The following is a 72,089-nucleotide window of genomic DNA, read 5'->3' on the forward strand; positions in this document are numbered from 1 at the left end:
TATGCTGCCAATGCCCCTTCCTGGCTCTCTGTCAGCATGTCACGTACTGTCAGACTCAGTTTATGCACATATATTACAGCCGTTTCAGTCGAACATCTCAACGTGGACACGTGTGGTTGGGCAAGGCACACGGGATTGTAAATCCTATTTATGTCAACTTCCTGCTTGAAATTGTGTCTAAATATTACAAATTGTGGAAATTTGTAAAATGGTACTTGCTTCAAAGAGCAAACGGAAGCCAAAAATGTGCATGCAGGGAATGGGGAGTTCTCTCGCCGGAGCCGAATTGCTTCTGTTTCACTCTGCTACTGAGAGCAGCACCCATGAGCCATTCACTCTCCCCAGCCATGCAAATTTACGCATGGCGGGGATTGCAAGGGACTCCATCTTTGAGCGGCTGGCCCGATAACGAGATCTGGCAGCTGCCCCACAACGCAAATCCTGGCCCCTTCCCCAACAATTAGGGCACCCCACCACAACAGGAATTGTTGGGTCACCCCTCCACCCCCAGGGTAATCCAACACCCAGCAACATCCAGAGAAAAGTGTGAGGTTATGCATCTTGGAACGAGGAATTTAGGCAGAGACTATTTTCTAAATAGGGAACTGCTTAGAAAATCAGAACACAAAAAGACTTGGGAGTCCTTGTTCACGATTCTCTTCAGGTTAACGTGCAGGTTGAGTCGGCAGTTAGGAAGGCAAATGCAGTTTTAGCATTCACATCGAGAGGGCTAGAATACAAGACCAAGGATGTACTTCTGAGGCTGTATAAGGCTCTGGTCAGACCCCATTTGGAGTATTGTGAGCAGTTTTGGGCCACGTATCTAAGGAAGGACGTGCTGGCCTTGGAAAGGGCCCAGAGGAGGTTCACAAGAATGATCTCTGGAATGAAGAGCTTGTCGTATGAGGAATGGTTGAGGACTCTGGGTCTGTACTTGTTGGAGTTTAGAAGGGTGAGTGGGGATCTTGTTGAAACTTACAGGATACTGCGAGGCCTGGATATAGTGGACATGGAGAGGATGTTTCCACTTGTCAGAAAAACTAGAACCAGAGGACACAATCTCAGACTAAAGGCACAATCCTTTAAAACAGAAATGAGGAGGAATTTCTTCAGCCAGAGGGTGGTGAATCTGTGGAACTCTTTGCTGCAGAAGGCTGTGAAGGTCAAATCACTGAGTGTCTTTAAGACAGAGATGGGGGGGGGGGGGGGGGGGGGGGGGGTGAAGGGGGGGGGGGGGGGGTGGGGGGGGAATCATAGACTGATCCAGAGGGCAACAAAATGTACATGGAGTTAGTTAAATGAAGGACAAAACTAACCTCTGTAAAATAAAGTAAATTAGCGCGGGCAAGAAATGTAATGTATATACACAGCAACTGTTTATAAATATGAGAGAAGCCAATGAAAAGAGTTTCAAAAAAGAAGAAAGACAGAGATAGATATGTTCTTAATTAATAAGGGGATCAGGGGTTTTGGGGAGAAGGCAGGAGAATGGGGATGAGAAACTTACCAGCCATGATCGAATTGGCAGAGCAGGCTCGATGGGCCGACTGGCCTAATTCTGCTCTTATATCTTATGGTCTTATGCGTATTATTGGGTCTGGTGCCTGCATTGTGTGTGTTATAGGGCCTGATCTGCACTGTGCATGTATTGGGCCCAGTGTCTGCATTGTGCATGTTTTTGGGCCTGGTGTCTGCATTGTGCATGTTTTTGGGCCTGGTGTCTGCATTGTGCATGTTTTTGGGCCTGGTGTCTGCATTGTGTGTGTTATTGGGCCTGGTGTCTGCATTGTGCATGTTTTTGGGCCTGGTGTCTGCATTGTGCATGTTTTTGGGCCTGGTGTCTGCATTGTGCATGTTTTTGGGCCTGGTGTCTGCATTGTGCATGTTTTTGGGCCTGGTGTCTGCATTGTGCATGTTTTTGGGCCTGGTGTCTGCATTGTGCATGTTTTTGGGCCTGGTGTCTGCATTGTGCATGTTTTTGGGCCTGGTGTCTGCATTGTGTGTGTTGCTGGGTCTGGTGTCTGCATTGTGTGTGTTGCTGGGTCTGGTGTCTGCATTGTGTGTGTTATTGGGCCCAGTGTCTGCATTGTGCATGTTTTTGGGTCTGGTGTCTGCATTGTGCATGTTTTTGGGCCTGGTGTCTGCATTGTGTGTGTTGCTGGGTCTGGTGTCTGCATTGTGTGTGTTGCTGGGTCTGGTGTCTGCATTGTGTGTGTTATTGGGCCCAGTGTCTGCATTGTGCATGTTTTTGGGTCTGGTGTCTGCATTGTGTGTGTTATTGGGCCAGTGTCTGCATTGTGCATGTTTTTGGGTCTGGTGTCTGCATTGTGCATGTTTTTGGGCCTGGTGTCTGCATTGTGTGTGTTATTGGGCCCAGTGTCTGCATTGTGCATGTTTTGGGGTCTGGTGTCTGCATTGTGCATGTTTTTGGGCCTGGTGTCTGCATTGTGCATGTTTTTTGGGCCTGGTGTCTGCATTGTGTGTGTTATTGGGCCCAGTGTCTGCATTGTGCATGTTTTTGGGTCTGGTGTCTGCATTGTGCATGTTTTTGGGCCTGGTGTCTGCATTGTGCATGTTTTTGGGCCTGGTGTCTGCATTGTGTGTGTTATTGGGCCTGGTGTCTGCATTGTGCATGTTTTTGGGCCTGGTGTCTGCATTGTGTGTGTTGCTGGGTCTGGTGTCTGCATTGTGCATGTTTTTGGGCCTGGTGTCTGCATTGTGCATGTTTTTGGGCCTGGTGTCTGCATTGTGTGTGTTATTGGGCCCAGTGTCTGCATTGTGCATGTTTTTGGGTCTGGTGTCTGCATTGTGCATGTTTTTGGGCCTGGTGTCTGCATTGTGCATGTTTTTGGGCCTGGTGTCTGCATTGTGTGTGTTATTGGGCCTGGTGTCTGCATTGTGCATGTTTTTGGGCCTGGTGTCTGCATTGTGTGTGTTGCTGGGTCTGGTGTCTGCATTGTGCATGTTTTTGGGCCTGGTGTCTGCATTGTGCATGTTTTTGGGCCTGGTGTCTGCATTGTGTGTGTTATTGGGCCCAGTGTCTGCATTGTGCATGTTTTTGGGTCTGGTGTCTGCATTGTGCATGTTTTTGGGCCTGGTGTCTGCATTGTGCATGTTTTTGGGCCTGTTGTCTGCATTGTGTGTGTTATTGGGTCCAGTGTCTGCATTGTGCATGTTTTTGGGTCTGGTGTCTGCATTGTGCATGTTTTTGGGCCTGGTGTCTGCATTGTGCATGTTTTTGGGCCTGGTGTCTGCATTGTGTGTGTTATTGGGCCTGGTGTCTGCATTGTGCATGTTTTTGGGCCTGGTGTCTGCATTGTGCATGTTTTTGGGCCTGGTGTCTGCATTGTGTGTGTTATTGGGCCTGGTGTCTGCATTGTGCATGTTTTTGGGCCTGGTGTCTGCATTGTGCATGTTTTTGGGCCTGGTGTCTGCATTGTGTGTGTTATTGGGCCCAGTGTCTGCATTGTGCATGTTTTTGGGTCTGGTGTCTGCATTGTGTGTGTTGCTGGGTCTGGTGTCTGCATTGTGCATGTTTTTGGGCCTGGTGTCTGCATTGTGTGTGTTATTGGGCCCAGTGTCTGCATTGTGCATGTTTTTGGGTCTGGTGTCTGCATTGTGTGTGTTGCTGGGTCTGGTGTCTGCATTGTGTGTGTTGCTGGGTCTGGTGTCTGCATTGTGTGTGTTATTGGGTCTGGTGTCTGCATTGTGTGTGTTATTGGGTCTGGTGTCTGCATTGTGTGTGTTATTGGGTCTGGTGTCTGCATTGTGCATGTTTTTGGGCCTGGTGTCTGCATTGTGTGTGTTATTGGGTCTGGTGTCTGCATTGTGTGTGTTATTGGGTCTGGTGTCTGCATTGTGTGTGTTATTGGGTCTGGTGTCTGCATTGTGCATGTTTTTGGGCCTGGTGTCTGCATTGTGTGTGTTATTGGGTCTGGTGTCTGCATTGTGCATGTTTTTGGGCCTGGTGTCTGCATTGTGTGTGTTATTGGGTCTGGTGTCTGCATTGTGTGTGTTATTGGGTCTGGTGTCTGCATTGTGCATGTTTTTGGGCCTGGTGTCTGCATTGTGTGTGTTATTGGGCCCAGTGTCTGCATTGTGCATGTTTTTGGGTCTGGTGTCTGCATTGTGCATGTTTTTGGGCCTGGTGTCTGCATTGTGCATGTTTTTGGGCCTGGTGTCTGCATTGTGCATGTTTTTGGGCCTGGTGTCTGCATTGTGTGTGTTATTGGGCCCAGTGTCTGCATTGTGCATGTTTTTGGGTCTGGTGTCTGCATTGTGCATGTTTTTGGGCCTGGTGTCTGCATTGTGCATGTTTTTGGGCCTGGTGTCTGCATTGTGTGTGTTGCTGGGTCTGGTGTCTGCATTGTGCATGTTTTTGGGCCTGGTGTCTGCATTGTGCATGTTTTTGGGCCTGGTGTCTGCATTGTGTGTGTTTTTGGGCCTGGTGTCTGCATTGTGCATGTTTTTGGGCCTGGTGTCTGCATTGTGCATGTTTTGGGGCCTGGTGTCTGCATTGTGCATGTTTTTGGGCCTGGTGTCTGCATTGTGTGTGTTGCTGGGTCTGGTGTCTGCATTGTGCATGTTTTGGGGTCTGGTGTCTGCATTGTGCATGTTTTTGGGCCTGGTGTCTGCATTGTGCATGTTGCTGGGTCTGGTGTCTGCATTGTGTGTGTTGCTGGGTCTGGTGTCTGCATTGTGCATGTTTTTGGGCCTGGTGTCTGCATTGTGCATGTTTTTGGGCCTGGTGTCTGCATTGTGCATGTTGCTGGGTCTGGTGTCTGCATTGTGCATGTTTTTGGGCCTGGTGTCTGCATTGTGCATGTTGCTGGGTCTGGTGCCTACATTGTGCGTGTTTTTGGGCCTGGTGTCTGCATTGTGCATGTTTTTGGGCCTGGTGTCTGCATTGTGCATGTTTTTGGGCCTGGTGTCTGCATTGTGCATGTTGCTGGTTCTGGTGCCTACATTGTGCATGTTATTAGGCCTGGTATCTACACTGTGTGCCATTAGGCCCGGTGTCTACACTGTGTGTGTTATTGGGCCTGGCATCTGCATTGTGTGTGTTATTCGGCCTGTGTTGTGCGTGTTATCAGGTTCGATGTCTACATTGGGCGTGTCATTGGGCCTGCTGCCAGCATTGTGCATGTTAATGGGCCTGCTGCCAGCATTGTGCATGTTAATGGGCCTGATGCCAGCATTGTGCATGTTAATTCGCAACGTGGCTAGGCTGCAGATAGTGAGTGGGGGTAGGGGTCCGACGAACCGCAACTCAGCGCAGTCACTCTGGACCAATCGCGCCCGAAGCATCTGCGAAACTCGATGGCGACGGTCCAAATTAGCGGGTACAGCACGCCGTGCCTTTTCGACTCCGGGAGCACTGAGAGCTTCATACACCCAGATCTGGTAAGACGCTGTTCGCTCCCCGTTTTCCTCACGCGGCAAACTATTTCCCTCACTTCGGGCTCCCACTCTGTCCGGATCCAAGGGCGCACCGCTGCGACGCTCACAATCCAAGGCGCTAGCTATGCCAAATCCCAGCTCTACGTCCTGCCCGAACTCTGTGCCCCACGCTTATTAGGCCTTGATTTCCAGTGTAATCTCAAGAGTCTCACCCTCAGTTTCGGCGGACCCCTACCCCCACTCACTATCTGCAGCCTAGCCACGTTGCGAATCTCTCCCCTCCTCTCTTTGCCAACCTCACCCCGGACTGTAAACCTGCAGCCACTCGCAACAGGCGGTACAGCCTGCAGGATAGGGTGTGCATCAAGGAGGACATTACCAAGGAGGCCATGCGGGCGGTGGATGAATCCACTCCATTTCAGGTTGAGAGCGACGCCTCAGAGGTAGCTCTAGCAGCCACCTTAAATCAGGCAGGAAGGCCAGTTGCATTTTTCTCCCGTACCCTCTCCGCTTCGGAACTCCGACACTCGGCAGTCGAAAAAGAAGCACAAGCCATTGTGGAGGCTATTCGTCACTGGAGGCACGACCTCGCAGGTAGGAGGTTCACCCTCATCACCGACCAACAATCGGTTGCCTTTATGTTTGACAACTCGCAAAGAGGCAAAATTAAAAACGATAAAATCCTGCGGTGGAGGATCGAACTCTCCACCTATAGCTACGATATTAAGTATCGACCGGGGAAGCTCAACGAGCCCCCAGATGCCCTATCCCGCGGGACATGCGCCAGCGCGCAGATTGACAGCCTGAAAGTCATCCACAATGACCTCTGCAACCCGGGGGTCACCCGCCTCGCCACTACATCAAAGCCCAAAATCTGCCTTTCTCCACTGAGGAGGTAAAAGCGGTCACCAGAGACTGCCCGATCTGTGCGGAGTGCAAACCACACTTCTATAGACCAGACAGGGCCCACCTGGTCAAGGCTTCTAGGCTCTTTGAATGCCTCGCAATCGATTTCAAAGGGCCACTCCCCTCAACTAACAGGAACGTTTACTTCTTAAACGTCATAGATGAGTTCTCCCGCATCCCATTTGCTACCCCGTGCCCCGACATGACCTCCCACACAGTCATTAGGGCCCTGCATAGTATCTTCACCCTGTTTGGTTTCCCCAGCTACGTGCACAGCGACCGGGGTTCGTCCTTCATGAGCGACAAGCTGCGTCAGTACCTGCTCGACAAAGACATCGCCTCGAGCAGGACTACCAGCTACAACCCCAGGGGGAACGGGCAGGTGGAGAGGGAGAATGCGATGGTTTGGAAGACCGTCCTACTGACCCTCCGGTCCAGGAATCTCCAAGTCTCCCATTGGCAGGAAGTCCTCCCAGACGCGCTCCACGCTATCAGGTCCCTCTTATGCACAGCGACCAATCAGACCCCTCACGAGCGGCTCTTTAGTTTTTCCAGGGGCACTACCACCAGGGTCTCACTTCCGACATGGCTGAAGACGCCGGGCCCTGTACTCCTCAGGAAGCACATCAGGGCGCACAAAACCGACCCCCTTGTAGAGAAGGTGCTCCTGCTTCACTCCAACCCCAGTACGCCTTCATCGAGTTCCCTGACGTCCGTCAGGACACCGCATCCCTCCGGGACCTTGCACCCACCGGATCCAGCATCCCCTCTATCACTACAGATGCTCCCCTCACCCTACATCCCACCCAGCCGCCCCCTTGGGCTCCCGAGCCCACTAGCTCGCTGCATTGGTTCCGCGCAACCCAGCCGCCCCCTCGTGCTCCCGAGCCCACTAGCTCGCTCCACCTGTTCCGCGCGCCCGCACCGGCTAACCCCCAGTCCCCAGACGAACCAGACGGGTATGGAGCTCGGACGAGATCTTCCCTGGAGTCCGCCATCGTATCCCAACCCACAACACCCGTCCAGCCACCGCAAGAGGCCGCAACCCCGGTGCTCCGCAGATCGCAGCGGATAGTTCGACCACCGGACAGACTCAATTTATGAACCACCACCCCCGCCGGACTTGATTTTTTGTAGGGGGTGAATGTAACTCCGTAATTCACACTGTATTGATGAGACCATGCATTGATAAGCGTAGTTGCGTTGCCCGACCACTAGGAGGAGTAGCGCTGGGAATGCTTAGGAGTTTGTACAGGGCTCCACCCTTGGCTCCGCCCATGACTCATCCCCCTGGACTGCTGTATAAATACCAATGCTCAGAGCCAGTCGTTCAGTTCATCAAGAGTTCACCGTGGAACAGGTTGGCGCTATTGTAAGTAGATTAAAACCACTGTTCATATCTTAAAGCACGTGTCTAGTGAATTGATGGTTCCATCATGTCTGCACTGTATATCGTTAGGCCTGGTGTCTACACTGTGTGTGTTATTAGGCTCGGTGTGTGCATTATGTGTGTTAGTGGGCCCGGTATCTGCACTGTGTGTTATTGGGTCTGGTGCCGGCACTGTGTGTGTTATTGGGCCTAGTGTCTGCTTTGTGCTTGTTACTGGGCATGCTGTCTGCATTATGCATGTTATTGGGCCTTGTATCTACATTGTGCGTGTTATTGGGCCTGGTGTCTGCAGTGTGCATGTTATTAGGCCTAGAGTCTCCATTGTGTGTGTTATTACGCTTGGTGTCTGCATTGTGCATGTTATTCGGCCTGGTGTCTGCATTGTGCATGGTTTTGGGCTGTTAGTGGCTTTCGCCCTTGTATCTGCACTGTTAGTATCATTGGGCTTTATGTCTGTACTCTTAGTATTATTGGGCCTTATGCCTGCAATGTTTGTTTTATTGTGCTTTGGTGTCTGCAATGTTAGCGTTATTGGGCCCAGTGTCTATACTGTGAGCGTTATTGGGCCAGTGTCTGTACTGTTTGTTTTATTGTGTCTGGTCTCTGCGTTGCTAGTATTTTGGGGCCTGGTGTCTGCATTATGCGTGTTATTGGGCCTGCTGCCTGCATTGTGCATGTAATTGGGGCTGGTACCTGCACTGTGCATGTTTTTGGGCCTGGTGCCTGCATTGTGTGTGTTATTTGGCCAGGTACCTGCATTGTGCATGTTTCGGGGCCTGGTGCCTGCATTCTGCATTTTATTGGGTCTGGTCCCTGCATTGTGCATGTTATTGGGACTAATGTCTGTACTCTGTATGTCATTAAGCTTGGTATCTTCACTGTCTGTGTTGTTGGGCCTGGTGCCTGCATAGTGTATGTTATTGGGTCCGTTATCTACACTGTGTGTGTTATTAGGTCCCTAACCCTAACCCTAACACTATGTGTCATTAGGCTTGGTGTCTGCATTGTTTTTTTTTATAAATTTAGATTACCCAATTATTTTTTCTATTAAGGGGCAATTTAGCGTGGCCAATCCACCTACTCTGCACATTTTTGGGTTGTGGGGGCGAAACCCACGCAGACACGGGGAGAATGTGCAAACTCCACACGGACAGTGACCCAGAGCCAGGATCGAACCTGGGACCTCAGCGCCGTGAGGCGGTTATGCTAACCACTAGGCCACCGTGCTGCCCTTGGTGTCTGCATTGTTAACGTTATTGGGCCTGGTTCCTACAATGCTAGTGTTACTGGGCCTGATGTCCAAACTATTAGTGTTATTCGGCCCAGTGTCTGTACTGTGAATGGTATTAGGCCTGGTGTCTGCACAGTTTATACCCCCTCAAATCCTTTGATCTGCAAGGCTTTTATTGACATCAATGAGAAATTGCTTTTACTAGGCTGTGATTGACAGCTTCCAGACAGCCAGATATCTGGATTGTTAAATTTCACTTGACTTCACACTTGAATAGATCTCAAGTACCTTGCTGTGAAACTAACTGCTATGTTTCTAAACAGCTCACATTCTCCCCATGTTTGCATGGGTTTCACCCCCACAACCCAAAGATGTGCCGGGTAGATAGATTGGCCATGCTAAATTGTCCCTTAATTGGAAAAATGAATTGGTTACTCTAAATTTATTTTTTTAAATGTTGATAAACATTTAGCTGTTATTGACAGCTCTTGACCACCTCAAAAGCAGTTAAGTGCCTTCACTTCCTCTTTTTCTCAGCACAAATCACTATGGGGGAGGTGGTCTCTGCTATGAGGAGAATCTCTGTTATTTGCATTGGTGCCTGGAGTCTGCCTTGTCCGTGTTATTGGCCTTGTGTCTGTACTCTTCGTGTTATTGGGTCTGGTGCCTGCATGTTATGTTAATAGTGAATAGAATAAAAGATAGAAATAGTAGCAGTACCTACATCCCCTCAAACCTGCTCTGCCACTCAATATGATCACTTTCCCGCCTGTACCCCAGATCTCTTGATTATCTAAGGGGGGAAATGTCTATTGACATGGCTTTAAATATTTCAATGTGTCTATCTCAGACTTGACAATAATAGTCGGGATTCTATTGCGAACAATGCTGGCTGACATTCACTTACTAACCAGAACACATTGCTTCTTTACCAACACCAGCTGAGACACCGTGTTATTGACAATTTTATTTGAATTGAATGAGATATAAACATTTCCCATCCTTTATTTGTTTCGGCTCAAAGTGTTCATTCCTCATTATGGTTCCACGTGGACTCAACATTCAGTCATCTGATCCACGTGGCGAGTTTTTCTCAGGCTCAACTCCGTGAGCATGGGCAAGATCAGAGTTGTGCCCCATCAGCCCTCAGTGGATGTTCATACACGGGAATTTCCTTGCAGGAATAAACCAAAAAGCAACCCTCATGGACCTCGAGTTCAGACCGAGTGCTCGGACTGTCACATCCTCTGGATCATTAACTTGGCAGTGGAATGGGACTGGACTGGGATTTGATCCGTGGCTCAGGAAATCATGGGCTGGATTCTCCGTTTCAGCGGGTAAGTGCCTGCTTGAGCGGAGAATTCGTGGCCGTTTTCCCACGAATAAAAATCGGCACCGACCCCTCACTGATTTCGGGACAGGTGAGGGGCCAGCAGCATCACCGGGTGAAACTCCTGGCTCCCACGCTGAAAACGGCCAGAGAATGGGCGCGTCTCTGGCCGCGCATGCGCACAGCAATAACCTGCAACGGTTGCGCGGTACAACATGGCACCGGCCGTGCGCGGACCCAACCTGCCATCCGCGACCCCACAGGTCACATCCTAACCACCCCTGGCCACCCCCCACCAGTCCCCACAGCTCTCGCGGACGCCCCCCCCCCCACCCCGGCACGGATCTCGGCCAAGTATCGCGACGCTGGACACAGTCCGCAGCCGCCACACTGGGTTACCGACCGCTGAGACCACACGTGTCCCGCGCGGTCGTAAATCCGACCCATCGGGGGCGGAGCATCGAGGGAAGGCTGCCGATGACGCGGCAATGCTGTTGCAACAGCGCGTGCTGCGCGACACGATGACGCATTTTGGAGGAGGCGAAGCGTGGCTGACCGGCATCAAACCAGCACCGGCCCCGATTTAGGTGTCATAGTTGATTCTCCGCCCGATTGCCGATTACGATATCGCCGTTAGGCTAAGGAAGAATCCTGCCCCATGAGCTTGACTGGAGAAAGCAAAAGGGCGTTTTATGAAAATGCAAATGTGGACATCCACAAAAAGTATTGGCGAAAGGATGGAGTTTAGAGACAAAGGGCACAATTCTCCCAAAAGATTTCCAAGTGTGGTCTCCAGTGGGAATCGTGGTGTGATTCCCATCGGCGCGATTCAGATTGCAAACTGCCCAGAGTTGGACATTTCTTTGGAGGTTGAGGTGATTCGGGCAGTGAATGAGGCGCACAAAACCTAAAGACGCCAGCAAGGCCGGTTCCTCAGAGATCAAGCCGTCATTTTTAAAGGGTGCCTCAATCTTAAGACAATCCGACAGAACTCCGCCACCTACCAGACGGGCACTGCCAAGGTGCAGTGCCAGGGCACTTTCCAGCCATGCCCCTGACCACTCGGGGGCTTCATATAGCCTCTGAGTGCCCCCCCCGGCATAGTCACCACGACTGGCCTCCGTTTTTGGAGACTAGTCGTAATTCCCGTTCCTTCAAGTTGCGCCAGCCATTGGAGAATTGAAGGAGCCCGGTGAATTTAGCTTAAAGCCGAATCTGAATAGATCAATGCCGATTTAAATATGCTAACCTGGTTCACGTCCTTGCTGGGTATGAACCAGATTACTTTGCCAGCCGTGGGCGGGGAGAATCTCAAAATGGCTTCTCCCAGGCGTAAATCAGGTATGGCCTCCCTTGCAGGAGTCTCCAGCCAAAACGCAACTTGCGCATCTGCGAGAGGGGCAGGAGAATGACCCCAAAGGCCCGAAACCCATCCTGACGACAACTAAAGTTTTGTAATATTTCTGAGGGTAATGAAAGGTTTAATGTCAACAGACCCTAATTCAAAAACAATAGGGTTGGATTGTAAACAACTGTTGATCACATTGCCACACCCTTGCTTTTTGAACAAGTTTACATTACTGAGCATCAGAGATGGTTTAGGGGCTGGGGGTAGGGGGGTGAGGGGGTGGGGGGAGATAGTGGCTCAATGGTTTGTATCCACGCAGGCAGCTGTTGTTATTATAACTGAGGGCTCTTCAATTCAGATTAACATGCTGCTTAAAATACCTGAATGTCGCAATCCATTTGATTTTAAATATGCTCGACTGTGGTCTTTGTGAAAACACTGAGATGGGAGATCTGCTTAGTGACTGGACAGATGTTCTTTCCACTGTTGGGTAACAATAGCTGTACAGGTATTTATGGAATAAGGTTCACATTGAAAACACAGTTTTGACAGACTGCAATAAACGATTCACATTTTTTAGCACATCTCTGCAATACATGTAGAGCAAATGATACTGAGACACACAAGATAGCCAGCAGAGAACGGCTCCATTTTATTTGCTATCAATTCTAATTGTGAGTGTTGACACTGAGACATACACAGGGGGCGGGATTCTCCCTGCTTTTTTTTTTGAAAATCTTTTTATTGGCTTTTGGGATTCTCAGAGTGTTGACGGCGTCAAAAAAATCGGAGAGTTTAACGACGGCGTCATTGGACCGCTAAGTGTAGCGATCCTCTGCCCTACAGGGGGCCAGCATGACACTGGAGTGACTCACGCAGCTCCAGCTGCCGATACCGGTGTCAAACGGGCGCCGTGGGTCTGCGCATGTGTGCTGCGACCTGCGCGAAAGCGCGCATGCGCGGTAGCTTCCTTCTCCGCGCCGGCCCTGACGCAACATGCTGTAGGGCTACAGGGGCCAGCACAGAGTACCCCACCAGGAGAGGCCGGCCCGCCGATCGGTAGGCCCCGATCGCAGGCCAGGCCATGGTGGATGCGCCCCCCCCCCCCCCCGCAGAATGGGCGCTGAGGGCCCACCGGGTAAGACCACGTGTGAACGGCGCTGGCGGGACCCGGGCTTTCTTGGCGGCCGCTCGTCCCATCCCGGGCGGAGAATCGCTGGGGGGGTCCGGCGCCGCGCCGACTGCACCAGCGCCAGTGGCGCCGATTCTCCGGCCACGGTGTCGAGGCGGCATTGTGCGAATCGCACCCGGCCCAGCGATTCTCCGACCCGGCTCCGGTGGGAGTGTCCAGAACCAAGCGGAAATTCACTTATTTCTTTTAGCTTGTGTGCAACATACTGGAGTTGATATTTGAGCTAGATTTAGTATTGAAAAGGCCACTAGATTTCTATCCTTATACTTATCAGCCCTGTTTCATATTCAAACCAGTTTTCAGAACTAGTGGGTATACAAAATCATTTATTAATTCTTTCATGGGCTGTAAGTGTTTATTGCCCATCCCTTATTACCCTTGAGGGTCTTCTTGAACCGTTGCCCCCCACCGTGCTGTTGGGAAGGGTGTTCCAAGATTTTGATCCAGCGACAGTGAAGGAACAGGGAAATATTTCCAAGTCAAAATAGTGTGTGGCTTGGAGGGCAACTTGCAGGCGGTGGTGTTCCCATGTGTCTGCTGGCCTTGTCCTTCAAAGTGATAGAGGCCACAGTATGGGGAGGCTGTCAAAGGAGCCTTGGTGAGTTGTAGAGTCATAGAATCATCGAGTTTTACAGCACAAAAAGAGGCCCTTTGGGCCACTGTGTTTGAGCCGGCATCAAACACCTACCGATTCTAATCCCACTTTTCAGCAACCCCAACCTAACCAGCCTCTCTTCACAGCTGAAATACTCCAGACCAAACAACATTCTTGTGGATCTCCTCTGCACCCTGTCCAGTGAAACTACATTCTTCCTATAGTGTGTCGACCCAGAACTTCACACACAAATTTAGCTGCAGCCTAATGCACATTTTATATAACTCCATCATAACCTCACTGCTCTTATACTCTATGCCACGGCTAATAAAGGCAAGTATCCCGTTTGCCTTTTTAAGTTGCTGCAGTGCATCTTGTTTATGGTACACGCTGGTGCCACTGTGCGTCAGATGATGGGGAGGGTAAATGTTTAAGATGGTGGAATGGTGCTGATCAAGCGGCTGCTTTGTCCTGGATGGTGTTGGGCCTCTTGAGTGTTGTCGGAGCTGCACTCATCCAGGCAAGTGTATTCCAGCACACACCTGACTTGTGCCTTTGTAGATGGTGGACATGCTTTGGGGAGTCAGGTTAGTTACTCTCTACCGGATTTCCAGTATCTGAGCTGCTCCTGTAGCCAGCAATGATTGCCCATCCCTAATTGCCATTGAGAAGGTAGCTGATCCAATTCAACTTCTGATCGATGGTAATCCCCAGCATGTTTAAGGGGCAGCAGGGTAGCATGGTGGTTAGCATCAATGCTTCACAGCTCCAGGGTCCCAGGTTCGATTCCCGGCTGGGTCACTGTCTGTGTGGAGTCTGCACGTCCTCCCTCTGTGTGCGTGGGTTTCCTCCGGGTGCTCCGGTTTCCTCCCACAGTCCAAAGATGTGCGGGTTAGGTGGATTGGCCATGCTAAATTGCCTGTAGTGTCCTAAAAAGTAAGGTTAAGGGGGGGGGGGTTGTTGGGTTACAGGTATAGGGTGGATACGTGGGTTTGAGTAGGGTGATCATGGCTCGGCACAACATCGAGGGCCGAAGGGCCTGTTCTGTGCTGTACTGTTCTATGTTCTATGTTCTATGTTGATTTTAGAACATAGAACATACAGTGCAGAAGGAGGCCATTCGGCCCATCGAGCCTGCACCGACCCACTTAAGCCCTCACTTCCACCCTATCCCCGTAAACCCCTCCTAACCTTTTTGGTCAATAAGGGCAATTGAGCATGGCCAATCCACCTAACCTGCACGTCTTTGGACTGTGGGAGGAAACCGGAGCACCCGGAGGAAACCCACGCACACACGGGGAGAACGTGCAGACTCCATACAGACAGTGACCCAGCGGAGAATTGAACCTTGGACCCTGGTGCTGTGAAGCCACAGTGCTATCCACTTGTGCTGCCCCATAGTGGGGGATTCAGCAATGGTAATGGAAAGGGACATGGTTAGGTTCTCTCTTGTTGTAGATGGTCATTGCTTGCCACTTGTGTGGCACGAATGTTACTTGCCACTTATCAGCCTGAGCCCGAATGTTGTCCCCGTCTTGCTGCATTAGGACCTGTACTTCTTCATTATCTGAGGACTTGCAAATGGTGCTGAACATTGTGCAGTCATCAGTGAACATCCGTACATCTGACCTTACGTTGGAATGAAGTTCATTGATGAACAACTGAAGGTGTTTGGGCCTAGGACACTTCCCTGAGGAACTCCCGCAGTGATCTAGTGGGCTATCACTGAAATCATTACGCGTTATCCCCCCTCCCCTTCCTCCTCTGTGATCAGCCTGTATCTGTCTTCCAGAATGTGGCTACTATAAATACAAGTTTATTTTCTAATACCAAGGAATTATTTGAGAACAAGACTACAAAGTAATTACAGAAGAAGGCGGCCAGTTTAATTTATTCAGCCAGAAAGCTCCTCAATTTAAAATGGAGGAGCCAAGGTCTAGAGACCCACATTTTTCGTACCTTAATTTATTTTCTCTTTATACTTTGGTGGGTGGAGGAGTCACTGGCAAGGCCAACATCTGTTGCCCATCCCCAATTGCTCTTGAAATGAATGACTTGCTCGTCCATTCCTGAGGGCAGTTAAGAGTCAACCATATTACTGTGGATCTGGAGGCGCATGTTGGCCTGGCCAGGCAGGAACAGCAGATTTCTTTCCTTAAAGGCTGGGTTTTTATAACAAATGATGATAGCTCCATTATCGAGAATAGATTTATATTCCAGATTTATAGACTAACTTTAAATTCCACCAGCTGCCGTGGTAGGATTTGAACCCATGCCGAACCCATCTGTGGGCAGCACGGTAGCACAGTGGTTAACACTGCTGCCTCATAGTGCCAGGGACCCGGGTTCAATTCCGGCCTTGGCCGACTGTCTATGTGGAGTTTGCACTTTCACTCCATGTCTGCGTGGGTTTCCTCCGGGTGCTCCGGTTTCCTCCCCCAGTCCGAAGATGTACAGGTTAGGTGAATTGGCCACGCTAAATTGCCCTTAGTGTCCAAAAAGGTTAGGTAGGGTTACGGGGTTATGGGGATAGGGTGGCGGCATGGGCTTAAGTAGGGTGCTCTTTCCAAGAGTCGGTGCAGACTCGATGGGCTGAATGGCCTCCTTCTGCACTGTAAATTCTATGATGTGAGCATTAACCTGCGCATCTGGATTACTACTTTGATGACACTACTACACAACCACCTCCTTTTAACAGTAGAACCATGCAGTCCTTTAGCCAATGGTATCACTGATATCTGGCAGCAACCAGAACTTTCTAGAGCTCCGAGTAGATGAGAGGGTGTTGCAGTGAGACAGCCATCTACAGTATACAAGTTATAGTATCATAGAATTTACAGTGCAGAAGGAGGCCTTTTGAAAGTGAAAGTGAGAAGTGAAATTCGCTTATTGTCACAAGTAGGCTTCAATGAAGTTACTGTGAAAAGCCCCTAGTCGCCACATTACGGCGCCTGTTCAGGGAGGCTGGTACGGGATTTGAACCATGCTGCTGGCCTGCCTTGGTCTGCTTTCAAAGCCAGCGATTTAGCCCAGTGTGCTAAACCAGCCCTTGGAAAGAGCACCCTACCTAAACCCACACCTCCACCCTATCCCCGTAACCCAGTAACCCCACCTAACCTTTTTTGGACACTAAGGGCAATTTAGCGTGGCCAATCCACCTAACCTGCTCATCTTTGGACTGTGGGAGGAAACCGGAGCACCCGGAGGAAACCCACGCACACACGGGGAGGACGTGCAGACTCCGCACAGACAGTGACCCAAGCTGGGAATCGAACCTTGGACCCTGGAGCTTTGAAGCAATTGTGCTAACCACTGTTCTACCGTGGTGTGTTACCGTGCTACCGTGAGTGTGATGGAATACTCCATGCTAGCCTGGGTGTGTGTAGCTCCGGTAATACTCAAGAAGCTCAGCACCACCCAACAGAGAACTAGATCATCCAGCATATTTTACTTTCATTCCGTCCACCATCGATGCTGAGTGACAGCAGTGTGCACCATATCGAAGGTGCAGCAACTCACCAAGTATTTTTCACCAGCACCTTCCAAACTCTCACTCCAAGTTCCACGCCTCCAGGTTCTGACTGAACAATGTAAAAGTGCTTTTAATCCCTCCATGTGTTTAAAAATTTCAAGATGTGGGCATCGCTGGCAAAGTCAGCGTTTGTTTACCACTTAGACCTGAACGGTTGGTCTTGTGATGCAGTTGGTGGCACCCCTGCCCCTGAGTTGGAAGTTCCGGGGTTCGAGACCCGTCCAAGGACTTTATGGATAAGAAATGTGCGTTCATAATGTGGCCAAACAGAGTGACTACCGACCTGCAAATCCTTCTAACAAGGCAGGCAGTGCGAGCGGGGGAGATTCCTCGTCAGCCATGTAATGGGGAGAAAGGTGGAGCCCATGACATCACTATCCATAGTTCCAGACCACAACATGCATTTAAAAGTACAGGTTGTCATAGCAACTAAGCAATCTGTAACCCCCAGTGTGAGGGCACTTTGAGCCAACAATGCTGGCGTGAAACTGGAGTCACATATTGGTCAGACCGGGTTAAGATTCTCCTCGATGCAACATTCAGTTCTTTCTGAAATGGGTGTTTGCCTTCACTTCTCTGTCCAGCGTCCACCTGGTGATCATTCTGTGGTGAAGAACTTAATTGACGTCTGTCCTCCAAATTACCCTCCTTCAGTCCGCCCCCCACCCACCCCACCACCCCACCACCCCCCCCGCCAACCCCCGAGTTCTACCCCAACAATATATTTATTTATTTTAATTTTTCCAATTGAGTGGCAATTTAATGTGGCCAATCCACCTACTCTGCACATCTTTGGGGGTTGTGGGGGTGAGACCCATGCAGACATGGGGAGAATATGCAAACTCCACACGGACAGTGATCCGGGGCCGAGATCGAACCCGGGTCTTCGGCGCCATGATCTACCCCAACAATTTAATTTGAAATAATATTCCAGGTTAGCTTTCACTACACCCTCAACAATCTTGTCTCCCTCTGTCAAGCCAACGCCCAATTTCTTCCTTTTCAGGCGAGAAAGCCCATGCCTCTCCAGAATTCCTCAAAACACAGATTTCTGACTCCAGGGATCAGCCCCATGGCTTTTATCTGCACTGCCTCCAATACTTGACCGCCCTCTTGTTTCTTGGCAACAAAGGAAAAACAGTACTCAACTCATGGTCTGACTAGAGCTTAACGCGATCAGATCACTGCATTCTCTGGCTATGCAGTGCCATATAATTCACCATGGTTTGATTGCTGTTGTACAACTGGCTGGACATATTTTGCATTGTTCACTAATACTTTTAGCCTCCATTCTTAACTCTTTCAAATGTCATTTAAGAATAAAAATACTGCTCTTGTGCACGGCCTGACAGTCTGGTTTTTAAGGCACAGATTGAAGAATGATGCAAACATAGCTGTTGATCTATCTAAAGTCTGATTTGTTTTGGGTGTGACATTAAAAGAGTCTCTGTGTATCTGGTGCTCAATTTGGATTGTATACTTTTCTTTTAAAAATAAACAAATTTAGAGTACCAATTCATTTTTTCCAATTAAGGGGCAAATTAGTATGGCCAATCCACCTAGCCTGCACATCTTTGGGTTGTGGGGGTGAAACCCACGCAGACACAGGGAGAAAGTGCAAACTCGACACGGACAGTGACCCAGAGCTGGGATTGAACCTGAGACCTCGGCGCTCTGGGGCAGCAGTGCTAACCACTGCGCCACCTTGCTACCCTTGAATCATATACTTTTCTAAATCGTATACACCCTTACAAATACTAACTGCAGTGTGAGCAGATGCACAGAGCAGTCAGAGTGAATTGTTCTGTTTAGTTGGTTTGCCTATGCAGGATCTCAAACTCTGAATTGCATGAGCTCTGCGTGACCAGGATTGTTCTTTCTGTCCTCTGTGCAGAGCGCCCTTGCAGATTGTCCTCGCAGCACTTTTCACTGAGACATATGAGATGGGAATGAATTCTTGGCCCAGTTCTTGATGGAAACAGAACAGTGAACCAACTACGCACACTGTTATTGATGCACAACCTGGCTAACAAGTTCAGGACACTAGCTTGAGTTGCAAACTGCCATAATTTGCTGGTCCGCAGTCTGTTCAGCAACCCACAGTTCACCTTCCGCAGACAGCAGCTCGCTCTCAACCTCCTGGCTATTTGGAACAACTTGCAGAATTTGCACATTACAGCCACCGCCAAAAGTCAGCACCTATACTTAACAGCATAATAACCTTTCACTGATGTGCTATTTTTTAAATGTAATATCAACCACCGTCTCTCTGCCAGAAATTGTCCTGTTTCATTCCTTCATCTAATAAACTCTTCGCAGAGATGGCTTAAATGGTTTAATGTTTTTCTCTCTGATTCCTCTCTTTTTTTAAAATTTAAAGTATCCAATTCATTTTTTTTCTCCAATTAAGGGGCAATTTAGCGTGGCCAATCCACCTAACCTGCACATCTTTGGGTTGTGGGGGCGAAACCCACACAGACACGGGGAGAATGTGCAGACTCCACACGGACAGTGACCCAGAGCTGGGATCAAACCTGGGACCTTGGCGCCGTGAGGCATCAGGGCTAACCCACTGCGCCACCGTGCTGCCCCCTTTCCTCTCTTTTAATCTAACCCGCGTCTCCCTCCCTTTATTTCTCTTTCTGCAAGTATTTTGGCTCAAATCACCGACCTTTTCTGTCGAGCCTCGATTTCTTTCTCAAATCCTTAAATTGACTAAGGGGATAGATTATTGATCCGATAAGGTTCCAGATGCCGGGCTATCAGCTCCCCACCTCCAGAAACTTCCAGGGTAAAGTTTTAAAAACACTAAAGGGTGCAGGAAGAGGTGTAACTAATGGCGCATGCTGTGAGACGCCCCATTCCAACAATCTGTCACCCACTGTGTACACACTGAACCTCTTTTATTTCTTTTGACTCGCTGCACAAACCTGTCCTGTGGTGTATACTTTACAAATTTTGCCAATGGCTGTCAAAGTAGCTGTTGGATTTATTTACATATTTCAATCCTAATTTAATGCTCTTTGTTAGATCAGTATTTAAGTTTGATTGATCCCTCAGGCCAGCTGGTACCAGCTGTTTCAGTCCTCGCTAGTGTGACAGATGCAACAGTGAGTTTGTGCGTCTCTCGCTGTATTAAAGGCAGCCAAGGAAATGAGGCAAAGGCTGCAGGTGGATGGGGACAGGCTGCTTCTACCTTTGTCCATTTCCAAACCCAACATCTTCACCGGCAGCATAAGTTTTCACAAATTCTTTTCTTCCCCTCCTGACGGCACTGACCCATGTTTGGGTAATAATAATAATCGCTTATTGTCACAAGTAGGCTTCAATGAAGTTACGGTGAAAAGCCCCTAGTCGCCACATTCCAGTGCCTGTTCGGGGAGGCCGGTACGGGAATTGAACCCGCGCTGCTGGCCTTGTTCTGCATTACAAGCCAGCTGCTTAGCCCACTGTGCTAAACCAGCCCATGTTGGGTATAGTCCTGTTGTCCTGTTGTCGCCTGCCCTCAGTGACCTCCCTGGCACTGCCCTGCTCACCCCTGCAGCCCCCGCCCCTCCATCCACTTTGCTTGGGACCAGCCCAACTGGCCCCAGTGCCCCAAACTCCACTTACGTGACTTTTCGGGTGCCTGCCCATTGATGTGCCCTCATCATGCAGATGCAACCTTATCAATGGCCACCACTAGTGATGGCATTGCAGAACGGTCAGCTCTTTGCTTGGCTGGCAGCTCCTGGGGCAGGACTTAGCTGACTGCCACCAACGAGATGAGGCCCTGGGTCTTGCTGACTGCCAAAGCAGTTTCCTTCCCCACCATCGGCTCCATTGGCAGGACCACCTGCTGCTCCATAACATCCAGCACTACTTCTGTAGTGTAGCATTCAGTGCACTCATCCATGGGTGGCAAGTTATGATACTCAATTCCCAGTTTACAAAACATAGTCATTAATTGTTAGACTTCTGTTGGTCAAATCAATGGCCTGAATTTTTCACTTGTCGGGCGCACAAATCAGCCATGGTTCGATCCGGAGCGCAATTTCATGCTGGCTGGCCAATTAACGACTGTACAGCATGAAGCATGCTGTGTGAAAGGCTGAACGTTAATTTTATTACAGCCCTGACCTCTCACCCCACCCTGAATCCAGGTTTCAGGTAAAATATAAAGGCCTCTTGGCCAATCAGCTCGTCTGCCAACTGTAAAAGCTGATGGGCTGCAGGAAATTGCATTTGGTCAACCCCAGAATGGGTTCAATTTCCTGCCTGATTGTCGGCGGGCCGCTTCTGACTCTCACATGTGTCCCGGCCCAGGGTCACTGTCCGTGTGGAGTTTGCACATTCTCCCCGTGTTTGTGTGGGTCTCACATCCACAACTCAAAGATGTGCCGGTTAGGTGGATTGGCCACGCTAAATTGCCCCTTAATTGGAAAAATAAATATATACTGTGACTACAACAGCAGGTCACAGGATGGGAATTCTGGGAAGAGTAATCATTTCCTGACTCCCCAAATCCTGTCCACAATCGTATCAGGGGTGTGATGGAGTAATCTCCACTTGCCTGGATATGTGCGGCTCCAACAAAACTTAAGAAGCTCAACACCATCCAGAATGAAGCAGCATGCTTGATTGGAACCCCACCCCCACCTTAAACTTCCACTCCCTCCACAGTGGCAGTGTCTGTACCAGCTACAAGATGCACTGCAGTGACTCATCAAGGCTCCTTTGACAGCACCTTCCAAACCCTCGGTCTCTAGCACCAGGAGGCCAAGGGCAGCAGACGTAAGGGAGCACCATCTCCTGCAGGTTCTTCTCTGAGCCATCCTGACCTGCAACTATACAGTTGTTCCTTCACTGTCACTGGGTTAAAAGCCTGGAACTTCCTTCCCAGTGGGCGTACATGCGTAGCCGTTCAAAAAGGCGACTCACCAATACCTTCCTCGGGGCAATTAGGGATGGGCAACAAATGCTGGCCTGGCCGGCAACACCTACATCCTGTCAAAGAAGAAATTAAGGAAAAGGAATGCAGCTAATTTTCACCCGACTGAAATCATTCCATCGGATTGCCAACCCAGGCATTAGAGAAAGAGAATAATCCCAAGGTGTCCTAGCCAATATTCTTCCCTTAATCAATACCATGAAAAATCATACACACTGGCAATTCTTCACTCTGTGGTTTATAGGATCTTGGTGCGTGAAAGAAATGATCACCTCATATGCCTACATGAAAACAGCTTCAAAGTAATAATTCCTTGCTCGTGAAATGTCTCCAAGCGATGGGATACAATACTATCGCCAGCCATTTCATTCTATTTCCCACTGCTGTGCGCAGGATTTGCTGTTGTTAATGGCCAATAAAATGGAGAGAGAACAGGTTGAGGTTGGAAGAAAGCAATCAGCACTTTCTCCATCGCACTCAGTGTGGGCATTGCAATTCCTTTCGCTAATACATGTGGTGCTTGGATGATTTGCTGGGAAGCGTACTTCACAGTTTGTGGGTGCCACTCCAAATGATTGAAGTTCAGCTGCATAATAACCCAATCTGACAACACCTCGGCTAAAATGACAGGGAGTAAGAGTGGACCAGGTTTTGTCCACTGTTATCGCAGAGAAATATTTCACACTCTCTGGGTTTTTTTTCACTCCCAAACCACAAGTCTAACATTGGACAAATTAATGACCAGACGATGAGGAACTCCAGTCCAAAAGGGAAGTTTGCATTTGGAACTTGCTCTGCTTTTTATCACCTTGTGGGAACATCGGGATGATAATTAACTGGAAAAAAAAGTGGATTGTCTTTCTGGCAGAGGAGCACATCTGCCGTGTAATCTCTCTCTGATCCGATTATGTAGCACTCTATCAGCTGGGGTAATCAATGTTTAATGGTGTCTACCCGATTAACCCTTTCAATGCTGTGGGCCTTTCCCACATTTATGGTAAACTCAGATTTTCCACTGCAATCTGTGGGGGTGCTTAAAGCAATGTTTTCTTTCTGAAAATACAGGGCTTGCCGGATGCATATTTTACACACTGTAAGTTGTGTTTGCATGTCACAAGGGTCCTCAGACTTTGACAGGTGCACATAACAGCTATGATAGTTATGCTTATTATATAGAATTATGTTGAATGTACAGCACAGGAACAGTCCATTCAACCCAACCAGTTCAAGCCAGTGTTTATGCTCCACTTGAATCTCCTCCCATCCCAGGGTGGCACGGTGGCACAGTGGTTAGCATTGTTGCCTCGCGTGCCAAGGACCCGGGTTCAATCCTGGCCCCGGGTCACTGTCAGTGTGGAGTCTGCACATTCCCCCCGAGTCTGTGTCGGTTTCACCCCTACAACCCAAAGATGTGCAGGGTAGGTGGATTGGCCATGCTAAATTGCCCCTTGATCGGAAAAAAAAAAGAATTGGGCACTTTATATTTATTTTAAAAATGAATCTCCTCCCATTTCTTTTCATCTAACTCAACATAACCTTCTATTGAATTCTCCTTCATGTCTTTAGTTAGCTTCCCCTTGACTGGATCTACTCGCCTCAACCACTCCTGACTGAAGCGTGTTTCACATCCCAAATTGTTATGAGCAGGGTGGGAAGTAAAATAATAACGGCACTCGTGGAGAGCCTCACCATGTTGGAGATCTGTGCCCACTGTTGCTAGAGAGTGCACAGAGTCTGCCTTACCTCACCCCTCCTCCATCACAACCTTCCATTTTCAATCCCGCCACGGCAGTTTAAAAAAAAATAATCAGGAAATAAAAATTGACCAAAAGGATTGTTGTAAAAATCCATCCCTGGTTGGCTATTGTTATTTCGGGAAGGAAACGGAACCTCCTTACCTTGTCGAGCCTACATGTGGCTTCGATTCCACATCAAAATGGACGACCCTTAACTACCCTCTGAAGTGAGCTAACAAGCCACCTGGTTGCATCAATCTGCTCAGGGCAACTGTGAATGTGTGATAAATGCCAATTTTACTAATGACGGGGCGGCACGGTAGCGCAGAGTGGTTAGCATTGCTGCCTACGGCGCTGAGGACCCGGGTTCGAATCCCGGCTCTGGGTCACTGTCCGTGTGGAGTTTGCACATTCTCCCCGTGTCTGAGTGGGTTTCACCCCCACAACCCAAAGATGTGAAGGGTAGGTGGATTGGCCACGCTAAATTGCCCCTTAATTGGAAAAAAAATAATTGGGTACTCTAAATTTATATTATAAAAAACAAAAAATTTTACTAATGACATCCATATCTTGAGAATGCATGTTAAAAAAACAAACATTGCAAAATTGAAGGCTTTTTTTTCACATTGTTTAGATGGAATATGGAGGAAAAGAACTCAAAGACCTGCTACCTCATTCCCCCATTGACCTGGAAGCACTACTCCATAAAATCCCACAAGATGCCAGAGATCCTCAGTGACAGTTGCTAAAAGGAGTCTGGCTAAGAGGCTGCAATTTAATTGGCGTCCCAAGAAATGTGGGCCTCTAAAGCCATGTCTCCAGGGTTCCTCCACCGTATCATTGGGGACATTGCATTTATACTGCTCTGGTGTCTTACTGGTTTCAACCAGCTCCCAATGCATGGGTCTCATGCAGCCAATGGCGACACCTTAGATCCAAGAACACAGGAATAGGAGCAGGAGTGGACCTTAAGGCCCATTGAGCCTGCTCCACAATTCAATACGATCATGGCAGATCTTGGGCTTCAAACCCATTTTCCCACCTGCCCCCAATATCTCTTAATTACCTGAGACCAAAACTCCATCTATTCTGTTATATTTTAAATAATGATTTATCTAAAATATTTATATTACTCTTGAATTCACCAGGATGATAAAATGACCAAGAGTCTTCTTGTTGAAAGATTAACTATTTAATGAGTAAGAAAAAAATAATAAACAGTAAGTAGTTTTACTCAACACTAAACTAACAATAAAGAATTAAAGTACAATACAGATAACCTTATAACTATATACTATTATAACAAACTAGCTCTAACTTCTCTCACTCTAGCTATTCCATGTTTAGCTTGTTCACTGTTCTGAATCACATCATCATGTCATCACCTGACTTAGAAAAGGCGGGAAACCAGCTCTTATAGTATCTGACTGTGAGCCATCTAGTGTTGAAATTACTACATTGCAGTTACATACATTGATCATGTATATTGATATCTGAATATCACTACATATCCCAGCCTTAAATGTATTCAATGATGGAGCATCGACAACCCTCTGGGGAGAGAATTGCAAAGATTCACAAACCCTGTGACTGAAACAATTTCTCTTTATAGAACATACAGAAAGAGGCCATTCGGCCCATCGAGTCTGCACCGACCCACTTAAGCCCTGACTTCCACCCTATCCCCTTAGCCCAATAACCCATCCTAACCTTTTTGGTCACTAAGGGCAATTTATCATGGCCAATCCACCTAACCTGCATGTTTTTGGACTGTGGGAGGAAACCGGAGCACCCGGAGGAAACTTACACAGACACGGGGAGAACGTGCAGACTCCGCACGGACAGTGACCCAGTGGGGAATCAAACCTGGGACCCCGGCACTGTGAAGCCACAGTGCTATCCACTGTGCTACCGCGCTGCCTCATCTCAGTTTTAAATCATTGGCCCCCTTATCCTGACGCTGTGACCCTGTGATTTTGATTTCCCTGACCAACGGAAATAAACTCTCAGCATCCACCCTATCAAACCCTTCCAAATTTTGTAGGTTTCATTGAGGTCGCCTCTCATTTTTATAAACTCCAGAGAATGCAAGTCCAGTTTACTCAGCGTCTCAACATAGGACAACCCCCTCACCCTAGGCGCCAATTTAATGAACTTTCGCTGTCCCGCCTCCAATGCAAGTACATCCTTTTTTACATGTGGAGACCAAAACTGCACACAGTATTCCAGGTGTGATCTCACCAAAACCCTGCACAACTGTAAGACGATTTCCTTATTCCTGCAGTAAACATGCTGAGGAATGTGTTGTTCCTCGGCCCTGCGATGAGCATTGCTATTTTAATTTTGTCTGGGGCTGCTGCTACGTCATTAGCTATGATATAAACATTTGTTTAAACATTTTCCAGACATTTCTTACATTGCCAGTTGTGTCCAGCTGAGGTGGGTATCCATGCCACATCCTCCAATCACTCCAATCAGCAATGTCTTCCCAAGTCGAATGTCCTGTGAGAGATTTCCATGGCATTTTGTTCTTTCTGTATCTGCAGCTGAGTTGTCCAGTAGTAAGCGTCTGAAGCCACTCGTGGTACCATGTGTTGTTCCTCGTGTCTTAATAAAGTTCATAGTCTCAAATGTGGAGAAGATGCTTTATTGTGAATTCATTCTCTCTTCAGAGCTTAACTTACGGCTACCTCAAATGCTGCCTGCTTGTGTCTATGTCCTGCTACGAGTTCTGCCTTCCGTGAAGTGTGTCCTCACTTCCTGTCCCGGTGTATTTATAGCTCTCCCGTGCTCCCTCTAGTGTTTGCTCAGTTGTATTGCATCTAGTCAAATCTACGATCACCACAAGGAACTTCACTGATCTGGTGAAAAACAAACCTTAGCAAATGTACAAGTTTGCTTGGGCCTGATTTTCTTGTCCGTCAGTCGCTGGATCACAGCAGGCCTGGAAGTAGGCACAGAAGGATAACATTGCTGTCTCACAGCGCCAGGGACCCAGGTTCGAGTCCCACCTCGGGTGACTGTCTGTGTGGAGTTTGCACGTTCTCCCCCCTGTCCGCATGGGTTTCCTCCAGGTGCTCCGGTTCCCTCCCACAGTCCAAAAATGTGCAGGTTAGGTGGATTGGCCATGCTAAATTACGCCTTAGTGTCCAAATGTTAGTTGGGGCTGCGGGGTTGAGAAAGGGATTGGGCCTGGGTGGGGTGCAGACCCGATGGGCCAAAAGGCCTCCGTCTGCATTGTTGGAATTCTATGGAATGCTACAATATTCCCCCGCCCTCAGCTGGCCCCGGAACACGATTTCACACTGGCTGGCCACTTAATGGGCAGCCAGTGTGAAATGCATGCTGGGAAAGGCTCAGCATTGCCGGGGAGCGTGGGAAGAGGTCAGGCACTGAGAAAAGGAAGGGCGTGGTCTGGCGCTTCTAATGTAGGACAGTCGCTGGGGAGGCATCTCAGGGAACAACTAACCCATAAAAAATAAACTGCGATTGACAATCTACACAGAGTGTCGAAGCAGCACATTCAGAAACAAACCTCAGACCCCCCAGGCTACCTTTTAAAATGTTATTTCTGCCCGGCAGTTCTGGATTGAGGTTGAAGCTAAAACATAAAGGCCGCATATTCGGCATGTCCGCCAACCATTGTAGCCATCTGGGATGGCCACTTATGACAAGTAACATGGACGTTTGCAAAGCCTAAAGGGAAATGTGGACAATGTAAGATTCAGGCAGGCACAGAGCCTGGATGTATATTTGTGAGCACAGAATCCAGATAGCATTGAAACCCCCAACCGATTAGCATTTTGATGGCCCATCTCCGTAGGGCAAAGGACTGGTACTCGAGTAACCGATACAATCCCAGACATTTCAGCGCCACTCCCTTTATTCAGGAAGCATCAACAACAGGGTCAATGACCACTTAGGACATGCCCAGCCATCAAGGCACCCGCCCCTTTATTGGCTCAGATCGAGTTCAGTCATCGAGAACTGTCCAATTAATGGGGTCCAAACCTAAGGACTTCCCAAAAGACCTCAAACCTCCCCAAGGATAAAGAGAGACACTGCCATGTGTTCAATCTCTTTTGGACCTGGCGCTCCGGCAACGTCCATCTCCAATCGCAGCATGACGACCAGAAGCAAGTCCAAGTTCAACACCCGCTACCAGACGGATGAGCCTAGCTGAGCAGCAGTTACTTCTACAGACCCGATAGATCCAGAATCGAACAAAGGCTACTGTTCCTCTGACCTAAGCCGGGTGCCTGAAGTTAAGTACAGGTTGTCATAGTTGTTAGGTGTAGTTTAACTAGTAGTGTTTATGTTGCATGTGTAAGTTAATCTTGTGTGTAAATAAAATATCATTGATCTTGAATTAACTAATTGGTTGTTTGGCTCTTTGATCGATACCCGGTTGAACCTTGTGGCGGTATCATTTGATACCTGCCGACTCTGAGAGCAAATCATATTCATATTCATAAAGAAGAAGGGCAACTTTATTGATGGCCATATTTATAGCACGTAAAAAAGGCAACATCATAAAAGCTGACCGGTCACGTAAAATGGCATCTAATTGTCCCTTTGGTGTTTCCAACAGATAGGCGAGACCCGGTTAACATTGGGGGAGTACCATGATACCAGTAGCCCATTGTAAAAGCAGCAAGTGTACCAGTAACTGCTGGAATACTGGTGCCTGCAATCATCAACATTCACCCTGAGTAGTAATGGCCAGAGATAGCGAGAGACAGAGGGGAATGTCATAATATACACACAGGTGCACAGACAGGCATTGATTGACACACAGGATGACCAATGAACACACAGAACACAGCAGCCAATCACCAGACAGGACACGGCCACTATAAAGCCAGAGGACACTAGTTTTCCCGCTCTCTTGGGATCCAGCCTCTGAGACAGTCAGAGCTCGTGAGCTACAACTAGAACATACACCATGTGGTAGTCAGTTAGTCTGGTCAGGTTAGCCTCAGGTCTCCAGTCAACTCAGTATAGTGTCAACCCACAGTTAAGGTATGAATGATAGTTAAAAGTTCAATAAAATCGAGTTGCATTTCTTCAAGTGTTGGAAGCCTGTCTCTCTCACCACTGCAGTAAACGCAGTCCTCGCAGACCCAGCTTACCCAACACATCAGGGGAGACCTTCACAAACACTTTAGAATCAACAAATAGGGAATCACCAAAAAAAAGAGGGGTTTATCGAGTCAGAGACACACAGGGATAACTACTGCTGGGTGACCTGCAGACGCTGAAAGCGAGGCAGTCGGAAAGAAACACAGAAAGAGGGAAGGAAAACGGGGACAGAGGGAAAAAGAGAGGCGGAGAGACAGCCGGCGTACTTACAACTTTTATTCATGGGCAAAAGCAGGTCATGGTGAGTTGGCTGCCCCGATTCGTGGAAAATTCAGCAAAAAGAGTGGGATTTAACCCATCTGTTTTCTCCTTTCCAGCAGCGAGAGCCCAGCGGGTCACATCCAGTGAGCACATTTTTTAAAACTCATGTGGAAAAACATTTCAAGGTGTTTCACAGAAGCAGTTATGCAAAGGTCAGTGCTGTAGCAAAGCAAACATTTGGGGAGGGGAGTGGGGGGTGACCAAACATTTCATCAAAGAAGTGGATTTTAAGGAGGTTCTTAATGGAGGGAGGGAGCTGATAAGGTGGGATAGCTTAGACGCGGAAATTATCAGCATGTGGAGCCTAGACAGCTTAAGTCACGGGCTTCAGACGGAAGCCAGTGATGTGCAAGAGACCAGAGTCGAAGGAACAGACGTATTGGGGGATTTTAGGGCTGGAGGAGGTGACGGAGGGCTGGAGCAGCAAGACCATGAAGGGATTTAAAAACACAAGGACGGGAATTTGAAATTATAGATGTTGGGGGCCTGGGAACCAGGATGGAGGATGAGTGAACTTGGTGCAGGATATGGACAACAGACCGTTGGATGTGTTGAAGTTTACATTGCCAGCACAGTTACGAGGCAGGCCACGAGGGGACTGGAAGAATGGAGTGTGAAGTTGGCAAAGGCTTGAATGTTCATTACAGCAGCAGACAGTCTGGGGCAGGGTCAGAGGTGGACAATGTCACGGAGGTGGAAGTAAAGAGGCAGGAATTAGTGATGGAGAGGATAAGAGGGTGGCTGCTCAGTTCGGGGTCAAATTGGGACACTTGAGGTTAAACAATCTGCCTGAGGTGGTGGCCTGACGAGGGGGTTGAAATGGTTGACCAATGACTCAGAGTTTGTGGTGAAGGCCAAAGCTCATGAATTTGGTCTCTCCAATATCTAGCTGGAGGTGTCTCGGTCCCAGATGTCAGATAAGCAGGGGAGGGATGAAATATTTAAAAGATTAAAATGATTCATTTCTGCACAGCTTTTCTCAAAGGTATCAGCAATAATTGGCCGAATTATGAGTGTAACTAAGAGGCTTATAGATTAACATAATCTATATGCTAGATTTTACAGCAACATCTGTCTCAGTTCTATTTTGGCAATTAATAAGCATTGTTGATTATAAAGTTAAATGGGTTTAATATATGGGCCAGCTTCTAAATCCTGATACCCTGAGAGTACATTTGTAACATTGTTAATCTGGCTATAGTGCTGAATCTGAACTACTATTATGCCTGGGAGGTGTCAAACCCAGTTTAATTCCCTTAATGCAGCAGAATGACACACTGCTGAAAGATTATTACATTGTTAAACAAATAAGCATTCAACCCAGTTTTCAATGCTGGTATCCTGCATCAAACAATTGCTCCTTAAGGTTGAACATTGAGGAATGGCAAAATGCCATCATGTTATTAAACATTATCTTTTCACTTGCCTCTTTTCCCCGGTTTACATTAAACTGCTTAGGGATATGCCATGGTGAATAGACCATCATGGTGAGAAGGCAGAGCATAACAAACAATGATAATTGAGTGATAGTTGCGGAAGGGAGAAAGAGGGCGGAATTTTCCCCATGGAAGTGGCAAACAGTAGCCGGGTCTGTTATTGGGTGAGAAACAAATCTCTGCTAGGAAACTGATTCAAGCCCCAATTTGCACATAGGGAAACACTTAATTGGTACGGAGACAGGTTTCCTATCCAATTAGAACCAGTGGGGTGGAAATGGAGGCAAGCGTGTGGCTCATTCAAACGTCACGTGGCAACCATTTTTGAGGCTGCTGATTGGCCTGCTGAAGAAAACTGTATTGTGCCAAAGCCGTCAGCTCACCGAAGGGGAAGTCAGACGATGCAGGAGAGTTGTAGGGACTAGCAGTGTCGTACAGGAGGAGCACCTGATGCAGGGGGAGCTGTGATCAGTGCCAGTCAGAGGAGGGATCACAGGCACAGCCCTGTCTAGCTGGGCAAACGTTCAAGAGTCACAGGAAAGATAGTTCTACATTGAACAACAGCAAGAAATGGCTCCTGCATGCTGGAGTTCCCTGAGGCAGCACGGGTTCCTGGGCAGAGTGTAGAGGAGTCGATCCAATGTATATGGGCCACAATGGCTCAGGGCTATAAACACATGTGGTGGAATCTTACGGTCACACTGAAGTCAATGGGCATTTGAATGGCTCGCCGCATTCTACCAGAGAAACACAGAAAATAGGAGCAATTGGCCCTTCATACCTGCTCCGCTCAATACCATAATGGCTGCTCCTCTATCTCAACCTCATACTTCCTGCTCTCTCCCTTGACATCTTCAGAGTCTAGAAATCTATCCACTTCCTTAAATAGATCTCCTCTTATTCTTCTAAATTTCAGTGAATACAGGCCTCGTCAACACAATCTCTCCTCATAAGACAATCCTGCCATCCCACGAATCAGTCTGGTAAACCTTTGCTGCATTCCCTTCATAGCAAGTACTGTATATCCTTTATTCGCACACAAAACTCCAGGTGTTGACTCACCACGGCCCTGTACAGCTGTAGTAAGACATTGTTGCTCCTGTACTCAAGTGCTCTTGCAATGAAGGCCAACATACCACTTGCCACCCTAACTGCTTGTTTTCAGTGACTGATGTACTAGGACATCCAGGTCCCCTTGTACTCAGCATTTCCCAATCTATCACCATTTAAATAATACTCTACCGTTCTGTTTCTCCCTTTGAACGGATAACTTCACATTTATCCACATTATACTGCAGTTGTCATGTATTTGCCCACTCACTCGACTTATCAAAATCATTGATCCATGGGCAGCACGGTGGCGCGGTGGTAGCACTGCAGTCTCACGGCGCCGAGGTCTCAGGTTCGATCCCAGCTCTGGGTCACTGTCTGTGTGGAGTTTGCACATTCTCCCCGTGTTTGCTTGGGTTTCGCCCCCACAGCTCAAAGATGTTCAGGCTAGGTGGATTGAACACGCTAAATTGGCCCTTAATTGGAAAAAATGAATTGGGTACTCTAAATTTATTTTTTAAAAATCATTGATCCATGTGGGGCCCGGCTCGTCACCACCTGCCACTCTGTAAAAGACCCATTTATTCCTGTCTGCTAAATAGTTCTCAATCCATGTCAATGCATTACACCCAATCCCATGCACTTCAATTTTGCACACAAACCCCTTAAATAGGACTTTATCCAAAGCGTTCTAAAAATTCAAATACGCCACATCCACCGGTTCTCTCTTATCTATTCTGCTGGTTACATCCTCACAACTCCAGTAGGTTTGTCAAAGATGATTTCCCTTTCATTAATCCATGTTGATTTGCCTAATTCCATTGATATTTTCGAAGTGTGCTGTTATGACATCCTTTATAATAGACTTAGCATTTTCCCTACTACTGATGTTAGGCTATCCGGTTTGTAATTCCATGTTTTCTCCCTCCCTCCTTTTTTTAAATAGAAAGGTTACATTTGCAACTCTCCAATCCGCCGGGACTCCCCGCAATGGGGACAATAAGATTCTGCCCCAGCCGAGTGGTCAACCTCTTGGAGATCCATGTACAGCAGTGAGTGAGTGCAGGAATTGCGTCCTGACGTCCGCAGGGCCTGGCAGAATGCATAGAGTGGTTCGTGGTTTGGGAGGCTCAGAGAACTTTGGAGGAGGTGCCAGTTGTCGTGTCTCCCACCAGGGCCTTCAGCACAGCCAGAACGGACTGAAGATATCACAAAGGAGGAAGAGGGGGCTCATCATTAATCATCCTTGGCCCCTCCGACTGAGAATCCATCTGTGCAGTGTGGCCATCTAAAATGGCTGCTCGCAAAGAAATGAAAAAAATGAAATGAAAATGTTTTATTGTCACGAGTAGGCTTCAAATGGAGTTACTGTGAAAAACCCCTAGTCGACACATTCCGGCGCCTGTTCGGGGAGGCTGGTACGGGAATTGAACCATGCTGCTGGCCTGCCTGGGTCTGCTTTAAAAGCCAGCTATTTAGCCCTGTGCTAAACCAGCCCCTTATAGATTGTTGGGAAATTTGGCGAAGCCTGAATTAAGGCAGGCTGCAGCTTGCAAATATACAAAGCTGCAGCTCAGGCTTATGCAGAAACGAACACAGGAGAAAGGCCATTAAAATATCTTCCTGGGACAATGGGCTCCAGGTGGAAACTGACAATAAGTGACAGACACAGCGGCGCCTGCTTTCCTTATTTGGGAAGGCCTATGTGCCTCGGGCTCTAACGGCCATGGCTGACCGGGACCTGCCCAGCTATCAAGGTGTCCAGCCCCAATTGGTCAGGATCGATCAGGGTAATCAAGACCCTATCGATCCATTGGACCTTTACCTGGGACCGCCCAAAAGGGCGCAAAAGCTGGAAGGATAAAAGGTACTATGTAGCCCACCACTCGCTCTCTCGACTGCAGCTCGTGACTGCAGTTTCGACAGCCAACAACAACGGTGAATCCATCACCAGCCAAGAAGAGAGCCATCCACGCCATCCACAGAGGGACCAGAGCAGAGGACACAGACGACCAGCTACAAGAACTCCAACACTGCCAGACTGCCACATCTCAGATAAGGCCCTATCTGCTCTGTACTTGGCAGTCACCTGGAAGTTAAGTTTTTCTTTCATAAATTTAGAGTACCAATTCATTTTTCCAAATAAGGGGCAGTGGCCACTCCACCTGCTCTGCACATCCTTTGGGTTGTGAGGGCGAAACCCACGCAAACACGCGGAGAATGTGACCCAGAGCTGGGACCGAACCTGGGACCTCAGCGCCGTGAGGCAGCGGTGCTAACCACTGCGCCATCGTGCTGCCCTACCTGGAAGTTAAGTTAAGGTCGTTTTTAAGTGTATTCGTTTATAGTCCAATGTGATTGATTAAGTAATTAATCTTGCATATGTTAATAAACAATTATTGTACTAAACAACTTGTGTGATCATTTGTCCACTGTATACGGGTTAAACACACACTGTGGTTTAGATAAAGAAGGTGCAACAGCAGCAGGGTGCGTTGGAGATACCCGCACCTTCATGATGAGGACAACCACCGCACGCATCTCCATTGCAAACCGTAAGTGAGATTAGAATGCTGAGGTGGTTGTTTTTGACCGGCACAACCACGATGGGCTGTAGACCTCTTATGACTCGAACAAAAGAAAATAAGCCAAGGATTAGAAGCAGAAGTAGACCACTCGGCCCCTTCAAGTCTGCTCCACCATTCCATAAACCCATGGTTGATCTTAACTCCACTCTCCCGCCTGGCCACTCTCCCGCCTGACCGTCAAAACCCTCGACTCTCTTGTGCATCACAAATCTAACCCTGCCGTGAATATATTCAATGACTCAACCTCCGCTGCTGTCTAGGGAAAGAGAATTTCACAGACTAACCACCCTCTGGGAGAAGGGATTTATCCTCATCTCTGTAAGTGGGAGACCACTTACTTTGAAACTATGTCCCCTAGTTCTAGATTCGCCCACAAGGGCTGTAGTGAGCAGGCTGCCTCCACCTCCTCTGAGGTCACACGGGCAGCCTTGCGTAGGAAAGGTCACCACAACGCAAGGGGCACCGGGTGGGTCACTGTGGTGTCTTCGTTCTGAGCTGTCAACTGTTTTCTTCTTGGTGCCTCTTTTTTTTTAATTTTTAGAGTATCCAATTATTTTTTTCCAATTAAGGGGCAATTTAGCGTGGCCAATCCACCTAGCCTGCACATTTTTTGGGTTCTGAGGGTGAAACCCACGCAGACACGGGGAGAATGTGCAAACTCCACACGGACAGTAACCCAGGGCCAGGATTCGAACCCGGGTCCTCAGCGCCGTAGGCGACAATGCTTTTTTTTAAAATTTAGATTACCCAATAATTTTTTCCAATTAGGGGGCAATTTAGCGTGGCCAATCCACCTACTCTGCACATTTTTTTGGGTTGTGGGGGCGAAACCCACGCAGACACGGGGAGAATGTGCAAACTCCACATGGACAGTGACCCAGAGCCGGGATCGAACCTGGGACCTCAGAGCCATGAGGAAGTTGTTCTAACCACTAGGCCACCGTGCTGCCCTATAGGCGACAATGCTAACCACTGTGCCACCGTGCTGTCCCTCTTTTAAAGAATCCGGCATTAAGGCACAATTCTGGGAGGCAAGACTGTGACATGAGAACTGGTTTGAGTTGGTGAAGGACATAATGGATCCCCAGCAGTGAGGGTAAAGCCTCTGGTTACCATCCTTCATGCCAGTGGAAGCCATTTCCCCTTACGTACTCTACCAAAGCACTATATAACTTTGAAGCCCCTTATGTTATGCACCCTCCTCTGCTCTCGAAGAACAGTGCCAGCTCTACTCCACTTACCTTATTTACCCTCTTTCTTGTTTTCAAATAGAACATAGAACAGTACAGCACAGAACAGGCCCTTCGGCCCTCGATGTTGTGCCGAGCAATGATCACCCTACTCAAACCCAGGGCCGGCTCAAGGCACCGGCAACTCGGGCAGTCGCCCGGGGCGCCATGTGCTGGGGGGCGCCAGAGACTCGGGTCCCGCGCATGCGCAGTTGGGCTAGTGCCAACCAGCGCATGCGCGGTGGCCGCCCTCCCCCAAGGCGCCCCCCCCCCCCCGGTCCGCCCCGCTCGGTCCGACCCCCTGCTCGGTCCGCTCCCCCCGCCCCCCCCTCGGGTCCGCCCCCCCCCGGGTCCGCCCCCCCCCACCCCCCCCTCGGTCCGCCCCCCCCCCCTCGGGTCCGCCCCCCCTCGGGTCCGCCCCCCCCCTCGGGTCCGCCCCCCCCTCGGGTCCGCCCCCCCCTCGGGTCCGCCCCCCCTCGGCCCCGCCCCCCCTCGGCCCCGCCCCTCCCGCCCCTCGCCCCCCCCCCCCCAAGGGCGCCGAAGTTCAGCTTGCCCGGGGCGCCAGCAACCCTAGGGCCGGCGCTGCTCAAACCCACGTATCCACCCTATACCCGTAACCCAACAACCCCCCCCCCTTAATCCTGATGGACGGACCTCTCTGCTCCCATGCCAATGCCCCCCTGGCTGCTGGCAGCACGCACACACTTCAGAAAAGCTATCTTTGGCCCGGCCACAGACTGAAGAATGTTCCGGATTGTATTCGGATTTCGGACGACGGTATAGGGCAACCAAGCTCGTCCAAGTGCCAGGTCCCAACAAGAAAGAAAACCAACTGCCCAGTATGTGGGAAGGGAATTTTCCACACACACAAATGGTGTTCTGTGAAGGAACAATTCACCAGGAAGCTCTAAGGAGCCATTTCATGGAGCAGTTTGAATGAATTGCTGGTGGGCGTTTGGTTTAACAGTCACTTTTTGATTAATTAGCAACAACCGCCTCCCACCTCCCCACTCAAGAGTCTCGCTAGATTCACAATGGAGAATGTCGCTGGCATCACAGGACTCCATTGGTAAAGTGCACTTGGCAGCTTGAAATGCAACAATCATTCTGCTCGCTGAATAAATTGGGGTTTGACGGAGTCAGTAAAATAATAGTCAAAGCAAACAAACAAAAAGCTTCTGCTCCTTCACCAAAAGGACCTGTTCTAAACAATGAAATTGAGTCTGCTGCTGAAGTGTAGCAGAGGGGTGTTTGGATTAGTAAGTATTAATCTGGGACTGGGGAACCAGCATCTCCCACAGTGGGCCCGATGAACACAAATGGAACGAGAGGCCCATAGTGAGCGCGTTTAGTCGCGTGTTTCCCGGAGCTCGTAGCGCCGAGAAATGGCCCCGCTATCTAACGGGGGGCTGGTTAGATACGGAGACTCGGCGGGGAACGGGCCCCCGAGGCTGCAGTCAGCCCGGTTCTCTACACTGAGAGCTCCGCTCGCCATTACTCCTCACTGCAGCAAGAGATGGAAATGCCATTTTTAAATGGCGTCCTGATCTCTCAAGCTCCCGACATGACCCTCTGAACCCTCCCCAAACCCTAACTCACTATAAGGCCCCTCCGCACCCCCCCCCCCCCCCCAACCCCCACACCCGTGCAGTGCACCCATCTGGCCCAATCACCGCCATTCAAAAAATGCCAGCTTGGCACTGCCAGCCTGGCAACTAGGTGGCACTGCCAGGATGCCAGGCTGATGGTGCTAGGCTGGCAGTGCCAAAGTGTCACCCTGCCCAGAGGGCATGCACCCAAGGGCCTCCACCCCCCTGGGAGACCTTCATGAGTGCCATTCAATCTGGTCCCCATTTATGAAGACCAGCACTAAACGGCGCTCACCCGAGATCTCCAAGGCGAAGGAGATAGATCCCAACACCATAATTACCTCAGGGAACTGCTTATTCGAGTGAGACTAGCTGTTTCGCTCTAATATGCAGATTTGGCAAAAAGTGATCCCATCCACAATGGGCAGACTTCACATCACGACATCTCGCGAGGCGTAGCGAGCCGGGTAGATCCCGGGAGATTCACATAACTTTAAAGAAGTATTTAGATGTGCACTGGGGGTGCACTGCATGGGTGTGGGGAGTGTGGTGGGGTCCGGGGGGGCCCTAACAGTGAGTTGGGACTTGGGGGGGATTCGGAGGTCATGTCGGGAGCTTGAGAAATCAGGACGCCATTTAGATGTGCCAAGGCATACAAGGCTATGGGATTAGAATAAACACTTTCCGATCAACCATGCAAACCTTCAGACCTCTCACTGAATCATCAAACAGCCCGTCAACACAAATGGAGAGCTCACACTATAAAGGCCTTTTTAGTATTGGTAAAGAAATAGGAGTTTACATCCGGGGTGCCACAGTCACTGTCGCAATGCCGAGCAACAATGTACCAGTCCACCAGCCACATGGAGATCAGCAGGAAATACACTCGATGAAGCTCCAACACTCCGTGAAGCTCCAGCAGTTTGAGTCAAAAAGTGTGACTCGGGGCAGCACGGTGGCACAGTGGTTAGCATTGCTGCCTACGGCGCTGAAGACCCGGGTTCGAATCCCGGCTCTGGGTCACTGTCCGTGAGGAGTTTGCACATTCTCCCCGTGTCTGCGTGGGTTTCGCCCCCACAACCCAAAAGAGGTGCACGATAGGTGGATTGTCTACGCTAAATTGCCCCTTAATTGGAAAAAATAATTGGGTACTCTAAATTTAAAAAAAAAAGTGTGACTCTTTTGTACGTCTGAGAACAAGAAGAACGCTTTAAAACTCACTGGGAATCTTTTTTTTAAAAACATTTACATAGAACCTTTCACAACCTCAGTGCCTCCTGAAGCATTTTGCAGCCAATGAAGAAATGTTGAAGTGTCATAACTGTTAATAGTGTAGGCACCGCAATAGCCAATTTGCACACAGCAACCTCCCACAAACAGCACTGAAATAATTGATTAGACCATCTGTCTGAGGTGTTGATTAAGGAATAAACGTTGGCCAGGGATATCAGATAATTCGCCTGCTCTTTTAAAATAGTACCAAGGAATCCTTAAGAGGGCAGATGGGGTCTGGGTTTTAGCATGTCAGCCTATAGATTGTTAATTAATCGCTACTTCCTAATTTATTTAATTTTCTCTTTTCAACCTTGCTTGTGCCCTGTGCTACAAGCCTGGACTTCCCGGTTGAGGGCTTTCAGTAAATAGATGTAAATAAATGCATGATGATCCGAGTTGCTGTTATAACTGGAGGGGAAGATCCCAGAATGGAACCCTGGCTCAAAAGACCATCTGCGGGATTCTCCATCGGCGGGATCCTTCGCTTCGCCGGCAGCGCACACACGCCTGCGGGTTCCCGACGCCGTGGGGTGGCCACAATGGGAAACCCCATTGGCCGGCTGCGGGAACGGAGAATCTCACTGCCGGCGGAGGCGTGCTGCACCGGAAAACGGGGCTGGCAGGACGGAGAATCCCGCTCCGTAACTTTTTCCTGTTTTTAGAAAACCTGGAGGAACAGAGTCACAGGACCATTAATTAGTTTCAACAAGAAAAAAATAGTAAACATGAAAAAATTGGATTATAATATTCCCTTACTTTAATAATTTCACACAGATTTTAAGATTAACACAGATTACAAAGTACATTTTGAGATAATTTTGAGGCCTCTTTAACACACAAAGTCCCTTTTAAGCACACAAGATGACTGTGATAAGACACACTCCTCGCTGAACACAAGTGAATATCTATGGATTTCTCCAGATGATTCTTATATTATGAGCCACCTTGTCTCATTGAACTCTGGCTTGCACCCAATTTCAAAAACCACTTTCAAAAGTCACACTTTCAAATCTTCTTTAAAATTATGCTTTCCCTCTGCTGCTTCCATCAAGATTTCACCTACCGGTTTTACACCTCTTCCTTCAGGTTTCCTTTGTCTTAAAGGCTTTTACACAAACTCCGAGATCTAGCAACTGATTTCCGCAATTATTTCAAATGGTGCTTCCCAAACTAGTTAATTTCTCACAAACCTTAGCACTACTGCAGATATCTTTCTGGCCGCTCAAGATCCAATGCAGGGGCTGGTTTAGCACACTGGGCTAAATTGCTGGCTTTTAAAGCAGACCAAGGCAGGCCAGCAGCACGGTTCAATTCCCGTACCAGCCTCCCCGAACAGGCGCGGAATGTGGCAACTAGGGGCTTTTCACAGTAACTTCATTGAAGCCTACTCGTGACAATAAGCGATTTTCATTTTCATTTCATTTTTCAATGCTTTTCCGACTCTCTGTTACGTTGTTGAACGGAAATCTGTTCTGGTTCCCAGTTTCCTCTGTTCCGTTAACCCCAGACTTCTTGGAAACTTCTTTTCATTTCTCTAGATTCCTTAACTAGCAGGACTTTAGATTTCTGGTCTGTTTTCTTAACCATTACTCCATGGTATGGCTTTACATCTAGCAAGGTTGAGAGAGATGTTTTATCTTTAGCCTTCTAAAACCAATTGCTTCTAGCAAAGCTGAGAGCTGTCTTCTCTGTCACTACCCATCTCCAACTGCAGTCAAATCAGTCTAACCAGATGTTCGGGGAGTCCTGTGAACCACGTCCATATGTTCTGGGCATGCCCAGCACTGGAAGAATTCTGGAAGGGGGTGGCGGGGACGGTGTCGAGGGTGGTTGGATCCAGGGTCAAACCAGGGTGGGGACTCGCGATTTTTGGAGTTGCGGTAGAGCTGGGAGTGCAGGAGGCGAAAGAGGCCGGTGTCCTGGCCTTTGCGTCCCTAGTAGCCCGTCGAAGGATTCTGTTACAATGGAAGGATGCAAGGCTCCCAAGCGTGGAGACCTGTCCATTGAATCAGGCGTGATTTTCAAAATAGGATTCTTGCCAGGCATCAAACCCATCGTGAGACTCCCAGCCTGCTCCCCCTGGCAAGATCAGATTCTCGCCCAGAAATGGCGAGAACGTGATCAGAACACAGGAGCATGAAGTTCAATCTCACTAGCTAGATTGAAATGGATTGCTGCAGCCGCCTGGGATGCTCCTGCACACCAAACTGGAGGTCCTGCAGGCGTCAATATGTATTGGTCTTTAAATGCAGGAAACCGGTGCTGTGGAACCCAAGGCGGAGGAGGGGGATGTGTACCCTCTCTACACTTATCTCCAAAGTGTCCAGGGAGTCCTTCAGGGGAGCTGGGGTTGGGGGACTTGTGCTGGGCTGGAGAGGCTCAGATCAGGGGTCTTTCTTGGAATTGGGATTGTGTGGCAAGCTTCCCTCTTGAAAACATTAAACTCTCTTCCAGAATATCAATATCAAAGGTCTGCCAGATGAAGGTAAAAGTCTTCCCTTTGATGTCGTGGATACCTTTGAAGTGCTTTTCACATTCAATTCCATTCCCTTTAACGTTTTCAAGCCTCTGGGCTTGCTGCGAAAACAAAAGCTTTGAACGGCACTGTTTGCATTCAATTTCATGCTCCATTACATTTTGCAAGACTTTTGATTGACAGGTCCAGGCTGTTTCAAAGGAGGGCCAAGCTTTGCTTGTTTTTATAGCTCTTCGCAGTCCATTAACTTTGAAGTACTTCCTCTTTTGAGCCAATGTTGTTATAACTTTTTTAAAGAAGAATGTTTCTTTGTTCTGCAGTTCTGTCTGAGTACTGCTGCCTGCCTGGCAATGCCCTTGGAACCCTAGAGGTACCAACTTGCCAATATCAGGGTGCCACTGCAGGGTGCCAGGGGCAGTGCCAGGTTGACATTGCCAAGTGGCAGGACCTGAAGGGGATAGAGGCCTGAACGAGGGGAGCTTTTGGTGAGCCCACAACAGGGTGTTGCTCACTTGTGGAGGGTTGGGGGATTACCAGCGATTGGGTGGGGGATGGGAGATTCTTCGCGGCAATATTTGTACCATTATTCTGAGATTGATGGCCTTGCTGGTGTCTTCGGGTCCCATGGCATGAATCTCTGCTGGCTCCAAAATAATTCTAAGTTTGGGTGCATAGTGATCTGAGTCGCGCCAATCCATATGACAGGAATTGCACCTCATTTTCTGCTGAAGATCATACCTAGATATTTTGGGGAGAATTTGACCCTTTCTTTCTAATGTTTAGGGTTGAGGTGTGGGCTTAGGTAGGGTGCTCTTTCCAAGGGCCGGTGCAGACTCGATGGGCTGAATGGCCTCCTTCTGCACTGTAAATTCTATGATTCTATGATACCAGTACAGATATGAATTCCTTAAAACTACCTTTTTTTCCCAAACAATGGATTCATGCTTTATTTTCCCGTGCAAGCAAAGAGTACATTCGTTCTGTACACTTGGCATTGATGTGATGATTTATTCAGAAACTGCGGTACAGTTTTGGTTTATACAAGTTGTATGGAAATTAATATTAGAGCAGATTGTATTCAAATTGTGTGAGACAGAGGCTCCAGCAGTAAGGAAGGTGACAACTGATGACAAAGAGATTGTTAATGATCTCTCGCAAGCAGTTAATGGTTGCTCCCAATGACTGGGAAACATGCTCTTTGAAACTGCTGTTTTGTTCTCCTGTGTGGATGAAATTAACCAAATGTGTTTGTGTCGAGAGGCTGTTCTGCTCTATTTAACAGTGGAAACTTATTCATTTTCTGATGCAGTTTTTTTTAACTTGCCTGCAATCACAATAATCCAAATTTGATTTATGCTGCATTTTACTTACTGAAACACCTCTTTTGAAGGGGATGTCATTTTACTTGTAATCCTTGTACAATGCACAGGACAATTGCCGATCTGTGTACAAGGGTTGACCAGCAGCAGTTGGGTCCATTGGAATTCAATGCCAAGACAGCAACTGGAACTTGTCCTAGCTTATTGGCATTTGATACAATGGAAGTGGAAAGTGGTTTGGGGTCCAGGGAGGTTGTGTCTTGTACGTTTCTTCATTACATTTTGGAGAATTCTGAATTTTATTATAGGTGGCACTTAAGAAGGCACAGAAGCTCTCTCCTCTAATTCTTCTTCACCTCAGCAGAATGAATATTGACACTGCTGTGCTGGCCATGGGGTTGGAGGCCAGGTTAGACTTTATGGTTTTAATTTACAGAGCCTCAGAACTCATGGCTAAAAATAGATTTACAGGCTGCGTCCTGCCAGAATCGGGAGGGGACATGGCTGGTAGATCCCAGGTGAGGCCTATCTTCCAGGATTCCCGGTGGTCCTTACGCGTTGTGAGATCCGACTTCTTTTGCAAGGCACTGTAAATCTGTGCCCTCCCATTCTTAACCCTTTTAAGAGGGGAACAATTTCCCTCCGATCTCTGTCCAGCCCCCTCATGATTCTGAACACTTCTATCAAATCCTATAGAATTAGATTCCATAGAGTTTGAACACCTCTATCAAATCTCCCTCAACCTTCTTCACTCCAAGGGGAACAGCCCCAACCTTCCCAATCATAACTGAAGTTTCTCATCCCTGGAACCATTAATACAACAATAAAAACCATTTATGGTTAAAAATCAATCCTGGCAGCACGGTGGCCTAGTGGTTAGCACAACCGCCTCACGGCGCTGAGGTCCCAGGTTCGATCCCGGCTCTGGGTCACTGTCCGTGTGGAGTTTGCACATTCTCCCCGTTTCTGCGTGGGTTTCGCCCCCACAACCCAAAAATGTGCAGAGTAGGTGGATTGGCCACGCTAAATTGCCCCTTAATTGGAAAAAATAATTGGGTAATCTAAATTTAAAAAAAAAAATCAATCCTAGTGGCTTACAGTCGTGTGGGCTCCAAGCAAGATTGACAGTGGAGTTACCTCGTCATCGCCATTTGGGTTAGGGCCAATGGTGTCATGATGATGTGCAGCCCTTTAAGTTCTAACTGGAGGTGGGAAGTAGTCTAAGTATTAATTGAGGCTGGGTTTTCAGTTGTGGTCTCATAACTGGGACTAAAGTACTCCAGTGCGCTTGAAAATATCATTGTCATTCTGGTGGTGTAACATTCAGTGAATCCTATTGTATCGCAATCAGCGTGCATCCTGTCACCAACAACTTGACACCATCTTGGCTGCCTTTGATTAATTAGCAGCCACTTCACTGCTGATGGCTTCATTGAAAAGATCCTCAATCTCATTTTCGAATCAAATAATCCCTTCAATGGTAAGCTTGTAAAACCCATGCAAATAAATCTGATTGCTGGGGGCAAATGCAGGCTAATTAGACCTGATTTGAATTAATTAGTAACATCCCCTCAGTGACTGGTTGAGCCTTTTAAGTTTAAAATCCAGTTTAAACGGGGCACTCTGGGCATTGGGATTGGTTTTAATGTTGGAGCCTCGCCATCTGCTTTCAGAAGTGGTGCCTGTTGCGTTTTGAGGAGTTTTGCTTTTACTCGAGTCAAGACAAAGGATAACCAGGCGTCACAATGTCCTGTCCGACCTCTTTTCCCCTCCTTAGTTCAACCCCCCCCCACCACCCCAACCCCCCCCCCACCACCCCAACCCCTCCCCCTCCCACCACCCCAACCCCATACAGATTTCACCTTCCCTGAGCCTCACACCCCTTCCCCCTCCCTCAGTCCTTCCAGCCCTTCCCCCTCCCTCAGTCCTTCCACCCCTTCCCCCTCCCTCGTCCTTCCACCCCTTCCCCCTCCCTCGGTCCGTCCACCCCTTCCCCCTCCCTCGGTCCGTCCACCCCTTCCCCCTCCCTCGGTCCCTCCGCCCTTTCCCCCTCCCTCGGTCCCTCCACCCCTTCCACCTCCCTCGGTCCCTCCACCCCTCCCTCGGTCCCTCCACCCTTTCCCCTCCCTCGGCCCCTCCACACCTTCCCACTCCCTCGGTCCCTCCACCCCTTCCCCCTCCCTCGGTCCTTCCAGCCCTTCCCCCTCCCTCGGTCCTTCCAGCCCTTCCCCCTCCCTCGGTCCCTCCACCCCTACCCCCTCGGTCCCTCCACCCCTACCCCCTCCCTCGGGTCCCTCCACCCCTTCCCCCTCCCTCGGTCCCTCCACCCCTTCCCCCTCTCTCGGTCCCTCCACCCCTTCCCCCTCCCTCGGTCCCTCCACCCCTTCCCCCTCCCTCGGTCCCTCCACCCCTTCCCCTCCCTCGGTCCCTCCACCCCTTCCCCCGGTCCCTCCACCCCTTCCCCTCCCTCGGTCCCTCCACCCCTTCCCCTCCCTCGGTCCCTCCACCCCTTCCCCTCCCTCGGTCCCTCCACCCCTTCCCCTCCCTCGGTCCCTCCAGCCCTTCACCCTCCCTCGGTCCTTCCAGCCCTACCCCTCCCTCGGTCCCTCCACCCCTTCCCCCTCCCTCGGTCCCTCCACCCCTTCCCCCTCCCTCGGTCCCTCCACCCCTTCCCCCTCCCTCGGTCCCTCCACACCTTCCCCCTCCCTCGGTCCCTCCACCCCTTCCCCCTCCACCCCTTCCCCCTCCACCCCTTCCCCCTCCACCCCTTCCCCCCTCCACCCCTTCCCCCTCCCCCCCTTCCCCCTCCACCCCTTCCCCCTCCACCCCTTCCCCCTCCACCCCTTCCCCTCCACCCCTTCCCCCTCCACCCCTTCCCCCTCCACCCCTTCCCCCTCCACCCCTTCCCCCTCCACCCCTTCCCCCTCCACCCCTTCCCCCTCCACCCCTTCCCCCTCCACCCCTTCCCCCCTTCCCCCTCCACCCCTTCCCCCCTTCCCCCTCCACCCCTTCCCCCCTTCCCCCCTCCACCCCTTCCCCCCTTCCCCCTCCACCCCTTCCCCCCTCCCCCCTCCACCCCTTCCCCCCTTCCCCCTCCACCCCTTCCCCCCTCCACCCCTTCCCCCTCCACCCCTTCCCCCTCCACCCCTTCCCCCTCCACCCCTTCCCCCTCCACCCCTTCCCCCTCCACCCCTTCCCCCTCCACCCCTTCCCCCTCCACCCCTCGGTCCCTCCACCCCTTCCCCCTCCCTCCCCGGTCCCTCCACCCCTTCCCCCTCCCTCGGTCCCTCCACCCCTTCCCCCTCCCTCGGTCCCTCCACCCCTTCCCCCTCCCTCGGTCCCTCCACCCCTTCCCCCTCCCTCGGTCCCTCCACCCCTTCCCCCTCCCTCGGTCCCTCCACCCCTTCCCCCTCCCTCGGTCCCTCCACCCCTTCCCCCTCCCTCGGTCCCTCCACCCCTTCCCCCTCCCTCGGTCCCTCCACCCCTTCCCCCTCCCTCGGTCCCTCCACCCCTTCCCCCTCCCTCGGTCCCTCCACCCCTTCCCCCTCCCTCCACCCCTTCCCCCTCCCTCCACCCCTTCCCCCTCCCTCCACCCCCGGTCCCTCCACCCCTTTCCCCTCCCTCGGTCCCTCCATCCCTTCCCCCTCCCTCGGTCTTTCCACCCCTTCCTCAGCTGGAGGGACAGTAGTGGAGCGCTTAAAAGCAGCTCCAACTTGTCAGTGAACGCGATTCCTGACCCCAGCGAATCAGACGCCAAAGGGGCTAGGAATCGCTCGGGCTGCACATGAGCTGCTTGCTGGCCCATTTCTATGATCTGAAATTCTCCTGGTCGGCGCTCCTAACAGGGGCGCACCGTTCCTGCGATTCCACTCTGCCGTCAGAATGGAGAATCCAGCCCATTGTCGTCTCTACAACTTATCCTCACACCTATCTTTGTACCATCGGTAAATGTCACAACCATACATTCGGCCTCTTCATCAAAATCATTGATGTACATTGTAAATAGTTGAGGCCCCAGCACTGATCACTGCGATGCCAGTTCTAGCTTGCCAGCCTGAAAGTTATTCCAGCTCTCAGCTTCTTGTCAGCTAACCAGTCCTCTATCCAATCCTCATGCTCGCCGATTAACCCCCTCCCCCACCAGCACCACCTCCCCCATCACCGCCATTAAACCCTTGTGTGAAGGAAGAGACATTTCAGTCAGCTTTCGCACCTGCAATCACCACAAGAGTTAAAGAAAACAGATAGATCAACTGTTGACGGATTCATGGATAGCAATGAAAGAGAGGTGAATCGGTAGATTACTAGATTGTTGAAAGGTAGCTAGATAGGAAGATGTGTGTGGATTGGAAGTGGAGATATGTCTTGCTGAAGTGGAATGACCACATAGAGTTTCGTCAGGTCATCGTCGGGTGATGTTTTTCCCTCCAGAATAGACAACAGTAGCAGGTTTATTGCTACTTTGTTGGGTGGATTGAGTTGCAATCTAAATTTTCTCTTCCGTGGGTACATTACTATTTTACCACGGTTGATATTGAGGAGCTCGGAATGGGAGAGAAATTGTGGCCAAAACATGAGTCTCACTAGCTCGGGGCACAGCATTGATAGCATTCTAGTTAATTGTGACACCAGGAACAGCTGAATCCTGATCAGAATCGTAGAATCCCTACAGAGCAGAAGGAGGCCATTCGGCCCATTGAGTTTGCACAGCTCCTCTGAAAGAGCACCCTACACTCCCCCCACTGTCCCCGTAACCCCACCTAACCTTTGGACACTGAGGTTGATCATGGTCAATCGACCTAACCTGTACATCTTTGGACTGTGGGAGGAAACCGGAGCACCTGGAGGAAACCCACGCAGTCACCCAGGGTTGGAATCGAACCCGGGTCGCTGGCGCTGTGAGGCAGCGGTGCTAATCACTGTGCCACCGTGCCGCGCCCCATTGCCATACAAATCGATACGGGGATTGAAAAGAACATCCTGGACAAGTTGGACAGCGAGAAAGCCACAAGCTCGACTGAATGGGTTCCTGAGGGAAATGCTGACAAAACACCTGGCGATGGAGCCTCCGGACAAAACATTCCACACGGCGCATCGAAATGATGGAATAAAATAAAATGCATCAAATGGAACATTTCTATAACCAATATGCAAACCTATGTGTTCACAGGAACTTAAACAGTTTATGGTTGAGCAAGAGGTATTAACAGAGAAGAGGGAGGCAGGCAGTGCTGCAATTCCTACAAGGCAGCAATTGGATTAAGGAGAAGCCTCTGTTGCAGCGGGAGCAGAAATTCTTAACAGAAGAAGTGAAGTGTGAAGATGCCCCATTGTTGAAACTGTTAAAGGGGAGGGCACGCTGGAGTCCTGTGACATTCCAAGTGTCCCACCTGCGCTGTTGGAACAAGTCCCACACATTCCATCCAGCACTAGCAATGGCACCCATCCAGGAACTGGTACCTGTTTCATGATTGAATTAAGCTGCAAATTGGACATCTGCTCGCATTCTTTGCCAAGCTGCAGATCAGGTTAGCTGACTTTAAAAAGGAGATTGAAGGTTGAGCTCATCAAACCTCCTCGATTTGACGTAGCTCATTATATTCACACTTACAGGATCTGCCCATTTCACGTCTGGAATTTTCAATATATTTAATGAAATGAAAAGATGATTGTACAGCGCCTCTCTCTCTCTCTCTTTGCCTTCCTGGCGTAACCGTGTTAGTTAAAGACTCGACTGTTTGTAAGAAAACAGACCAGCATGAAAAACTGACACCGTAACCGGGGAATTCAGCTATACGATTTGATTGATTGCCACTCGCCAAACAAGGTTACGTTTGCCATTACGTTGAAGCTGTCACTCACTGGCCACCAGCGTACCTGTCAGTCTAATGAGGTTGTCACTCATTGAGTGGTATTTTACCTTCCGATAAAGAGATTGTCAATCACTGGGAAACACTACATCTCCATTACGTTCGGATCAACGTTTAAGGGGCACTGTCACTTCCCGACCGACATAATTCTGATTTTGATGGTTCCGCAACAACATCCAAAACAGCAAAATAACATTCTCAGTGGAGGCAGCTTCTTCCTTATCTGCTGAGAAAGGGGAGAAACGAGGGACTGGATTCTCCGTCCCCCAGCTGCCAGTTTCACGCCGCTGCAGCAATCGCTGGTGGCGGGATTCTCTCTTGCTGCCGAGTTTCAATGGGATTGTCCATTGACGCCACCCCATGCGGCCGGGAAACACGCCGGCTGAGATGTGCTGCCAGCGGGAACAGAGAATTCCAACAGCCGGAGAATTCCGGCTAAGAAAAGGCGTTGAGATATGATGCAATTTATGGAGGGAATGAATAACAAGGGGATGGATTCTCCGATTCTGCAGCTATGTCCGCAGGATCGGTCTGGTATGACCAGAAAGTCAGAGCTGAAAGTCAGATCCTCCGTCTGGTGGGGGGGGGGGCTAACAGCCACACAGCGTAAAGCCCCCGGCTTTACCCGCGGATCCGGCCGGGGATTGGCTGAGTCCGTGGCCGTGCATGTGCACGGTGGCAGCCGCACGCGGACCCAGCCTGCCAAATAATGTCCCCCAGTAAGCCCCCCTGTCACCCCCAGACCAACCCCACTGAAGCCCCTCCTGCCAGTGGAACAGCTCCCACCCCCGACCGTGGCGGTGCTGGACTCAATCCGCAGCCGTCACACGGGATTCTCGAACGGAGTGAGCACACGCGAGCGACGCCGTCGGGAACTCGGCCCATTGGGGGCGGAGCATCAGGGATGGGCCTCAGGTGACGTCCCGAGGCCGTCCATATAGCGTGAGGCATACTCCATGAGTACGCCATTTTTGAAGGGACGGAGCATCGCAAAAATGGCGGTGCCCCAGAATCCGCCGTAAACGGGGATTCGCCAGTCGATCGCCGAACGCAGTTTCGGCGTCGGTGATCGGAGAATCCCGCCCAGGATATTTGTTAGGGGAATTTTCGGCCTCCTGAGGGGTTGGGCAGCACGGTAGCACAGTGGGTAGCACTGTAGCTTCACAGCGCCAGGGTCCCAGGTTCGATTCCCGGCTTGGGTCACTGACTGTGCGAAGTCTGCCCGTTAATAATAATAAAGATTATGTGGGCAGCACGGTAGCATAGTGGTTAGCACTATGGCTTCACAGGGCCAGGGTCCCAAGTTTGATTCCTGGCTTGGGTCAGTGTCTGTGCGGAGTCTGCACATTCTCCTCGTTTCTGTGTGAGTTTCCTCCCGGTGCTCCAGTTTCCTCCCACAAGTCCCGAAAGACACGCTGTTAGGTGAATTGGACATTCTGAATTCTCCCTCAGTGAACCCGAACAGGCGTCGGAATATGGCGAGTCGGGGCTGTTCACAGTAACCTCATTGCAGTGTTAGCGTAAGCCTACTTGTGACAATAAAGATTATTATTATCATTGATAGGGTGGGTTCCTGAAGGATGTTTCCTCTTGTACAAGAGACTCAAATTAGGGGATATAGTTTAAATAAAGGGGGTCTCTCTTTTAAGGCTGAGATGAGAAGAAACATTTTCTCCCAAAGGGTCTTTGGTGTGTTCAATTCTCTTCCCCAGAAAGTAATGGAGGCTGCGCCTTTGAATTCAATCCATGCAGAGTTAGACAGATTTTTCTTAGGCAAGGGTTATGGGAGGTCAAAACAGGGGAGCAGGAGCGGCACAGTGGTTAGCATTGCTGCCTACGGCGCTGAGGACCTGGGTTCGAATCCCGGCCCTGGGCCACTGTCCGTGAGGAGTTTGCACATTCTCCCTGTGTATGCGTGGGTTTCACCCCCACAACCCAAAGATGTGCAGGGTAGGCGGATTGGCCACACTAAATTGCCCCTTAATTGGAAAAAATAATTGGGTACTCTAAATTTAAAAAAATAGAAAACAGGGGAGCAGGCAGACAAGAAAGTGGAGCTGAGGCCAGAACCAGATGAGCTGCGATCTTATTGGATGGTGGAGCAGGCTTGAAGGGCCGAGTGGCCTATTCCTGCCCCTATGTTCTTCCTTCTCTTCGATTTGGCTCAGAACTATGCAGAATCGCAAATTCATTGCTCATAAAATGGCAGCTTTCAACATGGATGTTTTGGGTTGAATTGTAGATGCTATAAGATCATTTTGAAACAACAAATGTGCTTTTGTTTTTACATTTCAGATTACAGATGAAAGTGCCCCTGGGATCTTTCTTCCTGACACCCTAAAACTAATAATTGGACATGCTCAAGAAAAGGCAACATGTCAGCAGGGAGAATCTAAAGAACATAGGGTGGGATTTTCCAGCCCCCCCCCCCCCCCCCCCGGTGTGTTTTGAGGTGGTGGGGGTGGGCCACCATTGGTTGGTGGTGGGGTCTTCCAGCCCCACTGTCAATGGGGTTTCATAGATCATAGATCATAGAATTTACAGTGCAGAAGGAGGCCATTCGGCCCATCGAGTCTGCACCGGCTCTTGGAAAGAGCACCCTACCCAAGGTCAACACCTCCACCCTATCCCCATAACCCAGTAACCCCACCCAACACTAATCTTGTCCACCTCGATGAGAACACCCCCTCAATCTTCTCTGCTCCACCGAAAACAACCTAATCCTATCCAACCTCTCTTCATAACTTAAATGTTGCATCCCAGGCAACATCCTGGTGAATCTGCTCTGCACCCCCTCCAGTACAATCACATCCATCCTATAATGTGGCGACCAGAATTGCACACAGTACTCCAGCTGTGGCCACACCAAAGTTCTACACAACTCCAACATGACCTACCTGCTTTTGTGATCTATGCCTCGATTGATAAAGGCAAGTGTCCCGTATGCCTTTTTCACCACCTGATTAACCTGCCCTTCCACCTTCAGAGATCTATGGACAAACACGCCAAGGTCTCTTTGTTTCTCTGAACTTCCCAGTGTCATGTCATTCATTGAATACTTCCATGTCGCATTACTCCTTCCAAAGTGTATCACCTCACACTTTTCAGGGTTAAATTCCAATCTGCCACTTACCTGCCCATTTGACCATCTCGTCTGTATCTTCCTGTCACCCAAGACACTCAACCTCATTGTTTTTTTTTATATAAATGTTTTTATTGTGTTTTTTTTGAGCAAGGTATAATTACCGTTATGTACACAGAATAAGAAACACACACATATATATATATATATATATATACACACATTTAGAGGAGAAGGTCACACCCTAACATTAAAAAAAATACAATAACATATGCAATGGAATAACTGGTGGGGTATTGTGCACCAGCTTGACAGCGGCATCTCTGTACATCTGGCAAAATTACCCACCCCACAGAAGTAGGCGACTGCCTGCGGGGGGGGGGGGGGACTGGGGGGGGGGGGGGGGGGGGGGGGCAAGCACACCTTTGGGTTGGGTGCCGGGGAGAAAATCACAGCGTGCGGTATTTGGCTGTGCTGTGTGTTGCTGTCGCCCGCCCTTCCTGGACGGGTCTCGCTGCCATCCCACGTTCGCCCCCGCTTCTGCCGCTCCTCCCGTCCTCCATCTCCAGTTCCCTCGTTCCCCGCTCCTGGAGATGTCATGCACGTTTTAGCATCCCGTGTCCTCCCTCCGGCTCCCGCTTCCCTGCCCCCCCCCCCACACCACGGTTCGCCTCCCTCTCCCCAGGTTTAGCTGTCTTCCCCCCTCATCTCCCCGTGGTTTCAACCTCATTGTTAACCACACGGCCAATCTTTGTGTCATCCGCAAACTTGCTGATCCTTTTCTGTATAAAGTTATCTATGTTGTCGATATAAATGACGAATAATAGGGGACCCGGTACAGATCCCTGTGGGGCGCCGCTAGACATTGGGGAGATTTTTTTTAAACTCAGAGGGTTGTGATTCTCTACCCCAGGAGGCTGTGGAACATCAGTCATTGAATATGTTCAGAGCAGAGATTGATAGATTTCTAAATACCAATGACATAGAGGGATGTGGGAATAGTATGGGGGGGGGGGGGGGGGGGGAAGCGATTGAAGTGGATGATCAGCCATGATCTTATTGAATGGAAGACCAGGCTCAATGGGCCGGATGGCCAACTCCTGCTCCTACATTCCTATGTTACTAAATAACACCATGGAAAATGACTGAACCATCTGCGGTTCCTCGCTCTGTTAACCGAATTGTGTTTGGAGCCTATGTTTCATAGTCCTAAAAGTTCACCATCTGTCTGGCATTGAGTTGCAGTGTTGGCAAGCGGAGTTGGACTTTGGTCCATGCCAGTCTGCAGTGACAGGGTTTTTGGGGTGCCTCAGGTGCGTGGTTCCTTCTGCCACTTTTGACTGGCATGCCACTGAAGTAAATGGAATGGGCAGGATGACTTTACCCACAGGAATTGCTGCCCCTGGTGCCCCCAACGTCCTTTCAGGCTCGGCCACTTCAGAGGGTCACATTGTTGTCAGTCACATTGCTGCGGGTTTGCAATAGACTGCATAGAATCCCTACAGTGCAGAAGGATTCTTTTTGCTCCATCGAGTCTGCAGCAACCTTCCAAAAGAGCAGCTCACCTAGACCCATATCCCTGTAACCCAATCTAACGTTTTGGACACTGAAGGACAATTTAGCATGTCCAATCCACCTAACCTGTACATCTTTGGACTATGGGAGGAAACCGGAGAACCCGGAGGAAACCCACGCAGACATGGAGAGAACATGAAAAGTCCACAAAGATAATCACTCGAGGTTGGAATCTAACCAGGTCCCTGGTGCTGTGAGGTAGCAGTGCTAACTATCGTGCCACCGTGCAGCCTGTGCTGCTAAAGACATCAGTGAGGCAGATGGGTTTTTTAAATAATCTTGCATTTTTTTTCTGGCCATTATATTAATGGCACTCACTGTTATTTCAGAGTTACTTCATTAATTGAGTATAAAATTCCCCAAAGTTTTTAAAAATAAATTTAGAGTACCCAATTCATTTTTCCAATTAAGGGGCAATTTAGCGTGGCCAATCTACCTACCCTGCACATCTTTGGGTTTTGGGGGTGAAACCCACGCAAACACGAGGGGAATGTGCAAACTCCACATGGACAGTGACCCAGAGCCGGGATCGAACCTGGGACCTCAGCGCCGTGAGGCTGCAGTGCTAGCCACTGCGCCTCCGTGCTGCCCCTCAAGTTCCCCAAAGTTGTCCAGTTGAGATTTGAACTTTTGTCCTTGATCGTTACTCCAAACCTCTGGGTTACTAGTCCAGTAACATAAACGCTATGCTACCATACATTCCTCCTATCTGGTCAATGCAGCAAGTTCCACACCTCATTCATGTGGTTGGCACTGCTGTCTCAGTACACCTGCCATGCCTGGCTGTCACATGCATGGCCAGCGTCAGGGAAGATCTGCTCCACTGCTGTTAGTTGGCAGAGCAAAATTGTCCACTTTCAGGATTAATGTGCCTCCTGAAGATTTTGCAAAATGATTTTTTTTAAAGTCCCCAATCCATTTTTTCAATTCAAAGTTCAATTCTAAGATGTTTCCTCAAACAACATTACAAATTTTACTGTGAAAGAACAAACACTGAAATATTCTAGGAATCAAACTGGCAAGATGCCCCCCACTAAGTTGTGGTATATTTAATAACATAGGGGCAGCACGATGGCGCAGTGGTAGCACTGCTGTCTCACGGCGCCGAGGTCCCAGGTTTGATCCCAGCTCTGGGTCACTGTCCGTGTGGAGGTTGCACATTCTCCCCGTGTTTGCATGTGTTTCGCCCCCACAACCCAAAGATGTGCAGGATAGGTAGATTGGCGACGTTAAATTGCCCCTTAACTGGAAAAACTGAATTGGGTATTCTAAATTTCAATATATATAGATGTTTAATAACATCAGCTTGAATTCGAAAGTCCAGAGATAATAGGAACCAATTATTTTTCTGATCGGACAAATGGGGGGAGGGAAGTAAGCGCAGGATATTCCAGCCTCCCTGCCTGATGAGGTATCTTGGTCCCACTGAACTGAATGGAGATTTAAAAAGCTCGCCACCTCCGCTGGGGAAGGCCCCCCCTGGCAGCACCATAAAATCCTGAACGAAGAAATGCCGTTGGTTGTGTTACTGGATTTTCCATTTTGCTGGCTGCCCGGGGGTTTCCCGATGGCGTGGGGCTGCCCCACAAAGGGAAACCCCATTGACCAGCGGCGAAATGGAGATTCACGATGGCGTGCCACGCCAGAAATCTGATGCCGTGGGACGGAGAAACCCACCCCTGGTGAGAGGTCATCAACGGGAAATGTTAACTCTGCCTCTCTCCCCACCGATGCTGCCTGACCTGCTGAGTATTTTCAGTGTTTTCACCTTTTGAACCTAGATTTATACACAACTTCAGGAAGTCATTGATTTCCAGGAATCCTAATCTATCACTACTTTCGCATAAATCCCAGACATAAAAATTCCAATAATTTGGACCTAATTGGCACTGAAAAAGTGGGTTTCCACTTTACTCCAAATGCAGCGAATTGTTAACAGAGAGCGCATGTTGGAAAATAGAAAATGCACACCTATTATGGGTTGCATAAAATGCTCACATTCCACAATGACCGATGCACTGATATGTGCTCACAAAATGAAATGCCGTTCACCAAGGCTCCAAAAGTAGAAGATTTTCCCGTAATATTCTCAGGCGCATACAAACTGGGAACGATATTGGAACTGGCACTAGCAGTGCTGAGCTTGGAGCTGATCTTCTGAAGATACCGTCGCAGAACCCAGTTGCGATGGTGCAAAGGACGATTTAGACTGCATCTAACTTAGGCACGAAACGAGAACTTGATTGGGCAACTTGCAGAGGGCAAGTTAATTTGGGTGTAACATGTAGACTTCCTGACCTGGCAGCGCTTGACAAGCCACTTCAGAGGAGCCGTCACCTTACATCTAACCCTTGAGCTATCTGACCTGGCAGTGCTTGAGGGATAATGCAGAACAGGCCTCACTCTGTATCCGACCCAGGAGCTGCCTGACCTGAGACTGTTTAATACTGACACTGGGTATTCAAATTTGGAATATATTCCATTACACGGCTGACATGGTGACCTTCCTGAAAACAAAAACACACTTCATTTAACTTTTAATTCAAAAAGAAATTCTGACAAATGTACTCTGCTGTACCGTAGCTGCCATTAAATGATGCCTGCAGGTCGAGTTTGCTTTTAACCATCCAGGTGATGAAGATATTTCTTCAACACACAGAGAATAAAACCAATCTTCGGTGACTAAAACCCAGAAACCACAACAGGTGGGACAGGGTGAGGGAGGGGGGGGGGGGGGGGGGTAGCGGTGGTACAGGGGAGGGCATGAGAGAAGTCACAAATCTCTTGAGCAAAAAACCTTTCTCAGGCCATAATAGATATAGGAATGGCTAATTAATGAAGGGCTACAATATCAACCATATCATGTAACACAGAAATCTGCAGAGCGACTGCTGTGTGAAACCTGAGCAGAAGAAGATTCAACGGGGCCCGATTGACGCACAATGCATGACCTGCCAGCACATCTTAGAAGGAAAAATAAATTAAAGGTTCGACATGAAAACTGCATCAAGGATGTTAATTAACCCATTGGAGACTGAGGGTGCGCCCCCCCCCCCCCAACCCACCCTCCCCCCATCTTTTTATCTTGATCATTTTGCACTAATATGAAAGCAAAGCAAAGCATCACTTTAGCGATGATAAGATATATCCCCGGCAAATGTTTCCAATCAGCAACTAAGTTGTATTCAGCTTGTAGCAATTACTTTCTTTCCTCTCCAAATCCAGGAAACTTTCTGTTCCATCTCTCCCATGCAATTAATCCGTACGATGGTTTCCGCATGTCATGCTCTTATTTTCTGGTTGTGCAGAACTCTGAGGTCCTTACGAACCTGTTCATCGTTTTGTGGATGCAAAGGTTGTCTGGAAACAGTTACAGAACAGTGTTTGACAGCATCTTTCCCATTACTCCCCCAGGACAAGTCATGCCAGCCCCCAGTGCCAAAAGGAGTGCGTGATGATGATGAGACACGCCATCAACAGAACTCGTGACAGGTTAGCCTGACTGAGCTTTCTCAGGGTTGGAGAACTATCTGCTGTGGGTGCTGGTGGTTTTCCTCTTTGTAAATCCCTCCCATGTCCTTCTCCCTCTTCATCTCTGTAAACCTCTCCATCCCTACAAGATGTGCGCGCTCACTCAATTCTGGACCATTTTCATTGTTTCACCATTGGCTGCCATGCTTCCAGCTGCCTCGTACTGAATCTCTGTAATTCTCCCTGTCTCCTTGTAGACATTGCTCAAAACCTACCTCTTTGACCAATTTTTTGGTTAATTGTTTGACCAATTATTTGCCCCCCTGTCCTAATATTTCCTTAGGAGATGCCGTATGAAATATTATTTGAAAACCCTACTGTGAAAAACCACGGGGATGTTTTGCTACACTAAAGTTGCTACATAAATGCAAATTGCTGTTGTTGCAGTTGGCTGCTTTGCAACCTCTGCTTTCAACGAAGAATAGGCCTTTGATTTGAACCTTTCCTGTTTCGGAGGATGGGAGGTATTAAATCAACAAGCCTTTGGTGTGACTCGTTCTCGATTCTTTTCCTATGTTAGTCGAAGCAATAGAATTACGACAGTTGAGGCAATCTGGACCCTTAACCTGTTTTTTTTTGTTGTTTTTTTTTTTGCTTTTTGCTTTTGTTTTTTTTTTAACCATAATCTGTTTTGCTCTGATGTGATTTTTCTAATATTAAGATGTACTGCTCCCTGAAGTAATATATCCCTCTAATAGCCCTGCACCAGAGTGATATTACTTTGTCCTCTCCACATAAAATCCCATTGATGGAGACCATTCCCATTCACAATATTCCTTCTATGTATGCTGTGATAGGACTAAATGTTGCCCCATATAACAACTCCCAATGGCACGGATTACAATCCGTTTGTTTTTGGAGGAATATTTGCCATCCTTCCCCATGAGGAGTATGAGTTGGGGAATCAAAAATTTAACACCACCATCCCCATCACCACCTCCACATTATCAAGTTGGAGCAGCTCCTCCATCAACGCAGTACACTTTACAGGGAGAGCAATGTTTCAGAGAATAGACCTTTCTGAGTCACTGCAATGTTTCCATTTCACCAGCGGCCATATTCTGCACATTATTGGGCTGCGGGAAGAGTGTCACAGTGGTTGGCGCTGTTGCTTCGCTGCGCCAGGGTCCCAGGTTCGATTCTCGGCTTGAGTCACTGTCTGTGCGGAGTCTGCGCGTTCTCCCTATATCTGCGTGGGTTTCCTCCGGGTGCTCCGGTTTCCTCCCACAAGTCCCGAAAGACGTGCTGTTAGGTGAATTGGACATTCTGAATTCTCCCTCTGTGTACCCATACAAGCACCATAGTGTGGCGACTAGGGGCTTTTCACAGTAACTTCACTGCAGTGATAATGTAAGCCTACTTGTGACAATAAAGATTATTATTATTATTGACAGCTGTGTAAGGTTAAAGGATTTAATGCTGTTGAATTATGCTCAGTTTTGTTCTCTGAAGCCATAAACAGTCCACACTGTGTGGGAATTCCATCAATGTGCATCTCCTTTAGCCCGTCTCTGAAGTCTTTACAATTGGGACTGTTTATTTTTGTTATTAAGAAAGAAAGACTTGCATTCCAATAACTGCTTTCACAACCCAACCCAAGGACATTGCAAAGTGGTTTGCAGCCAATGAGTACCTTTTGTTACGATGTCATTGTTGTCATGTACGAAACACAGCCACCAATTTGTGCATAGCAAGCTCCCACGACAGCAACTGGGATAAACGGTCAGGTAATCCGGTTTATTGCTGTTGATTTATAGACCAAAACTACAAGGATCTGGGTAGGCAATTCCCCAACCTGATTTCATTCAGGATTATCGATAGGATGTGGACAGCAGATAGAAGAGAACTTAATTTAATCAATAACAGCTTGCATTTATATAGTCCCCTTACCATAATAAACAGTCACCAAGCACGTCAAAGGAGCATTATAAAGCAAAATTAGACACTGAGACTCATAAGGTGATATTGCGACTGGTACCCAAAACGTTATTCAAAGAGGTATGTTTTAAGGAGGACCTTAAAGATAAGAAAGAAAGTTAGAGAGGCGGGAAGGTGTCGGTATGAAACTCCAAAGCTTCAGGGTCTAGGTAGCTGAACGCACCGGCAGCAATGGGGAAGCGATTAAATTCCACACTTTCTTAATTAAAATACCCCCTTTGATTTTTCTCCTGGGCACCAGTTTGTGTCTGATTTTACACCAAGTTAGACTCAAAGTTGGGACCTTCTGCTATGTATGCCTCTAGTGCTCTAATAGACAGTGCTTTTACTTCTTGGCCTTTTGTACAAGTCAGCATATTTAATTCCAGAAGTTTCCAACTCTGCTTTTTGGCACCTGGGTTCAATTTTAGCCTTGGGTGACTGGGTGACTGTCTGTGATGAGTCTGCACGTTCTCCCCGTGTCTACATGGGTTTCCTCCGAGTGCTCCGGTTTCCTCCCACAGTCCAAAGATGTGCAGGTTAGGTGGATTGGCCATGCTAAATTGCCCCTTTGTATCCAAAGATGTACAGGTTTGATTACGGGGATAGGGCAGGGGAATGGGCCTGGGTGGGTTGTGCTTTCAGAGCGTTGGTGCAGGCTCGATGGGTTGAATGGCACCCTTCTGCACTACAGGAATTCTATGGTTTGAAGTGGATTTGAACTTCCGTACAGCTGAACCCCTTTGTCCACACAGTGCAGCTTGGGTGTGGGGTTCTACTCACATTGCAGCTCTCCACCCTGCATTGAGGGGGGTCTTCATTCCTCATGAGGCAGGGATGCAACCCATTCCTGAGTCCCCCCCACTCTGACCTGACAGCCTGGCCTCTCATGGAACCCAACCCAGGTATGGGTGGGCGGCACGGTAGCACGGTGGTTAGCACTGTTGCTTCACAGCGCCAGGGACCCGGGTTCGATTCCCGGCTTGGGTCACTGTCTGTGAGGCGTCTGTACGTTGTCCCCGTGTCTGCGTGGGTTTCCTCCGGGTGCTCCGGTTTCCTCCCACAAGTCCCGAAAGAAGTGCTTGTTAGGCGAGTTGGACATTCTGAAGTCTCCCTCTGTGTACCCGAACAGACGCCAGAGTGTGGCGACTGGGGACTTTTCACAGTAACCTCACTGCAGTGTTAAAGTTAGCCTACGGCAAGAAAGGTCAGATAACCCCCCCACCCCCCACTGTCATGTTTTTGAAGAGAGGAAAATTGCTTTTTGTCAAAATGAACTCAGTTTACCGAAACGTAAATAAGTCCTTTTCCTAATTAGCTACCACTTCAGTAGTAGGACCACAATCGACCTGGCTCTTAAAATAAAACCTTGATATCAAGGGTCATTGAGATAATCCTGATAAAAATCAAGTAGAGGTGCTGACTGGTGGATCTGTGCTGTGCACTTCAAACCTCACATCTAATCATTTCACAGGCCATCGAGTCTCCCAGCATTTAAAGGACCATTTTTATTTGTTGACAAAATACAAGCCTGTTTCTGTCACGAGGAACGGGAAAATACTCAAGCAGGAAGATAGAAAGAGAATGAGAGAGCAATGAGGCACTGAGTGTGGGGAATATGGAGAAGACAGAGAGACAAAGACGGGAAGGAACAGCGAACCAGAAAAAGAATAAACTAAACATGGGGGGAAATCAGTCAGAGCATCGGTGCTATTGACAGCAACTTTTACAAACTATGAACGTGACAATGTGCTGAGGCAGGATATTTTACCGTCAATTAAAATCAGCAAGAGGAAATACAATTAGAAGATGAACAATAAATTAATTGAGAGCAAACAATAACCTGTGTTATTTTAATTCTCATCCAGCAAACAGCCAGTTATATTTGTGCGAGAATGGGTGGCATTGTCGCACAGTGGTTAGCACTGCTTCGTCACAGCACCAGAGTCCCAGGTTCGATTCCCAGCTTGGGTCACTGTCTGTGCGGAGTCTGCACGTTCTCCCTGTGTCTGCGTGGGTTTCCTCCGGGTGCTCAAGTTTCCTCCCACAAGTCGCGAAAGACGTGCTTGTTAGGTGAATTGGACATTCTGAATTCTCCCTCAGTGTACCCGAACAGGCGCCGGAATGTGGCGACTAGGGGCTTTACACAGTAACTTAATTGCAGTGTTAATGTAAGCCTACTTATGACAATAAAGATTATTTTAAAAATTACATTTTGTGGATGTCTGTGTGTGCATGTGTGAGTATGTGCGTTTGTGCGTGTTTGTGAGTATATTTATGTGTGTGAGTGTGTTTGTGTGCGTTTGTGTGTCTGTGAGTATATTTGTTTTTGTGTGTGTGTGTGTTTGTGAGTGTGTGTATGTTTGTGAGGGTGTGTGTTTGTGAGTATATTTGTGTTTGTGCGTGTGTGTTTGTGAGTGTGTATGTGTATGTTTGTGAGTGTGTTTGTGAGTGTGTGTATGTTTGTGAGGGTGTGTGTTTGTGAGTATATTTGTGTTTGTGCGTGTGTGTTTGTGAGTGTGTATGTGTATGTTTGTGAGTGTGTTTGTGAGTATGTGTGTGTGTGTGTGTTTGTGAGTGTGTGTGTGTTTGTGAGTATATTTGTGTTTGTGAGTGTGTGTGTGCGTTTATGAATATATTTGTGAGTGTGTGTGTTTGTGAGTGTGTGTGAGTATATTTGGGTGTGTGTTTGTGAGTGTGTTTGTGAGGATGTGAGTTTGCGAATATATTTGTGTGTGTGAGAGGGAGTGAGTGAACATGCGTGCTGACCGTTTTCCTCTTTCAGTGTCTGACATCGATCCTTCACTAAATTGTGCGTGTGTGTGTATGTATGTATGTGGTGTGTGTACGTACGTATGTGTGTGCGTGTATGTATGTGGTGTGTGTGTATGTATGTAAGTGGTGGGTGTATGTATGTATGTGGTGGGTGTATGTATGTGTGTGTGGTGTGTGTATGTATGTGGTGGGTGTATGTATGTGGTGGGTGTATGTATGTGGTGGGTATATGTATGTGTGTGTGGTGTGTGTATGTATGTGGTGGGTGTATGTATGTGGTGGGTGTATGTATGTGTGTGTGGTGTGTGTATGTATGTGACGTTTGTGGGGGTTTTAAAATTAATTTATGGGATGATTGGGTTGCTGGCTAGGCCAACATTTATTGCCCATCCTGAGTTGCCCTTCAGAAGGTGGTGATGTGTTGCCTTCTTGAACCGCTGCAGTCCTTGAGGTGCAGATACAAGCAGTTGAAACACTTGTCAAGAGGAAGAAGGAGGCTTATGTAAAGATGAGATGTGAAGGTTTAGTTAGGGCGCTCGAGAGTTACAAGTTGGCTGGGAAGGACTTAAAGAGAGAGCTAAGAAGAGCCAGGAGTGGACATGAGACGTCTTTGGCAGGTAAGATCAAGGATAACCCTAAAGCTTTCTGTAGATATGTCAGGAATAAAAGAATGACTAGGGTAAGAGTAGGGCCAGTCAAGGACAGTAGTGGGAAGTTTTGCGTGGAGTCCGAGGAGATAGGAGAGGTGCTAAATGAGTATTTTTCGTCAGTATTCACAGAGTAAAAAGACAATGTTGTCGAGGAGAATACTGAGATTCAGGCTACTAGACTAGAAGGGCTTGAAGTTCATAAGGAGGAGGTGTTAGCAATTCTGGAAAGTGTGAAAATAGATAAGTCCCCTGGGCCGGATGGGATTTATCCTAGGATTCCCTGGGAAGCTAGGGAAGAGATTGCTGAGCCTTTGGCTTTGATCTTTAAATCATCTTTGTCCACAGGAATAGTGCCAGAAGACGAGGATAGCAAATGTTGTCCCCTTGTTCAAGAAGGGGAGTAGAGACAACCCCGGTAACTATAGACCAGTGAGCCTTACTTCTGTTGTGGGCAAAGTCTTGGAAAGGTTTATAAGAGATAGGATATATAATCATCTGGAAAGGAATAATTTGATTAGAGATAGTCAACACGGTTTTGTGCAGGGTAGGTCGTGCCTCACAAACCTTAGTGAGTTCTTTGAGAAGGTGACCAAACAGGTGGATGAGGGTAAAGCAGTTGATGTGGTGTATATGGATTTCAGTAAAGCGTTTGATAAGGTTCCCCACGGTAGGCTATTGCAGAAAATACGGAGGCATGGGATTCAGGGTGATTTAGCAGTTTGGATCAGAAATTGGCTAGCTGGAAGAAGACAATGGGTGGTGGTTGATGGAAAATGTTCAGACTGGAGTCTAGTTACTCGTGGTGTACCACAAGGATCTGTTTTGGGGCCACTGCTGTTTGTCATTTTTATAAATGACCTGGAGGAGGGCGTAGAAGCATGGGTGAGTAAATTTGCAGATGGCGCTAAAGTCGGTGAAGTTGTGGACAGTGCGGAAGGATGTTACAAGTTACAGAGGGCCATAGATAAACTGCAGCGCTGGGCTGAGAGGTGGCAAATGGAGTTTAATGCAGAAAAGTGTGAGGTGATTCATTTTGGAAGGAATAACAGGAAGACTGAGTACTGGGCTAATGGGAAGATTCTTGGTAGTGTGGATGAGCAGAGAGATCTCGGTGTCCATGTACATAGATCCCTGAAAATTGAGGTTGAGAGGGTTGTTAAGAAGGGGTACGGTGTGTTAGCTTTTATTGGTAGAGGAATTGAGTTTCGGAGCCATGAGGTCATGTTGCAGCTGCACAAAACTCTGGTGCGGCCGCATTTGGAGTATTGCGTGCAGTTCTGGTCGCCACATTATAGGAAGGACGTGGAAGCTTTGGAACGGGTGCAGAGGAGATTTACAAGGATGTTGCCTGGTATGGAGGGAAGATCTTATGAGGGAAGGCTGAGGGACTTGAGGCTGTTTTCGTTAAAGAGAAGAAGGTTAAGAGGTGACTTAATTGAGGCATACAAGATGATCAGAGGATTAGATAGGGTGGAAAGTGAGAGCCTTTTTCCTCGGATGGTGAGGTCTAGCACGAGGGGACATAGCTTTAAATTGAGGGGAGATAGATATAGGACAGATGTCAGAGGTAGGTTCTTTACTCAGAGAGTAGTAAGGGCGTGGAATGCCCTGCCTGCAACAGTAGTGGACTCGCCAACACTAAGGACATTCAAATGGTCATTGGATAGACATATGGACGATAAGGGAATAATGTAGATGGGCTTTAGAGTGGTTTCACAGGTCGGTGCAACATCGAGGGCCGAAGGGCCTGTACTGCGCTGTAATGTTCTATGTTCTATGTTCTACTACACTGTTAGGGAGGGAGTTCCAGGATTTTGCCCCAGCGACAGTGAATGAACGGGGATATATTTCCAAGTCGGGGTGGTGAGTGACTTGGAAGGGAACTTCCAGGTGGTGGTATTCCCAGGTATCTGCTGCTCTTGTCCTTCTAGATGGTAGCAGTCGGGGTTTGGAAGGTGCTGCCTGAGGAACCTTGGTGAGTTACTGCAGCGCATCTTGTAGATGGTACACATGGCTGCCACAGTTCGTCGGTGTTGGAGGGTTTGAATGTTTGTGGAAGGAGGAACAACCAAGTGTGGGGGGCACAGTAGCACAGTGGTTAGTACTGTTGCTTCACAGCTCCAGGATCCCAGGTTAGATTCCCGGCTTGGGTCACTGTCTGTGTGGAGTCTGCACATTCTCCCTGTATCTGTGTGGGTTTTGATGTGTTAGGTAAGCTGGGTCTGCGAGGATTGCGTTTACTGCAGTAGTGAGAGAGACAGGCTTCCAACACTTGAAGAAATGCAACTCGATTTTATTGAACTCTTAACTATCATTCATACTTTAACTGTGGGCTGACACTATTTGTTCTAGTTGCTGCTCACGAGCTCTGACTGTCTCAGAGGCTGGATCCCGAGAGAGCGGGAAAACTAGCGCCCTCTGGCTTTATAGTGGTCGTGTCCTGTCTGGTGATTGGCTGCTGTGTTCTGTGTGTTCACTAGTCATCCTGTGTGTCAATCGCTGCCTGTCTGTGCACCAGCATATACCTGTGTGTATATTATTACAGGTTTCTTCCGGGTGCTCCGGTTTTCTCCCACAAGTCCAAAAAGATGCGCTGTTAGGTATGTTAGCTGGCAGCGGGATTCTCCCTCGGTGTACCCGAACAGGCGCCGGAATGTGGCGACGAGGGACTTTTCACAGTAACTTCATTGCAGTGTTAATGTAAACCTACTTGTGACAATAAAGATTATTATTATTAAGTGGGCTGTTTTGTCCTGGATGGTGTCAAGCTTCTTGAGAGTTGTTGGAGCTGCATTCATCCAGGCAAGTAGAGAGTGCGTTTGTGTGTGCGTGTGTTTGTGTGTGTCTGTGTGTTTATGTGTGCATTTGTGTGTGTGTGGGTGCATTTGTGTTTGTGTGTGTATGTGCTTGTGTGTATGTGCTTATGTGTGTGTGTGTTTGTTTGTGTGTTTGCATGTGTGTGTCTCTGAACTTTTGACTTGATTTATTATTGACACATGTATTAGCATACAGTGAAAAGTATTGTTTCTTGCATGCAATACAGACAACGCATACCGTACATAGGGAAGGAAGGAGAGACTGCAGAATATAATGTTACAGTCATAACTAGGGTGTAGAGAAAAGATCAACTTAATACCAGTTTCTTGCAGGGCAGCACGGTGGCCTAGTGGTTAGCACAACCGCCTCACGGCGCTGAGGTCCCAGGTTCGATCCCGGCTCTGGGTCACTGTCTGTGTGGAGTTTGCACATTCTCCCCGTGTCTGCGTGGGTTTCGCCCCCACAACCCAAAAATGTGCAGAGTAGGTAGATTGGCCACGCTAAAATTGCCCCTTAATTGGAAAAAATTATTGGGTAATCTAAATTTTAAAAAAAATACCAGTTTCTTGCAGTCTTGGGCAAAGCAGGATCCATACCAAGCTGTGATACAACCAGAAAGAATGCTTTCTATGGTGCATCTGTAAACATTGGTGAGAGTCGCAGCTGACATGCCAAATTTCCTTAGTCTTCTGAGAAAGTAGAGTCATTGGTGGGCTTTCTTAACTATAGTATCGGCATGGGGAGACCAGAATAGGTTGCTGGTGATCTGGACACCTAAAACCTTGAAGCTCTCGACCCTTTCTACTTTGTTCCCATTGATGTAGACAGGGGCATGTTCTCCACTGCGCTTCCTGAAGTCGATGACAATCTCCTTCATTTTGTTGACATTGAAGGATAGATTATTGTCGTCGCATCAGTTCACCAGATTCTCTATCTCATTCCTGTACTCTGTCTCGTCATTGTTTGAGATCCGACCCACTATGGTGGTGTCATCAGCAAATTTGAAAATCGAGTTGATGGGGAATTTGGCCACAATCATAGGTGTACAAGGAGTCTCGTAGGGGGCTGAGGACATAGCCTTGTGGGGCATCGGTGTTGAGGATGAATTTGGAGGAGGTATATTTTTAAAATAAATTTAGAGTACCCAATTCATTTTTTTCAATTTGGGGGTAATTTAGCGTGGCCAATCCACCTACTCTGTGTGGTGATATGCATCACTGTAAATACACAAGGGGTTAATGTAAATACATGTAGACTAGCTAGACACTAGAGGGAGCACCAGAGACATGGCACACATACGCTCAACCAATAGGTCAGTAAGTAGGACACGACCAATGGGCATTCACGATACACACAGAGGTGATACTACCACAGGGGGGCATTACACCAACACATATGTAAAGGACACAACACACATGATCTTCCTCTTTCCAGTGGACACACAGTGAGTAGAGACACAGGGTTGATTCAATATCACACTCACCACGTGGATTGTAGCAGACTGGTTTGTCAGTCTGAGTAGCTATAGAAGGATTAACAGTAGTGGCGAACCCGAGTAGGAGAATTATAAATAGTTCAATAAACGTGTTGAAGTTATCTCCACATCTGAACCTTCCTTTGTCAGAGTGCACATCAAGGAAGCCGCTTATGCTACGCCAAGAGCCTAACAAGACACCCTGCACATCTTTGGGCTGTGGGGGCGAAACCCACGCAAATATGGGGAGAATGTGCAAACTCCACATGGACAATGACCCAGAGCCGGGATTGAACCTGGGACCTCGGCGACGTGAGGCAGCTGTGCTACCCACTGTGCCACCATGTTGCCTATTGGAGGAGGTGTTGTTGCCTATCCTTACTGATTGTGGCCTGTGGGTAAGGAAGTTTAGGATCCAGCCGCAGAGGGAGGAGCTGAGGCCCAGGCCACAGACTTTGGAGATGAGTTTTGTAGGAATAACTCTGTGTGTGTGTTTGCGTGTGTGTCTGTGTGTGTGTGAGTGAGTGTGTGTATGTGTTTGCGTGTGTGTTTGCATTTGTGTGTATGTGTTTGCATGTGTGTGTATGTCAGTGTGTATGTGTGTGTGTATGTGTTTGTGTGCGTGTGAGAGGGAGCGAGTATGATCAGGGGTGCAGCAGGGGGTTTGCTGTGACGTTCTTCGTGCTCTTGCAGAATACATTGACGCACTGACATTTTCTCCTTTCAGTGGCTGACACCGATCCTGAATTTTGTAATACAAGTATTTTTCCATTTGTTTTCCTTTGTGGAATCCTGCACTGTTTCAAGTTATTTCCTTTGAGGTGATGGCATTCCCACATTGGTATGAGGTAAGGATCTCCAGGATATTGAGGAATGATAATAATGTGTGACTTAGTGAGAAACTTGGAGGTAATGCTGTTCCCACACTTTGGACAGAATTTTGTTTGTGTGATCACGGTTACGAATCCCCCTCCCCACCCCCCACCCCCACCACTCCCCACTTCCAATTGGAGTACAGATGGGAGTCCCATATCACTTTTCTTTGGGTGTGGTCAGGCACGTAACTGGCCAGCCATGGGCCTTCCACATGATCAAGCCCACATTAAGACAAAAATCCTGACCCCCCCCCCCCCCCCCCCCCCCCCCCAACCGGAGCTGCAGGCTAATAATCAGAGGCCAGCAGCTCGCTGCTGCTGGAACCACAACCCAGGAGTGGTGCATGGGAAAGATGAGAATCATCGGGAGAGGCACGTCAGTGAGAGTGAGGGGGATCAAACGTAAGGCTGTCAGTGACCCCCTCCCTTTCTTGATGCCGGATGCTGAGTGCCTATGGACAAGGGACTCCCTGTCGGTCACAGATAAATCCAACTGGGTTTGCTGAGCAGCTTACGGGAGGTGTGGGAGACCCGCTAAATCCCTGAGACACCATAACATCCCAGTGGAGTCCAGAATAACTGGCTTGATGTGGCTCATTAATTTTTTTTAAAAATAAATTTAGATTACCCAATTATTTTTTCCAATTAAGGGGCAATTTAGCGTGGCCAATCCACCTACTCTGCACATTTTTGGGTTGTGGGGGCGAAACCCACACAAACACGGGGAGAATGTGCAAACTCCACACGGACAGTGACCCAGAGCCGGGATCGAACCTGGGACCTCAGCGCCGTGAGGCGGTTGTGCTAACCACTAGGCCACCGTGCTGCCCGATGTGGCTCATTAATGAGCCTAATTCACATCACACCATCAGTGGGTGAGATTCCCACGTTGGGCCTTTCCACCAACATTAAATTAAGGACAGATTCCCAACACCAAAAACTATGGGCGGCACAGTGGTTAGCACCACTGCCTCATAGCTCCAGGGACCCGGGTTCAATTCCAGCCTCTGGTGACTGTGGTGGAGTTGGCACTTTCTCCCTGTGTCTGCCTGGGTTTCCTCCGGGTGCTCCGGTTTCCTCCCACAGTCCAAAGAAAGTGAAGGTTAGGTGGATTGGTCATGCTAAATTGCCCCATAGTGTCCAAAATGGTAAGAGGGGTTATGGGGATAGGGTGGAGGTGTGGGCTGAAGTAAGTGCTCTTTCCAAGGGCCAAATGGCCTCCCTCTGCACTGTAAAATCTATGATTCTATGAATGGGGCCCCGTCAACTTCCTTCCCCACCCAACCGCCATGCCTGATTTAGTGGACCCTGTTAAATTCCACCCATTGTCCTTCATCAGTGTTCGACGTTGTAACGAACAGTGGTGTAGGTAAGGTGACTTACTCCAGTGTGACCTGTAGCAGCTATATGCAGCAGACAAAGATGTTGGTAGTAGAGGGCAAAGATGTCATGTTATTATAATGTTGTGATCCTTGGGCTTATTTACTGTATAAGACACGAGGCACCAATCACTCATTTTTTTTTTAGAAATTTAGATTACCCAATTATTTTTTCTATTAAGGGGCAATTTAGCGTGGCCAATCCACCTACTCTGCACATTTTTGGGTTGTGGGGGCAAAACCCACGCAGACACGGGGAGAATGTGCAAACTCCACACGGACAGTGACCCAGAGCCGGGATCGAACCTGGGACCTCAGCGCCGTGAGGCGGTTGTGCTAACCACTAGGCCACCGTGCTACCCCAACACCAATCACTCATAAGGGATTTGGGGGTGGCACGGTGGCACGGTGGCACAATGGTTAGCACTGCTGCCTACGTCGCTGAGGACCTGGGTTCAAATCCCGGCCCTGGGTCACCGTGCGTGTGGAGTTTACACATTCTCCCGTGTCTGCACCCACAATCCAAAGATGTGCAAGGTAGGTGGATTGGACACACTAAATTGCCCCCAATTGGAAATAAATAATTGGGTACTCTAAAATTAAAAAAATAAATTAATTAAAATAAGGGATTTGGTAAGCACGTTGTGGATCTATTTATTAAGACCAGGCACATGAGAACAGTTGTACACAGGTATAAAACTTGAAGACAGCAGAGCTGTGTGCATGTGCTCTGCTCAAAGCAAAAGTGTAACTGAGACTGGGCATCATGATGTGCATCCCTTGTAGTGTTGATATTCCTTAAAGGCATATTACAACAAAAGACATTCTGCAGGATTCTACGTCGGCGGGATCCTCCCCTCCACCCACGCCCGTGGATTTCCCGATGGTGTGGGATGGTCACAATGGGAACCCCATTGGCTGGCTGCCGGAATGGAGGATCCCGCTGCTGGCGGGGATGCGCCGCTCTGTCTGGACGGAGGATCCCGCCCATTGGGTTCAATAACAGCGAGTACCAAGCAAGCAAACATTCAACCCCTGTCATAGGGGAGGGTTCTGCCATGGGCTCCACCATCCCATACCCTCCTATCAAAGGAGTCATGTGTCATCAGGAGTATTTTTCAAGATCATTCAATGAACTTTAACAAAGTTGAAAATGCTGGAAAAGTCAATGAGCATCCGAAAGCAAAAAAGGCTGATGAACACTTTGTGCATTCAGAACTGGCTGTGACTTCCCATTTGTTGGATTTCCAACAGTCTTGGGTTTCTGTTTTTCAACTTCCTATAATTCGTTTGGCCGTCCTTTTTCTATTTGTCTTGGCATGATCTGTAAGGATTGATTGCTGGTGGCATAATCACTGGAAGTGCTTTGGAGGAGTTACTCAACCCAACAATGTGTGGGAGACCCACTGCTCCGGAACGTGGCGGGATATGGATTTTGCATCTGTTGCTCCTCATGCAGTCAATCTCGAACTCAGTTAGGGCTGTTTGCAATTAATATAAATTGCCATATTCAGTGAGACTATATTAAAACCTGAATAATACCAGAACATTTTACACTGGGATCAAATGTTAAAGTTGAATCACGACCCAATGCCTGAGAGATGAGTTTATCAGAATTAATTCGAGCATTTGTGTGTTTTGTTTCTCGGAGTCGGAATGAGAAAACGAGAAATAGGGAGACAGCCCTTTTCAAACTCTAGTTAATACAGGAAGTGTCAGTTCTGGTAACTGTATTTATACCTTAATGAATAGGCTATACTCTATATCAATATCAAAACACCATTTGTAAAATTAGATTCCCATTGATGTAGCGAATGGTGGGTATCATTTTTCTTCAGAACATTCAGGCGTGCATTTCAAAGTTCTTGCAAATTCTTGTTGGATTTGCTTGGTGGCATTAACCTGGCTTCTTTCCACTAATGACTTCCATTAATACATTCCATCAAAACCACCGCAGCTGGAACCAGCAAATCGTGACGATCTAATTCATTAAAATTATTTTTAGCTCTCAAGATTCTGTCATTAAAGAGAACTCCCCCCAGTAGGCATAAAATCTTGTGGATCAGGGTCTGATCTCAGTGCAAGCATTGGTGTGAGCCTTAATTGCATTAGGGGGATGCCCACTGCTCCAGATCCCCAAGAGTGTTGAGCATGTATAATACCAACATGGCACGAAGGAAGCAAGCCCATTTATTTTATCCTGTGGAGCAGCCAGTCTTTAATTCGAGCTGATTTATGTGTTGCTTTTTCTTCTCGTCTTTTTTCTCTTCATCCTTCTGCAACTCCCCCTAGTTCTCCAACTGAAGGGTGAGGCAGGCTGCCTGTTTCCTGGTGTTTCAGGCAATGTAGAGAATGACAATTGGACAGCAAGCATCTCGTTCCCATTCTATCCCCATGAAAAATGGTCAATGTGCAATCACTTCCTACTGGGAACCTGTCTCACCGCCACACAGCAGTAACCCAGTGTTTCTGGTACTTCATCCACTGCCTTGCTTCAGAGTATAATGGAATTCACCCAAAGAATGACTAATTGTCAGTATTTGACAACGTTTGAGTGACTGTGGCATCAAGGAGCCCGGGCAAAATTGAAGTCAATGGGAATCAGAGGAAAACTCTCCCCTGTTGGAGTCATGCCTTGGTGATTGTTGGAGGTCAATCATCTCAGCCCAAGGCAGGAAGGCACGGTGGCAGAGTGGTTAGCACTGCGGCCTCATGGCGCTGAGGTCTCAGGTTCAATCCCGGCTCTGAGTCACTGTCCGTGTGGTGTTTGCACATTCTCCCCGTGTCCGCGTGGGTCTCACCCCCACAACCCAAAGATGTACAAGGTAGGCCATGCCAAATTGCCCCTTAATTGGAAAAAAATAATTGGGTACTCTAAATTTATTTTTTTTTAATTCAAAAAAATCTCAGTCGCAGGAAATCAGTGCAGGAGTTCCTCAGGGTGCTGTCTTAGGCCAGTGTTTTTCAAACTTTTTTGCCCAGGACCCATTTTTACCAACTGGCCATTCTTCGGGACCCACGCCGGCCAACCTTCTCGACCCACACCGGCCGACCTTTGCGATCCACCATTTTCTCTTACCTTTAATGTGACAGGTGAGCCAAGGCTTATGTTCTGTAGTCTAGAGTAGCGAAGAATGCGAAATGACCTCATTGAAACAGGCATTATTCTCACAGGACTCGACAGAGCAGATACAGAATGTAAGTTTTCCTCAGATGGGTGGTTTACAACCTGAGGATGTAGTCTGTAAATTACAATGTGACGATTTTAGACGTAGATCAGGTGGAATTACTTAACTCAAAGTATTGTGAATCTTTTTAATCTCTAAAATTCACTGGCAAAGAGAGTTCTGCAGGCTCAGCCATTGAGCATGTTCAAGACAGATGCAGGAAGACGGAATTGAATTTAAAAAAAAATCTTCTCCTGAGCCAGTGCGCTGACGTCAGAAGGAGGCGGGGTTTCTCTCTGGGTTCTGGGCATGTGCACTGATGAGTGGCTGCGCATGCGCAGCGCTCCTGCATTTCTTTAGCTGGCTGCGGCCGTCATATTTAAAGCCGCTCGCAGCCGGGATTTTTAAAAGCCGGCTGCTGTGGCCGTTGCACCTGAATTCCTGTGATCGGGAAACCACGAAGGATGGCTCCACAACCCTCCCGACACCTGCCCGCGACCCACAGCGGGTCGCGACCCCCACTTTGAAAGTGCCTGTCTTAGGCCAAACCATCTTCATCTGCTTCGTGAATGATCTGCCGTGCATAAGGTCAGGTGCAGGAATGTTCGCTAACAGTTGTACAATCAGTTCCAGTTCATTACAATTCACGACTCTTCAGATAATGAAGCAGTCCGTGCCAATATGTTGCAAGACTTCGACAATATCAAGGCTTGGGCTGATAAGAGGGAAATAATATTTGTCACACATGTGCCAAGCAATGAATAACTCCAACAGGCGAGAATCAAACCATCTCCCCTTGACATTCAATGGCATTACCATCACTGAATCCCCCCTTATCAACATCCCAGGGGTTACTATTAACCAGAAGCTGACTTGGACTAGCCATATAAATACAAGAGCAAGTCAGAAGCTGGGAATCCAATGGGAAATAATTAACCGCCTGACTCCCCAAAGCCTGTCCCACCTACAAGGCAGGGGTTTACTGGAATACTTTCCACTTGCCTGGTTGAGTGCAGCTCCAA

Source organism: Scyliorhinus canicula, chromosome 11 (genome assembly GCF_902713615.1).
Source record: "Scyliorhinus canicula chromosome 11, sScyCan1.1, whole genome shotgun sequence".
Taxonomy (NCBI): Eukaryota; Metazoa; Chordata; class Chondrichthyes; order Carcharhiniformes; family Scyliorhinidae; genus Scyliorhinus; species Scyliorhinus canicula.